General features: G+C 40.2%; 1 long non-coding RNA gene across 1 annotated transcript; it reads left to right on the top strand.

The window, feature by feature from the left end:
• Positions 1 to 14,422: 14,422 nt before the first annotated feature.
• On the top strand, positions 14,423 to 49,084 carry LOC310908877. The gene is made up of 5 exons (XR_014589964.1): positions 14,423 to 14,503; positions 19,749 to 19,926; positions 27,043 to 27,157; positions 46,786 to 46,868; positions 48,972 to 49,084. It is a non-coding gene; the product is annotated as an uncharacterized lncRNA (long non-coding RNA).
• The last annotated feature ends 12,389 nt before the right edge of the window (positions 49,085 to 61,473 follow it).

Here is a 61,473-nt window from a genome sequence, read left to right as displayed (position 1 = left end):
AAAACTCCAGAGTGCACAATGTTGTTGAAAAGTAAGTTTAAGAACATGTTTTCAGTGTAAATGTGGAGCTGCTGGTTGAAGGCAAACAGACTGCCCTAAATTCGTAAGTTCATGCAGCACTCCTACAAATACTGCTTATAGGATAGTAGTTTAAAGAAAGTGCAGTGTTTTCTCCCAATTCTAGGTATGGTTTAGCAGTCTGAAATGATCAATCAATACCATGTCACCACTCAGCTGTCTTTTGGAGAGTTTCACAAATCACAGGGGAGTTTAGGTCTCCTGAGCTGGTTGATGCAACCAGGACATGCATCTATAAAACTGCTTTTGTACAACCTGGATTCAAGCAATTACCTGGCCTCTCTGCTCTTTTTTTAAATTTCAGTATTAATGGACAAGGAAATAGTGTGTCCACAAAATTCAGATTTAGTAGACTGGCTACACTAGACAATAATTCAAAAATGGCATGAAAGACTAAATGATTTAAAGTGTCTGTAGATTTAATTGTAATGGCTATGCCATGTATTATTCCCAGACTCTGGGATGAGGCACAGGGACTGACATAACTTGCACTGAGTATTCCCTGGATTGAAAATTCTTGCTGTTTGGATTGTGTCATGAAATGGTTGGCATCCCAACAGTCATGACAAGTGTATATGTTGGCAGGGAATTAAAAATGGTGGTGCCTCTGAAGTTTAGCAGGAGGTTTCCTGCCTGGGGATGGCAGGCAGTTGTAGCTGTTACAAATGCCATTCCCTTGTCTGCATTGCAGCTCATTTCTGAAACAAAGCAAGCTTGGGCACATGTTCCACTTTGTAATAGGAACTGCTACATTTGGTTTTCTTTTGAGTCTTCTCTGACACTGGAGTCTTCATGTGCCCACTTCTCTTTTTTTTTTTTTTCTTGTTGTTTTCTTAATAAATCAAATCTGACTACAAGATCTTTCTGCCTCTAAACCACAGTAAGGGCTGCTTGAAAAAGCGTGAGCCTCCCAAATTTTTTACCCTCAAGAGGAAATAACTGATTTTTTTTGTTTGTCTTTGATCCAGTCTCATCAATGCAATTTTCCTTCTTCAAACAATTGAGCCTGCAGTTCATTATAGTGCAAGACCGGAACCCTTCTATTACCTTATTTTTAGCAACAATTAAATCAAGCCTTAAAATTGCTTTTGCAAAAAGAAAGGCCTGCACTGGTCTCAAATCTTGGAACTCGGTCTTAAAATTTGCTCTCACTGAGGCTTCCAAGAGGGGCAGCAGCAGATTGAATCCCAGCACTTGGCTCTCCTGGGTGTCAGTGTCATTTGGTGGTGTGGCTTGGTGGTATTTGAGGCCAGATGAAGCGTACGGTGACCCCGCAGAACAATTTAAATTCTGACATTCTGACACATCCTCATTTGCAGAATTTCCACTTGCTCTGATAAATGCACTTTAAATGAGATTTTACTCCTTAGAAGTGTAATCCTCTCGTGCTTGTGTCAGTGACCTGGGGGTGCTGTGCCTCTTTGGGTATGGCAGCCCCCTGGACCCAGCTGGATCTGCCACCTGCCCTGGGAATCCTTTCTGGCCTCCTCCAGCCCTGAGTTGAGGGTGCAGGGTCAGAGAGCACCAGGATGGCTCAGGCAGGTGCATCTGTGCTGGAGATTCAGTGGAGCTTCTCAATCTGGAACAGTGAGGAGCTCCCACCTTCCAAGCCCTCTCCCAGCATCAAGGACACGGGGTGCTCTGCTCCTGAGGGGTTGAGCATCTTCCCAGAGCACAGCCTCTGACTATTTATTAGAGCTGATGTATGTGATTAAAACATAACTTGCCTTCAGCTTATGGAGCTTTGAAACTCTTAGAGGCATGAATTAATGGAGAGAAGGCTGTGTCTGCTGCAGAGTCAAGGAGCAGTGCTGCAGAAGAGAGAAGTTGTTTTGGCAGGCGATTTGTTAGGGTCAAGCATTGCCTCCAGAATTTTTTAAACAAGAGTGTTTTTCTGCAGTTGGGACTGACTGACACCATCACTTCTTTGTGGGACACTTGCCATTAGAGAATGTTGTAGCTTTCCTAAAGATGGCTGTTAGAAATCTAGGAAAAGAAATTCACTACTTAGGCAGGATGGAGGTGAGGCAATTTAGAAGTGTCTGCCAAACTCCTGTCACAGTGACTGTGGGAGCCCAACTGGAACTTAGGAAGAGGAATATAGTTTGAAACACTGATATTTTACTGTTGTCATACCCAACTGAGATGTGTTATGGGTGTTAAAGCTCTCTGAATACCCATATTAAAGTTTGCTGCAAAAGTATGGAATCCTCATGGTATTTACCTAGCATGGTGTGCATGGAAGCATGGTTAGCATCAGACAGGCTGAGAGGTCCACAGAGAGGAAAAAAAAATCTGATTAACAGCACCTAGAAGTGGGCAGAGTAACCCCCTGCAAGGAACCAGACCCCTCAGAATGCAAAACTGACAGACCAAGATTTCAGGCCCATGTGGAAGAGCTGTGTCTGTGCATGAACCTGACAAAGGGGATAAAAATGACGAGATGAAGGTAGAGCTTTCTTATCCTTTCACCAGACAAAATGAAAGAGTGAAATAAAATTGGCCAGGAATGAAACCCTGAAACAGCTGGGAAAAATATTTGAGGAAAATGTTCAGGAGGTAGCAGAGGGATACTTTTCTCTAAATCCCAAAAGCAAGAAGCAGAGAAGAGGATAGATGCTTGCATTGTGTGGTGGAAAATTCTGGCATGCATATGTACGTTGGAGACATAAAAGATCTCCTAATTAGAGACAGGATCATTTGTGGGACATGTGATTCCAGTTTACAGGAGGAATTGCTGAGAAAAAAAAAAATCTAACCCTAAAGGAATGAATCAAAGAACTAGAGCAGCTGAACTGTCCAGGAAAAGGAGCAAAACAATGGCCACTTTTGCAGGACACAGCAGAGTCCAGGAGAGAGGGAGGAGAGGGATGAACCTGTGAGCAATGCACAAAATAAAGTAAGATTTGGGGCTGGTGGGAAGGCAGCCACGAGGATTTAGTTCAGCAGTGGGCAGTGGCTCAGTGTCTGGCTGAGCAGACACTGAGCCCTCCTTGGCAGGGATGCAGGAGGAGGCAGAAGGAAACCACAGGGCAGTGATGGGGCATCAGTGAGGTGGATGAAGCCACAGCCTGTTCTGGAGCTCAGCATGTCTGAAGGAAAATAGAATCAAAGAACCAGCCTTTAGGGGTCTCTGGGTTACCAGTCTCTAGTTAGTCACCAAATGTTTGCATGGAAAGCACAACTGCCAGAAGGAAAGTTGGGGTGATCCATTTGCATTTCCGAGAGAGGAGAAGGGGGAAGATAAGGTTTGAAAGAGGCACCAGGAAGTCAATCTGTCTGAGCGTGACCTGAATGTTACCCCGGTTTTTTGTGTTCCTCTACGCCGTTCTCTAAAGAAAAGCCAATTATATTTCAGAAGAATAGGGGCCTCTCATGTTGTTATTCATCATGTGGCACATGAAACACCAACACTAACTCCGAAACTGTGAGTTAACCTTGTCCTTTCATCACGTATGGTCATCTCATCACTAGGCTGGTGACTGCTCAAAGCTGCCTGAAAGTGGTTGAGCCCCAGACAACTAAACTTTTATACATCAGTACAAAAGCAGCAAAGAAGATGAGAAGGAAAACTGATTGTCCCTGGGGACGCAGTGTAGTGGTTTGGGTAGTCCTGCTTAGAAAGTCACTTGTGGCTTTTATAATGAGGAACTTAAGGTTTGAATTTTCAGACTTATTAGCTGTACATTTGTTTGTTTTTTGTTAACTTAATATACTACGTGCCACATTTTCCTTGGGGTATTGAGTCAAGTGATGGATTCATCCAGTTTAGCTCTAAATGCACGGGGTCTCTTTTTCATAAAACTTTGAAGAGATTTGGGTCTCAAATTTCCTGAAGGATTTTATTTTATGTCTGTATATTTTGGTACAGCAGCTAATGTTTTCTGTCCCATTTCCTTTCTGACAATATGTGCTTCTGGCTAATGTAGAGAGAGAATGTAGTTTTTGTTTGTTCTCTTTCTTGACCCGTGAGAATTAGAGTTGTCTTCTTATATGAGCAGACAGAGTTAAACCACTTTAGTCTACAAAAGAATCACTGGAAGTTTCCAATCCCCTCGCTCTCTGCTTCAATGGAAAGAAAAACAGGTTTTAAAAAGTCTGAGAAAGATATGGCTATTAAACTAATCCAGTATACTTCATCTAGCTGCTAAAAATCTTGACTCTTAACAGTGATTAAATATAATTGCATCAGTAAAGGTGGTGTGAAAAAAACCCTGGCTTTCATTAGAAGCTATCTTTAGGAAACCATGATTCCTTGACTTAAAAAGTTACATGTAACATCACTGTTTTATTTTGGGAGTGCTTTGAAGGTTTCTTAAACACAGGGTTGTGTAGAAAGAATAAATAAACCCCAGCAGAACAAATACACAATTCTGAAGTATTCCTCTATATTTCAATATATATCTGCAGTGCATGCTATTTATTAAAAAGAGAAAATTGGGCATGAAACTGAAAAATTAGTGGATAAATATTCCACCATCTTAAAGATCTGATTAAATAGTAAAGATATTTGGAAGAAAAAAAACAAATTAACAAAGCACCACGTATGTGCCAGACAAAATTGCCTTAGGATGGAATGGAAGGACTCCTAGTAATTTAAATTAAACTAAATTCTTTTTTTTTTTTTATACTCTTCAGTTTGGAAGTGAATCTGTTCACTCTCTTAAGAGCTGAAAAACAGTGTTGCTAAACTTTTTCTCTTATTCGTATAAATTTAAAATCTGAGCTGTGACAGAGCCTTCACACTGCACAGTCTTTATGGAGAACTTAAAATTTCTCCGAGTTATGTGATCTGACAAAGCTCTTCCTAGACAGATGTTAAAAAATTCAGCAGTTTGGGTATAATGCAGAACACCACATGCTGCTCTGTATCCTTGGGCTGAACTGCATATTTGCATTTTTGTGTTTGTTTTGTAGAATATGAAAAATTGTGTAAACTGAAAGAGGACTGTAAAACCTCCTACACTGAAATACTGAAAAATACAAAATAATCTACCTCTTACGTAGCTTTGTCACTGCCAATGTTAAATGTTACTGTGAGTATTTATTGCAAGAGCCTGAGTTACTGCAAAGACAAAGTACAACAGTGAGCCTTGTTTGCTTAGAGAAATCATATACTCCCAATGTGTTCCGGGGGAATAATCATCCATTTTTTTTGTGGGTATTCAGGTGAAGTGATAATTCTGAAGCAGAGAATGCTATTGATAATGTTTCCACTGGGATACTCAGTAAAAATGTATTTAGCTGTTTCCATAAACAGAGTTTAAGCAAAGTTTAAGTCCAGATCGTGGCTGGCCTGTGGTGAGATGCTGAGCTAAATGCTGCTGTGTCTTCTCCACATAATTTCTGCTTTTAAGTTATTAGAGATGTTAAAACTGTAAAAAATATGTTAATGTTTTAATATTAGGGTATTTGATGAAATATTCAAAACATAGGCATATACAGGTAGATATGCACTATGCAAAAAAAATATCATCTGGATGATGAAAATTTAGTCTCTTGTGAATTTATTATTTCTATTCTGTTTAACTGTTTGCCTCTTATTTTAAGAATCCCAATGTGTAAAAATATTTTTATAATTTGTGTTTGGCATTTTGGCCCTTGTGCAGTTTTGATTCACAAGTTAAAATCCTGTTTCCATGGAAATCAGCTGAATTTTTGATAAGCTTTGAATTTCTCCCACAAATTAAGGCAACTGGGGAACATTATCTGGGCTGATTCTGTCCTTAATGTCAGCCATAGTATTTTCCCTTTTATTCCATATGAATGGGAGCTGTATTTTGATGATGATTTAAGTCGAAATTCCCAAATGTTACTGCAACAAGTTCTCTTCTGTCAAGGGAAACTGGGGTATTTAATAGCATCAAGTTTCTTTTCGTGTGACAGAGATCCACAATTTCCTCAGCAGGAGCCCCAGATTTGCCCCTGCCCCACACCATAAACATCAGCAAGTGGTGTAGTTTTTCTCTGATTACTTTCAGAACAGCTCAAATAAAAATGAACTATTTTTTAGAAAGTCACATTTAAAAAAAATAAGTATTAAAAATATTTAAAAGCCTATAACATAAGTTTGATATATAGCTTGAGAGGAGAGGTTTAAGCTAAACTTCTTTTATTAAAATAGTCAGGACAAGTGAAACTCCAAGCCCCAGATCTGTGTTTTTTTAGCTCTAACTCATAACTGGAAGAGGTGGATGGGGCAGGAATTGGCTGCTCTGGGCAGGGTGGGACAAGAATGGCATCGTTTGCTACTCTGCGAATGTCTGATGGGAGGGTGGCAGTGAAAGCAGACTCTTCCCTGCACTGGAAATGCCAGGTGATGGACTGGAGCAATATTCACATTCTGAGTGTATTTCTGGCTTTCCTAATCTTTGATCCTGCCATTGAATCCGCGGGGGTGCAAAAATCCACCCACACAGATCCGATGTCAAAATCCTGGCCTTAATTATTTATGGTTTGGTTTGGACAAATTACTGTTCTCTGTGCAATAACCACAGTTATTACCAGAAATACAGGACAATCTAAAATATACATATATACATTATGTAGGTAGGAACATTTTTTTTATATATATAAATATTAATGTATTTTGACTCTTAACTGAAATTCTCATTCCTGAGTCTTGCCCTGTGCTGCTTTTCACCTGGCCTAGATCTATGGCAATTAATTCTCAGAAAAAATGAGCTCATAATGTTTGTAATCTGAAAGCCAGCCTAGAATGAAAAGAACATCCACCTTTATACACCTTGCACTAAGATCCTACTGATTTGTTAAACTGAACTAGTTTTCTGCACTAAAGAGTCACCCCCTCCTTTAATTGTCTCTGGGCTCTATTCATGATTCCGACCACCTCGAGTTAGATCATTTTCATCTGCATATAAACAGAAGATGAATCTCTTAGGAAGAAAACGCCTTTAAACAGGAACAGTAAATTTCACAAAAGAAAACTAAAATCAGAATTTTACAGCAAAATCAGACATGCCAGAGCCACTGCAGAACTTGGCAATGCCAGCCAGCACCATTCTTTAATTAAGGAAGGAAAACTTTGTGAGTTTTATGTGTTTCCCAAAGTCAGTCTTTCTTTCTTTTCATGTTACTTTTTCCTGAATTTTTAGAAAATTTAATTGTAAGTTAATGTTGATATAATTGCTGATGTAATGCTTACAAATAGGTTCCCAGCAGTTGATAATTGTTTTAAATTTAGATTTTTGTCTTTTTTTTTTTTTTCATACTAAAACTGTATATAAAAATATGCTCTCCTCAAAAGTTCATGGGTAGGACATGGCAGGCCTGGTCATTTCACTTCTTGTATGATCTCAGTTGAAAGTTAACTGAAAATCAGCAGAAGCTCCCAGGTAATTCCTGTGCCTGCTTAGAATTGCTCAAAACTGGGTTTTGTTTGAAGTTAAAAATCTGTACCCCACTTTTCAATGAGGTGCCAGCCAGGTGCTCTAAAACACGTTCCTGATTATTTGCTTTTGGTCTGATGAGAGAGTAGCACTAGTTTTGATTTTCAAGTTCATCAACTTTTGGATCCGTCAGTGGAGTGTGTTCTGGATATGGATTGCAGTCCCAGTCTCAGTGTCTGAAGCAGTTCCTAGAGTCACAGGAAATACTTGTTTTGCACATGTTATTATTGAGGAAAACCCAATGTCAATAAAAGTATTCCAGAATGGAAAAAAGCTTTCTAGTAAAAGTCAGGTTTGTGTAAGTGGCCTATGTGAAAATGCAAGAACCTCACAAAGCACAGCATGTCTGTCTCACCAGAAGTAGTATACTTGCTTTTCACTAAAGAGTGTTTGCAGTTTTCAAAAATAAATACAGCATTAACATTTTTCCAGATTATTAAATAATGCAGAAGACCTTTTCCAGTTGGGTACAGTTCATATTTTCAAATCATAGTTGTATCTCATGCTTCTTCAAAAAAAAAAAATGTTCTCAAGTTTTCAGAACTGCACGTTCCAGAGCTTTGGTTCTCTGCAGTTGGTGTCAGGTTGAATTCTTTTCTGAGCCTACACTAAACCTCTTGAGGAGTTCCTCTGTCTCTCTGTCTCCTCCTGATTGAGAGGAATTGTAAGCCAAGGCTGAGGGTCCACTTAAAGCTTTTAGTGGTAAGAAGACAGTTTTACAGCATAGAAGAATTTTACATTTAATATATTTGTACAGTTTTGTTTAGGTTTTTTTTCCTGCAGAATTACCGAATTCTATTGTGGCTTGTATGGATATTATGATTTTTTAATTTTTTTTTAATTGTGAGCCAAGGTTTTAAAATCACTGGTCATTGTGGAAATGACAGTGTTGGAGAGCTAATCTAGAAAACTTATTGATAGGCCTTTCAAAGCTTTTGAAGCATTCTGCTTTGAGCAGGAGATTCACCTATTAAACTGTCTCAGGCTGGGATACAAAAGCCCAAACTTACCACCTTTCAGTCTTTGACCTACTTCAATTTTTAAAAGAAATTGCTATAAATATCTACTTCCCAGTTAATACAAATTGATGTCTGATAGTTTTCCACAGTAAAAAAAATCTTCTGCACATCTATATCCATATGGGAAGCATGGGGGATGTGATACAAACAAGAACTGTGTTTCATCTTTCAAGCTACAATTAGATTGTGGCTTTTCAAAATCCGCAGATTTTCTCTGTAAATTAATCTTCCAATGTCTTTTGTTGCTGTCTTTCAAGTTCTATCGGCTTCCAGCTAGAAAGCTAATGATAAAGCATCAGAATTGCACCCTTTTAAAAGAAGAAAAGCAGGGTAGGCATCTGTAATAGTAGTGTAATGACACCAAATCTGCATGTAGAGTTTAGAATTATTTGCCTAAATGCTCATTCATTGGCACACAGACGTTTCCTTCAGTGCTTTATCTACATGTGATGTTTTGCAGCACCAGTCTGGCATCATTAGACATCTCCCTGCCAGCATTTTAAAGATTTTTCCACAGAGCCATAAAATTGCACCTTCCTTGTGGAGTCTAAAATCCAGCCCACCTGTAATAACAGAGCAGTGGAACAGTGTGGATCTCTCCTGGATGTCTGCAGTGCAGTGAGCTGGGGGTGGTTTGCCTTCACACTGAAATAAAGGTCATGTCCTAATGTTGTGCCTTCCTGTTTAAAATGAATGGCTTATAAATGTTTATCTCAGCTAGAAGTGAGAACGTGTTCTATGTCTGTGCTCTCCAATTCCCCCTTGGAGAAGCTGTGCTGTGGAACAGCTGCATATCCCCTCACATCCTTCTCTTGCTGTTAAACATGCACATCTCTGCCTTCAGCTCTTTGCCAGGTTTTCCCCCTGCTCACAGTTTGGATTCCAGGCTGAAGTTTGAAGTACTGTTGTCTGGATTTCTAGAGGGTAACATTTTCTCCAGGAAAGAGCAAGCAGAAAGGGATCAGCCCAGTGCAGGACTGACAGTCCACGCACAGCATCATGCAGTGTAGAGTTTCTTTGGTTCTGCCAATAGGTATTGCAGTGAAAAATGTCTGGAGGCTAGTTGAGGCTACTTCTCTAGAGGCAGGGCCAAAGTATACAGTATACTGGCTTTCATTTTGCTGTTTTTGGACAGTCAGGGCTGCTTTCCATTTCCTACAATGTTCCAATATAACCACGTCACATGTGCTCAGTAATGGAGGCTTCTGAGACCTGGGGCTTCTGTAAAAAGGAAAAGAGCAAAGTAGTATTTATACAGTATAATATTTTGATTCGCTAATGGGCTGTGAGGTGGGTGTTATCATGAACTACCGTGCAGCAAGACAGGTTCCTAAAAACACGTATCAGCTTACTCCATCTCCAAATCATGGCAGATAACACAGTGTTTAGCTTCTAATTAGTCTTGTGTTGTACTAATTCTCGTGAGCAGCGCAAGTGATTGACGTGCTGCATTTTAGTGCAAGTAGCAGAGCAGCTGAGTGGAGCTCAGTGATGAAGCTCATCCAGCTGCTGAGGAAAGCACGCTGCTCCCAGAGACTGATTTGCAGGATGAACACACACTGATTGGAGTGGCCTTGCTCCGAGGGGAAGGAGGAAATAAAAGCACATAGTCTTCAATTAGATTAATGATATTCTAGTCCTAAAAGGATTAGGAAAGAAATGTCTAACTGAAAATAAAAGTCTGATGTGTAATAGTTCACAAATCATGTATTTACTTTGGGTAGTTTTTTGCACACTTTCTTAGGAGAGGACGGACATTATTCTTTTTCTATACCTCAGTCCTCTGTATTTAAAATACAGATGGTTAATCCTAAGTGCTGGTTTCTGTGCATGTAAGTAATAAGTGTAACCTTCAAGGCTGAGCCTTGTGAACTGTTTCTTGATAGAACATGCCAGAGCAGCATAGGCATTTTATGTAACTAAAATTACTTCAGAATCAGTTTTGCCAGCACTTTCCTTTGTGACCAGCTCAAGTCAATATGTTTGGTAGTGCAGTTCCACTGTGGAAATAAAAATAGCAATATGGATTTGATATAGACAGTCTCACTGAGCTAGATTGGGTTACTGTAAGGAACATCTCCTAGCTTAAACCCTCTAATCAGGTCCAAATCCCTTCAGTCAGATTCTTAATGTAAAGTTTGGCTTTTTCAAATCATCCTCATCATCATTGCATTCAGCACTAACAAAGGCTGTGCCTGTGACTCCTGGATGTCATTCATGTAGCATCTGATTTTTTCACAGCCTTTAAAGCCCCTGTGAGGCCAAGCAGTGCTGTTCCTCTGCATTAGGGGTTTTTTTGGGCCTCACATACATGTGTTAAAAGAGAGGGGCTGGCTAAACAGTGGCATTTTCTCAGGACAATCAAGCTGTGGCTTGCTGCAAATCCCATCTGCCCTCTCCACATGCAGCATTAGAGGCCCTTCCTGGAACAGGCTCCTTGGGGATTTACCTGCAGAAGGCTGTGCCGGTACGGGGCCACTGGAGAGGCAGATGGGACACATGATGACAGACTTGGACCAGGTGCATTTGGCAGAGAACAGACCTATGCAGTAGGATAGTGACTTTATGGGTCAGAATTTCTCTTTAAGTGGTATTCTTTGTGGATCTCATCCCCCAGTACAAATAGAAAATATTGTAGTACAAATAGCAGTGGTACCGTGCAGGGCTTGGATTTTTCAGAACTGGCAGGTGGGCACTGCAGGCTGCAAAGAGTGTATTTGTGCAAACCATGGAACAAATAAAGGTATTTGCGCCTGTCTGTGTGCTTCAGCCTGCCAGGGATACTTTTTTAGCAGGCTGTGTAAAGAAAGGTCAGATTTTGCTTTGTCAGTTGATGTTGGGGTGAATTAAATTAGACTTGAAAGCCACGACAATATCCCAGGTAATAAAACTTAATCTTGAAGTAAGAATGACACATTTGTCTTCTGCTTGAGAAAGGAAAGTGTGGGGCAACCCAGACTTCTCATACTGTTTTGTCTCTCTCAGAAAATGCAAAAAGAAGGCTCTGGGCTTTGCAAAAACTTTATGAAACTTGGTGGGGAAAAATGATGTGGCATAAAACGTTCACTTGACCCAATTACAGGCATCATGTTTTAAGTACATGAACTTGTAAAGTGCTCATGCTTTTTAATACTGAGTAAAAATGTTCTTCTACTTGCTGTGAAGATGAAACTTGTCTTGGACTTCACTGGCAGTGAAACCAGGCTTGCTACAGATCTGTCTTGCAGATTAGGTCATTTACTCATATTTCAGTTATGTTTTTTCCAGTTTCTCTTCCTCCACTGCTCTGTTAAAGCAGTGCAGCTGCCTGGAGGGCTATAGGCATTGAAAAGGCATGAAGCATTAAGAAGAGAAGTTTCGGGTCCTTTTTCTTAGTCAAACAGTTTTTTATGTACCAGGTACAGTATTTTATGCTGCCCAAGGAAACAGATATCATATGCTGTGGTATAAAATAACAAAAAAAGCCATTCTGGCTCTCGTTGAAGCCAGTGAGAACACTCCACTTGCTTTCAGTGGGAATTTGCAAGCAGTTTTTGTCAGAGCAGGAGAAAGCTGAGAGTCCATAGTACCATGCAAATGTAAAATGAAAGAATTTGATGTTATATCATTTGCACATTTCAGAGAGAAACTGTCTTGTTTTTAGAGGAAGAGTGTCATAAACTTGTTGCTCAGGCACTCACACATCCAGAGAAATCCAGAGAGAGTCCAGAGAAAGGAGTGTGCAACTGCCCTCCAGCCTGGTAGTATTTTGTTTGAGTGTGTTAGAGCATGGGCAAGAAGTAACCACCTTCTTGTCCTGGGTGTTCCCTTCCATCTGCAAGGTGAAGTGTCAGCTGCTGTTTTGAGTGTGTAAAAATCACCAGTAAATCATAAAGTCTAAAATACTTTCTTGTGCAAAGCAGAGCTTGAAATAGAAGAACTCCAAGGAAGACATCTCTTTTTTTTAAAGAGAGTTTTCCCCTGGGCTTTCCCTGACACAAGCCAGGAGAGGTTTGGCTGCCCCAGAGGTGTTCACTGTGCCTGGGCAGCCCTGAACAGGGGAACCCAGCAGTGGGCCCTGTGTGAAGGGAAATGTATGAGCAAATGTACCTTCAGACACCTGCATCAGCAGCACGGCAGCAAAAAGAAATGTCTCCTGTTCCCTCCACCTGATATCAGCCTTAAAATTCCCCAGAACAATGAGGCACCTCTGCAGCTGTGGAGAGCCTGGGGGCTTGTCAGGCATTCTTGCACTTCTCAGCTTAATCTTGTTGCACCTTGATAGAGGTAAAATTAATTATTAGATCCTCAGCTTTAGGCTCCCTGCAGTTACTCAGTGCATGGAGTTTACTTTATCTATCATTTTCCACTCTAGTCTTACAGTTTACTCTAGGGAGATAATATACTTGCAGCTACTGGCAGAATTTGCCCACCAGGAAAGGACGTGGTTTTGAACTCCACGGGATGTTACTGATGTGTAAATCATTTCATCTCATCCAAATAGTGGCCACTCCTTCCTTTTTCACAATTACCTTGCTTTAATATTGAAAAACAATGAGTGATTTTGGGTGATCAGGTTCAGCAGTCTTCAGAGGGACCCAAAATCTTCAGAAATTTCTGTTAGGGAAGATTATATCTTCTAAAATCACATTGCCCCACATTTTGAAAATCTCAGGCTTTCATCAGTATTCCTAAGAGACCCAACTTCAGTGATATTTAGTGAAAGAATACCTTTATGGAAAATACTTTACATGCACAGTAGATGCATTTTAGAACCTATTTGAAAGGGCTGTGTAGAGCCTTAAGTTCACAGAAAGCCAAAAACTTAGCAAACAGAAGCGTTTGAAACTGGGAACAAGCATGTGGGGGTTTTGCTACTGGATCTGGATTTTAATTAGACCTCTGTGCTGTTGTCTGACCTGTGATGAGGTGGCACATCAATCTTTCATCAGGACAGAATGGTGAGGAGAGGCAGAGACCTGGAGAACCAGGGTTAGAGGAGACTTGGATTTGTGCCTGATATGGCCCGTGGCAGTGTCTGGTTGATGGGGCTGCCTAGAGTTTTGAAAGAGGAGCAGAATCAAGGAAAATACCAAAGAAGGAGAAATTAAATATACTCTGGGCATTCTGTAACATTTCTGTTCTCACTCAGCTCTATGTGAACTTGCAATGTATGTGTACTTATGTTGATTTATCTTCATGTTAATGTCAGTTAACAAAATCTTACACAAAGGTAGAACACACATTTTCTTGCTGGCCTTGAGAGAAAACAATTCTCTGGTGTTTATTCTGCTGAATTTAGAGGAATTTCACAGGGCATTTCCCAAATTCTCTGCTTGTACAAACTGGCACTGCATCAGTTTACTCAATGCAAGCTTCTGCTAGTTTTTGTGGCAGGTGATATGACCTTGATGACAAATGATTTGTCCTCAGTTCCTGAGTAACCAAGAGATGGAAAGTTTTTCTTAGGTTTGGATTGTTTCCTATAATGTGAACACTCCAGGTGAGTTGGCCTAAGCCAGTGAGGTGTCCGTGTTTGCAGATGTTGTACCCCAGCTAAAACACCTTTCTGGTTCAACTGAAGAAGGGGAGCAGGAGAAGGGTTGCCAAAGTAGCCACCAAATCCAGCAAAGCTTCAAGCACTTCCAGCAGTCTTGAGGGTGGTTCAGTTCAGGAGGTTCAAAACAATTGCTAAAGGAACAGTGCAAATATTTTCCATCCTTTCCTATGAATTGGGTATGGTTTGTTTGCTCTTGCTTGTTTACCTGTTTTGCATGGTTATGTTGCATTTATCAGTCAAATACACTGTAGGGGGTAATGGGACTTTAATGATGATGTTTTGACTTTTGCTGTGTTTATTGTGTTTTCTGACTAAATTCATACTCAGATGGCTTTTTCTTCTGCTGTTCCAGCATATCTGTCTCAGGCTGCCCCTAAAAAGAAAAAGCAGTAATCTGGCAAAATGAACTCAGAACACACAAAGAGGAACCACTGGAGACTAATCTGCGAGATATTCAGGTATTTCCACTTTCATATCCTACACCAGTAATTGGTGCACACACATGGTATGCTCTGCAGTTCTTGTCCTTGTTAACTCACACAAAAATGGGTGAGAAAATTACATAAACAAACAAAAAGTCATGTGCAAGATGGAAGTTGTTTAGCCAGAATACCCCCATGCAACTTAAAGATGGAGCCAGGTTTGAAAAGGTGGAGTTGCAGCTCCAAGTTGAAGACACTTTGATGCTGCTGTCCATCACATCTGTTAGCCAGGTTCAGATTTTACCAGCTGTTACTGCCCAGAGCACTGATGGCCATCTGAGAAGTGGTGGAGAAGGAGGAACCAGTGGCATCCTCTGGAGCAGAGTGAATAGCCCCTCCTCTGCTGATGGGCTAAGGCACTCTGACACTGCCAGTGACCTCAGGAATTAGTTCCTGGGCTAGGCCTACAGTGGGGAAGAAACTCATTTTGGTTCCTGGAGATGTCAGAGTTCCTGTGTCACTTGCCAGGCCTCAAGGATTTTTGTGAGCTTTAGCTTGTGTATATGCCCTGTATACAGCTGAAGGAAAATAAGGCTTTATTTTCAGTGCAGAAAGGAGAAGTATCTGCACTGAGAAGTTTCTTGAAAGAATGAAAGTTTCTTTTCAGCTTTCTAGTTGGAAAGCAGGAACAGTCTAGAGAAATGTTGTCATTTTCTAGAAAATAGGAAAATAGATTTTTGTTTTATGGATACTTATAGGGGAAAGTGGCACAGCTCTGTTGAGTCTATGTTCCATGTCTCTGAAGAAGGGAGAACACCTGTGTGATTCCTTTTCCATGCTCTGTGTGAGCAGGTGATGACAGACATGCTATGGATGTGCAAAGTGACAACTTACTGGCAGCAGGTGGTTACATGCATGTTTGTATGATGATGTAAGTGCAGAGGTTGGCTGTACACAACTTCACAGCTCATTAATTGGGGGAAGCAAATGAGCTGCTAATGGGAGTAGAGGTAAGAGTTGTGCTTGCAGTGCACCAATACCAAGGTGGATTCAGAGAAAACATTTCATTTCTACAGTTATTGCAGTTTTAGGTTATCTCATTGCAATGATCAAGCTGTTATAATTAACTATTGTTCATAATTAAGTATTTTAAACAAACCCACAAAAGCAGCGGCATCTCCTAAGGGTATATATTTAATAGTTATATCACTGATATGTGAAAAATCACTCTCGTTGGATGTTATATCATATGTGACTGTCTGAAAAACAGATGCAGGTAATCAGCAAAGTCACTGTGGGTATTATTTTAATTCCTGAACTACACACTCTTATCAGCTTCCAGGTATTTATTCACATTGGTATTTTTATGTATGTGCATTCCCATGGTTTTGGCAGTGTGTTCATAGACACTGTTGATGTACTCTTTCATATTCTGCTACCAAACTGCTTCTGGGACTTCATGCAGTTTGCTTCATCTGAGAGAACCTCAGATAACTTATAGGGAAAATTGATTGTACATCCTAGAGTACCAGGTTTTGCTGCACATAATGCAGACATAACACATGGGACCAGTGAATGATGGTATAGTATTATTAGTACTTTTCCTTTCAGTATTTTGTCCTTTTTTTTTTTAATTTCTTTTTTCTTAATGCAGTTTGCAAACATTTCATGTTTCTAACACTAGCCTGATACACTATTTTCTCAGCAAATTACAGGTATAGCAAGGCTCCTTACAAGTGTTTCTGTGTTTGAGAGATGCAGCTTTTAATTTGATTGTTTTCATAGAAGGAGTGCTTCCATTTCATAAATTTTGTGTAATTTTGGGACCCGAGAAACTTGCAATCAGTACTTTATCACAGTCGGTATTTCTAGAAGATGATGATGCTTTAAAAAGGAATTTTTCCTAATTATAAAACTTTGCAAAACTCTCAAAACCCTGGTCCTTCTCATTCCAAAACACCCTGCATTGAGTGCAGGAAGAATTAGTATCAAATAACTAATAATGTGATGTTTGTTGGGTCTGGTAACCAAGGCAATGGTTCCTGACAGTGCAAGGAGAGTCAGTTCTGTGTTTTGAGCTTTGGTTCTGCACTGAGTGCTGACTGTGATATCAGGGTGCTGTTAAGCTGGTGGGGAAATTTGGATGCCTTTGTTTCAAAACTATGGCTTTGCACCTACTACCCAGCCCAGACATGAGCAGTTCCTGATGCAAAATGAAGACTAGGGAGGGGTGGTTAGTTGAATGTCAGCTGTAAAATCTATATGCAGTGATGACACCAAGGAGGGGGGAAAAAAATGACAGCTTTAATTTTTAAAGTTCCTGAACTTGTGATCTCTAAGTTTGGTTTCTTTGATAATGTTCAAAACCATGATACGTTGGGGGTTTTTTTCCCCTTTTATTTTTTTTTCTGAAGGCAGGGCATTCATTGGACCTAAGTAGCATTTATTGAACAGTAATGTGGAGAGAGAGGAGAGTTTCAGATATGAATTAAGTCTGAGTTATGGTGACTCATAACTGACAACAAAACACCCAAGAAGAGATGTGAGACAGGATGAGATGAAATGAGACAAGCCGTGAAAGAAGGGACAGATTTATGACTTATTGGCCTACAGATGGGATGAGAAGATATGAGTGGAGAATGAGATCATCAGGCAGAAGTCTGCTGGGGGAAAAGGAGGGGGTTCACAGGACACATCCCTGTAGCCTCCTGTGCATAGTGGGAGGATTGATTTAAGCCATAGGAAAATCAGTATTAAAAACGATACAAAGATGGGTTAGATCCCAAACCTCAGAAAGGCTAGATTTTTCTCTCCCTACACTTAGAAAAACAAAGAACAACTGTTAGGATGACCCTGAGCCTGCAATAATACATGCAGACCACATACTCCAAGGGTAGTCACACCTAGTTAAATCATATCAGCCTTTCAGTGTTGGTAGTGCAGGGCTCTTTTCAGCAGTTTAAGAAAACTCCTGTAATGCTTAGAAAAAAGACAAGAGGGAAAATTTTCGCCTGCAATTTAAACATTTCAACAGTTTTCTTAAAACATTAAGATTTGCTTTTTATCCCTGAAACTGAAAGCGTGTTTCTGACTAAGTACATCCTTCACTCTAGGCTGCAGCCAAGGCACTGTGTATGGATTGTGATTGGTGAAATTGATTGCCAAGAGTGTTTGGGTGAAATTTCAGTTGGCAAAAATTATAACCCATTTCAAGGTTCAGTATCTGAAAATTCTCACCCAGAAGATGAAGATAAGACCTTGGCTTCTCACAAAGGCCTGTACAAGTCTGTGAAGGTGCTGAGTTACTGTAGCCATGGCCCCTGCCCCTTTTCTAGTTTTGTTCTTGTATCCTCTGCAGAGGAGAATCTGTTTGGAGAAATGCACTGAATTCTGCACTTTACCTGAATCTGTAGAATCAGTTGGCAGCCTCTTGTAAAAGATTATTCTGGTGGAATTTCTTCTTATATCTGATTCTGATAGGAGTAGGGGAAGAGGCAAATGTGTGCTTCTCACAGATTCAATCATTTTTGCTCCATGATTTAGCTAAGAATCCTAAGGACTCATCTGTGCATGTGGACAGTTTTTAAACTTGGTAATGGGTCGGTAGAACTTGAGGTGATCAGTAGAGCAGTTTTGATTTGTCTGGATGTAGGAAATTTTATTTGAAATATGAAAGTGAACTGCATTAAAATTCACAAAACCTCTATTATTCTTTAACTACATCTGGAGCTATTTAGTTTTGGGTGAGGCTGAAAAAAATGGGTAGCTTTTTCTTTAGAACTGTAAAGTTAAAAATTGTGCAACTTTTTTTTGCTCAATTTGAGCCAGTGGGCTGAGACAGGATTTGGTTAAGCCTCAGTGCTTAATACTGTGCATTTTGTTTAATTATTGCTGATCATTCACTCCATAGCAGTGTGAATGGAATCAGAATTCCCTTCAGGAGGGGCTGGAACATCTGAGCTTAGTGCTGGGACTCATCCTGCAGCAGGAGGACTGTCCAGCTGCTCAGACTGGCACCTGTCCTCAGCCCTGTCCAATCCCAAATGCCTAAGGAAGTGTGTAAGGACGAGGAAATTGTAGCTCATATTTCAGCTAAGTGATCTCTTGGTGCTCCCCCACCCCAGAAAAACATGCAGCCAGGCATAGTTTCTTTCTCATTAGCAACTGAAGTGGATTTCTGCTCTGTAAACTTGCCCGACCTCCCTCCAAGCCTTGCAGCCTCCCTTACAAAGAGTCCTGCAGCATAACACACCTGTTGTCAAGAGCCACTTCGGGTTTTTGTTTGTCTGGAAACCACCTTGTGCTATTTGGACATGAAAGGGTGCCTTATAGAATCTGACAGTGAAACTAGAAAAGGCTTTTTAAGATTGTATTTTTGAAATGTAGTTTGTGTTTAGGCATTAGGTCAGCGTGGTGGATACAGCACAGTTAAGTAATCCAGGACCAGGTTGCATTGTGAGTGAAATAACTATAACCTAAAGGGTCTGTGCTTCAAGAGAAGTTAAGTCTTAGCAGCCATATCAGTTTTAAGCATGGGCATATTTGGTAATAGCAGGAAAACTCCTGATGGGTTCCAGTAAATGAATGATTTGAGCATGCATTTAACTCCTCTGTGCATTTCAGACTGAGTTGTGCTGGGGTACTCAATCTGGAGGTACCGCTCTGGTTGTAAAATTTAATCCTGTTATAACACAAATTTCTTAGGAAAAGATAAATCTTGGGGGAAGACAAAATACCTTCTTTTTTACATGACGTTACGGGGCACTGAAAGATTAGAGTCACAATGTCAAAAATTCTGAAGATATTTAGAGTGCAGGACAGAAGACTGAGCTTTGAAAAATGCTTAGCTGTACTGGCCCTGAGCTATTCCAAATATCTGATCACAAGAATTGGAGCAGGAACAGGTTGATGCTGCACTTACTTGAAAACCTGTCACCAGTGGTGTCACTAACAGTGGAAAATAGAGAAGTTGTTTTGAAAATCTGTTTCACTGCAGGAAATAAACATGGATGCTGACATTTAACCCAGTGTCTAAGCAAAACATCTTTCTGGGGTTTTGTAGGTGTTCTTGATAGACAGAGGGTAAAGGGAAAGGAAACAGAATGACTGAAAAGTCATCATTAGGATGGACAGGAATGAGGGCAGCAGGATAGCAGGTGTAGGAAGAAAATGTCTTGGACGGTACATTAGTGGCAGTGAAAGATGCCACCCATCAAAAGCCATGTCAAAAGTAGCTTGAGATGCTGGAAGCAGTAAAAAAAGGGAATTGTTTTTCCCACAGGTGTTGCTGTTGAGCAGAAATTGGAAAGAAACTGTGAGGAGGGTCAATAGGCTGAGAAAATGGTCCTGCCCATCATCACAGGAAACCATAAACCTCATCACTGTGGGACAGGAGTGACCAGCAATGACCAGCTTTGCTGCCTTAGGAACATCCCCATTAACTGTATTTTTCAGATAAGGTAAGAAATCAGTTAATATCTGAATTGAATTAGGAAAATACTAGTTTTAATCAAACTGAATGCAGCCTAAGCAAAAAGCCTGATTATAAACTTCCAAAATCAATGACCTTATTCATCTTCCAGAGGCCAAATACGTCAAGTGTACACCCCTTTTTCTGACTGATACAGTAGAAGTGTCTTAACACAGAATACTGAAGTAATTCTGTCTGTTCATTTTCTTTCTTGAAACTGTTTGCTGCATTTCAGACAGGTTAAAATGGAGTGTTTTTCTGACTCTTGGGACTGACATTCAGCTTGCCTATTATGTCTTATTAAAGACTCTGTCAGATTTGAAAATCAGAAATGTTCAAATAAAAACAGTGTCTGGAGAGAGAGGCACAATATGCTTTCTCTTTCCAGCCTGTTAATAAGTGAGGGGTGGGAGGTAAAGCAGGGTTCACTACAGAACTGGGGGCTACTTCAGTCCTTTCTTTAACTAAAAAAAAGGAAAAACTGTTTATTTGTTAGAGAACAGCCTGTGTTTGTATGCACTCAAAATACTGACTGATTTGCTGATGTTAATGACAGACACTGCGTGCATTTAATGTCCTTGGACGAGAATTTGCAGTAATTCTGTTTCCCTTTGTGGAGATAATTAAGGCACACAACAGCTGTCTGGCAAACATTAGAGCTCTACTACCTGGTCCCAGGGGAGCAGAGGCAAGGCAGGAATTATTTGACCAAGTGATTGGCAGGACTGGGGTGAGAATCAACCCTTCACCAAGCCCTGCAGTGAGGGTGAGCACACAGAGTTGTGCTTACAGCATCTACAGTTGCTACACAAATCATGGAATTGTTTATGTTGGAAAAGACCTCTAGGATCATCGAGTCCAACCATCAAATGTGGAGGAGAAAGTAGTTTTGTGTGTAGAGACAAGAGATACAACTGTGTTAAATGCTCTACAAATACATAGTAAGAGGAATCCTCATTGTGACACTGCTCAGTTTATCTAAACAAGGAAGAATCTCCTGTAAATTTCCTTTTAACAGTAAGTCAAGGTAAGCTCTGCCCCCTTTGAGCAAGATTTGGACATGTCTTATCTTCTCAAATCAAAACTGTGTTTTAGTTAAAGGGGACACCTTTTGATTGATTTCTCAAAATGTGATGTGTATTGCATTATTTCACAGAATTATTTAGCTTAGAAGCACAACCTCCTGGTTTGTGCAGTATCCTCCTTATCTATAAATAAACAATATATGACCTTTGTACTCTAGAAGCCTAGTAAAGACCCTGGCAGGACATCACAGAACCTCTTAATATAACTTTCAGCTATTTGTGGGAGTCTGCCTCCGTGTCACTGAGAAACAGAGTTGGAGGTGACAGTTCAGATTTTGCCTCCTCCTTCCGGAAGCCATTTCAGTCATGCAGCCAGTTATGTGTCTTACTGTGCATTTATAGCTTAAGGAGTCATTTCCACTTGGAAATAGTCCTGGGCACAGTGAAGATGGACACAGAGTGCAGGCAAAGGTACAGCTCTGTTATTGCTTTAAGGTACTGAGATTAAATGTATGTTTACCAGGTTTCTGTTTCAGTGAAAATTGCAATAATAAATGTGATTATGTACAGTTCAGTAAAGATGCAATTTAGAATGTTAAAATATTTATGTTAGCTCTCAAATGCCACTTTAAGTAGGTGTTATATTAAAATTGCATATTAAGACAAAATACAGGTTTCCCTTCCCTACTTAATGTCAGTTACTTCATTTCAATTACTGAAAATATTTTGCAGTTGTTTTTAGTTTCCTGTTTTTCTCTGCTTACATAAATCAACTTACAAGTTTAATGAATTTATGCTTAGATCCTTCAATATTTGAACTTCTATCTGCATTGATAATTAAAATGAAGAGCAAAATAATATTTTAAAGTGTAGAATGCAGGCATAGTGTTTCCACATGGCCAGAACATTTTCAGATGTTCATAAATGTCACTCTGTTCTGATGTGTCATGTTAATATTTGAAGCAAATATGTGTTCAACTATAGGAAGGCTTTTTTAGGTCTTTTATTTGGGAGGTGTCAGACCTCCAGTAAGCTGTTTAACCTGAGAGTTCCTCCAGTGACACTTACTGAAACAGTATTTGTAGGAGTGCATGTGGCAAAGCAGCCACTTGATTCCAGGTGTCTTAAAAATGCAGCAGTATTTCAGGTGAAAGCTGTGTATTCCACTAGCAAAGGTGTAAAATGAAAAAAAAATGAATTTATAAAATTAAATTCTGTGAATTTTAGACAGAAGTTGTGATTTTTAAGGTTATATCTGCCTTATTATACCTGCTCTGTATTAGTTCATCTATTGTTTAGTTTACATATTTCACCTACATCCTTGTAGCCAGATGCAGAGCTGTTTGTTTCTGGTAAGTGTTTACTCTGAAGATATTTTTTATCAATGATTACACAAGGGAAACTGAAATTAAAGACTTCCCCATGGATCATCCACTGTTTTGTTGTTTGAATTAAGGAATGTTCAATGCAAAACTACAAATGGAAAATGAGCTGCCATTGAAAGGGAAATTCAGACGTGTTTCATGGGTCCTTTGTTTTTCTTGCTTCCTTGTGGTTCCACCAACACTGTCTTTTTAGGGAGAGGGAGAGAAAATCCTAAGGGCAGCTGTCAGAATCAGGGCAGAGATTTGGTTTAGTCACTGGTCTCCATGCAAATAGACTTGTCTTTTCATTCTTCTCTGCTGCTGGACCTAAAAATGGATCTGGGAGTACCAGAGCTCATGGCCTCAGTTATGTGGGTATGTGTTGTGAGAATTAGTAGTGCCAGTGGAACTCAGGGTTGATAAATGCTACTATTATTTTACAATTAGGTATTAAATGTTACCTGTATTACCCTCTCAGGACAACACAGTGCACTTCAGGAAAGAAACAACATAACATGACTTGAAGAAAATGAGAGCATGTTTAAACAGAATGTCTCCAGGATAGTCAAGGGAGAGATTAAACTGGAATTTAGATGAAGTCTTTTGTAGGTACATACACTAGTGAGGAATTACCAAAATGGGAGAGCCAAAGAGGAGTGCTTAGCTTGCCCTTTTTCCCCCCAGTAAAATCTGGGAAATAAAATTTCAAATGTCATGTAAATATTGAACCCTATTTTGGTTTGCTTTTAGTTTATTGGAAAATAATAAATTATAAAAAAAAAATAATTAAAATAATTCCAAGGCTTCTTTTTTTTTGTCCTGCTGTTGTTGGACAAGAGTTCTTTCAGCAGTGTCAAACTGGTTGACTTATGATAGGAAAAAGTGCTGTGAAATAAACAAAAGTGCTATGATCAATAAACAAAACCAGAAAGTTTTTTTATGTGTTTGTTCCCCACTAACTTTTTACTGTGCTGATAGTCCCAGTGATTATTTATAATTGTATGAAAACTGTGTCTGTCTGCACGAATATGAGAAGACACGCTTGGTTTAGTTGTGCATATGAAGAAAAGGAGCTGCATAAAATATTTTTCATTCCTCTTGTTAATTCTTGATTGAAATCCACTGAGCATTGTTATTCTTTTGCTGGTAATGCACAGACAAAAGAGCAGACTGTCACCAAAGACAGTTCCTTAATTCATATTTCAGAGGATAAAAACGAGGAACATGTTATTTATTTTATGGATATGTATGTGCTTAGTTAAATGTATATCAGTTACAATAGGCCAAGGAAAGCGTAAAGGAATCCTTAGTGCACAGATGGAATGGGAAGGAGAGAACCAGAACTGAGCTGGCTTTGAGATTTGAGGCAAAGGAAAGCATTTCATGTGCAAAGGATCAGGCTTCTATTGGATTCCCAGGACTGGGGGCATAAAACTTTAATTTCCTTATAGAAGCAGAGCAGTTTGAAGTGATAGGTTTGACAGTGGAAGCTGAATATTGGTTTTCTTTTTAATTTATTATTTATCATTTAAGAAGGTGTTATAATTTATTATGTTTTATTTTACCTTGTCTTTAAAACAACTAGTTATTATTTAAAATAATAGAGTAAGGTATAGAATACGGATTTACACAAATACATATATATCCATTGTAGAAGAAAATTCTATGAAACAAAGAAAATAAATTTAGATCAGTTCCAATTGACACTGTGTGTGTCAGAAGACTTGGGAGCCTAATTTGTACTGATGACAATAAAAAAAAAATTGGTGAGGGAAATGTTATGACCCAGCCCTGAAGGCCGAGTAACTGAGGTTCTTGTTAATAGATCCCTTGGGGTGAATTAGAGTAAAATGTGTTTTTAGAGAGATGGAGAGATAGACAGCAGGTTTATTTTACAGCCATTTGGTTGCAATGGAAAGGAGATATGTAGCTGTTTTGGTTAGTATCTACAGAAAAACAGCAATATAAAAGTATAAAGATATCACTTAGGAAAACATACAAGAAAAAGAAAGAAAGAAGAGGAAAGGATACGAGTAGGTAGTGGAAATATATCCCCACCCATGGATCCAGTGACAAGAGTTGCTTGTTGCAATTTCAGTGTCTGTTGGTTGAGGTGAAGGTCTCAGTCTGGATCCATGAAACACAAAGGGCAGTGGGTCAGTGTCCAGGTGGGAATGCCCAGGTGCCTCCCCTGGGAAGTGTTACACTGTCTGGTACAACACTGTGGATCACCAGCAGTTCCTGGTGGAAGGCCCTAAAATAGGTCTGGGGGCATTTCAGGGGTCTTTGATGGTTTATGGCACCTCTGAGAGATGACCCTCAGGTCAGTGCAGTTGAGCTGGTTATGCCCCCCCATCAGAAGGGATGAAAATTCTGAGGTCTCCATGTGAATGTCTTCCTCAGGGTCAGGTGGAGTTTTACACCTGAGCCTTTGTGTAAGGGAGGATATTGCCATGATCAAAAGGACTGTTCCACCTCACAGGACCTGCTTCTTATCAACCTATTCCCTTATCTGGTTCCAAACCAGCTTTTTGCTAAACAAAGGCAGGTTTCTCATGGTCACCCTCCTGTGCTGAGTGCTCACCTCCTCTGCCCCTGGGCCCTGCTTCTGCAGACCAGAGGTTTCCCCATCACACACCCAAAAATTCTCCTGTGCCCTGGCTGGGGGGCTCAGCAAAGCACCTGCTGCTCTGGCAAATGGCCCATCCTTTGAGTCATTAACCCTTACCAGTTCAGTCTCTCACATGAAAGAATGTCTCTGAAGCAGTTCCTAGAAAATGTCATTAGCAAGATTAAAGACGACTCCTCCCTTAAAGATTAAATCACAGTAAAGCACCCTGTGGAGTGTTTTGCTCTTCATAGCCAGACCATGAGTGTTATCACAACTGTCATATCCCAGGCAAGGGTTCTCACATCTCCCTGTGCATGGGGCAAGGCTGCTTAGGCACACTGGCATCCTGGGGTGTGATTCTTCATTCACCTGTGCAGTCCTTTGAGAAGTGATAAGGGTTGTGCCTGTTCAGTGTCTGTGGACACAGGTACTCACTGAAAGCTGCATCATTAATTATGTCTGAGAACCTTTCCTCCTGGTTTGCTCCCTTTTGACTTGGCAGATAGACTCAGGTGAATTTTGAATGATTATAATATATTTTAAGCTGTGTCAGAACATAGTTTTTTCTGGTATTTTGGTGAGTACTTGCCCTAGCATGCCCTAGGACTGTTTTACTATTAATACCACTTTATGTCATTAGTGTTTCAGGAATATAAGAAAAGTTATATTTTGTTGCCATAGTGTTACAGAATCATAGAATCCTTTAGGCTAGAAAAGACCTCTCATACCAAGTCCAACCATCAACCAAACACTGCCAAGGTAACCACTAAAACATGTCCCCATCTACACACTTTTCAAATCCCTCCAGGGATGGATGATGACTCCACCACTATGGAGCAGCATGTTCCAATGTTCAACATGAAGAAATGAAAAATTTCTTCCCTTCATGAAGAAATTTTTCCTGCTATCCAACCTAAACCTCCCCTGGCACAACTTGATGCTGTTTCTCCTCATCCTGTCACTTGTTATTGAGAGAAGAGACTGACCCCATACTTGGCTACTGGCAAGCCCCATAAAAACTCCTTTAATCCTGAAAAAATAATGAGCTTCACCTTGGGCAAGGTGAAAGAACATGTGAATAATGCAGCAGCAGCTGCTGCAGGCTGGCAATAAGTTAAAAAAGCTGCTATTTGCTTACCAAAATGGAGGCCCATCTCTTCTTGGAATCAATACAATGGGAGGTTTGAGAAGCAGTAAAGCACAATTCAGATTCCATTATGGATGTGTTTTCCTTCCGAATTGAAAGATATTTTGCCAGTGACAATTTTCAGGTTGGATAGTTGTGATACAAGACCTGAGGATGACAGAAAAAAACATTATTATAGTGTGTCCTGCTTAGTGAGAGCAGTCATGGTTACTTGAAGGTAAAACTACCTTCTCAGCAACTTTATAGCAGAGGAAGGTGGTGTGTTCTTACTTTTGTTAGCAGGATGCTTGCAGTAATTCCAGATGTAGCAAACACTATTGCATCCAAAATGGGATTTTACAGCGAAATGATGTGATTTCAAATGCTCTGAAAATCTCTGGTACGACCTTTGAACAGTCCTGAGGGGAAATTTGGGATTTCTCAGATAACAAAGCATAGTGTAACAGGTGGATGATTTTTTTTCCACCAGTTAGTCTCTTGCATTCAGTGCAAGCAGCTTTTTGCTTTTTAATAAGGTACTGCAGTCAGTATGAAGGTGCATGAGCCATGCTGTTCATAAATACAAGTGTGGCATTCTTTCATAAGTTTTTTAAATGGTCACAGTAAACATTTTGAGAATCATAAATAGAAATAAATAGAAAATTTTCCATTTTTTTAAGCAATGATCATATTTTGAACAGCATGCTACTGGAAACAGGCTCCAGACTTACTCTTGGACATCAGCTGAACAGCAAGTGTTACCAGTTAGAAGATTTCATAGATGAGACCTTATTTTAAAATTGCCTTCATTTAGGTCCATCATGTGTGGAATCATTTGGTACTGGCTTCTGATGTTGTTGTCTTTAACAGTTCAATGGGATTTTCAAATACATCTGTACTGAAGTTGGACAAGTACTTGTGTTCTTTGTGGCATGGAGAAGAAAAGTAATTCTGAACAAAATTCTGTTCTTTATTTCAGTTGTGCACTGATAACATGCAAATCAGAATCTGTTAACCATGGGCTGTTCCAGATATGATGTCAAAGCCAGCAAGGGAGACTTGATGTAGTATGACTCAAAACCAGAAGTATTTTGGTAAGTCAAATAATGTGCATTAAGAAGTTGAGAAAGTGATCATTCATGGTAACAGATATTTTTTCTGCTCTTTGAACCTAAACTGTACTTTCAAAAAACATTGCTAAAAAGCACAGTAGAGTGCTCAAATTTTGGAAGGTGTTTCTTCCTTCAGAGGCCTAGAAGACCAGACCTCCATACAAGGAAGGCTTTGAACATCCTGCCACAGCCTAAACTTGTGGAAAACTCCACAGTGCCTCAGCGTGGCATACTGGTTTTGTTCAAGTGTAACACAATGCTCTTCCTATCTGTGCAACTTCCACCTTCTTTCAGAGTTATTAATTCACCTGTTTCAGTTAGAACATCTTTCCTGGTAAGCCTGCATTACCTCAGCATGTCAAGAGGAATATTCTCATGTTCAAACAACATTGAAGAATATCATCTGCTTGAGGAGTTTTGCATTGCTTTCCAAAACATGTATTGCTTGCAGCAGAATTTAAATAAAACACGTCCCAAAACAAAATATAACTCTTGTGTATTCACTATGTAAATATGTTTTACACGGTTTTCATCTCTTTCTTGAATTCTTGAAAGCTTATTTTTTAAAGTGGTAACCCTATGACTGTAATACTATTAGTTCTTAAATGTACTGATGCTATCATTCTGCATGCATAGGGGTTTTTGTACCTAGAAAACTCTTTAGTGGTGCTAATGCAGCTAACAAAATTTCTTGACTTTATTAAAGCCCACTAATGTGTTTACTTGGGGTTGAGAAGTCACACATTTTCCTTTTTACCAGTAGCAGTCAGCTCTGATGTGTATTTTCGCTTTCTTACATTTACACATGTGTTACAGAGTATCAGTGCAGGTAAAAAAAAAAAAAAAAAAAAAAAAAAAAAAAAAAAAAAAAAGCTGCATAACTCTTTGGTGTCACTGGAAAGTAAATACAGGTGTGTACCCTACTCCATATGAATGTGTAGATATCGCCTAAAGATAAATTGCTCATGAGTCTAAAAGGCAATTTCTGAAGAGAAAATTATCTTATATTGTCGTGGGCTCCTGTCTCATTTTTATTAATGTCCCAGAATTGAGAAACAGCTGAAACAGAAGCTGTGTCTTACTGTGGTACCTGGGTGTGATACAGAGCATGCCCTTTTTGAAGGAGTAACCTCATATAAGTTCTTATTTTTCCACTCATGCAACTCTTGCATATACCTTCCATCTCCATTTTTCACCCCAGAGTTTATCATCTTCAATTCAAGAACTGCTGTTCTATATCTCAATTTGGCCCAATTAATAAATAGATACTAATGACATTCCCTTAATCATTGTATCTTGCTGCTGACATCTACATAAGGAACAGATGATGTCCAGTGTTGCACCACTGTCAAGGCATGGAAGAGTCTTCCTTCACTTTCTGGCCTTCCTGATGTTGTTCCAGTAAAACTGTTCCAATTCTAGTTGACATTTTATGTCCTCTGGACTGGTATGCACATGCTGTTCCCTGCCTGTATGTGTTTGAATCTGTTTATTTAAAGCCATGGAAGACAGCTTCTGCACCTCAAAATAGTATTTCTTGGCACTACAGCTGGGGGAACAGGCATCCACCATAATGTGGGCTGTGACAAGAACAGCAGAGGCCAGCTGAAGGAGGGATTCCCAGAATCTTGGTGTAGTTCTCATGGTACTCGCATGAGAAAAAAAAGCATCTGCAAAATGGCTCCAAATGCATTTGTCTTCTGCAAGTGCAGAGCCTGTGGCAGAATTGGAAACAGCTGTAACCCCTCCCCAAAGAGGTACAGTGCACATCCATTTCTGTAGGGATGCTATCCCAGCAAAGTTAACTGGGCAACTCCTGACCTAAGGTATTAGTATTTTATTATCATGATTTTCTTCTGACAGCCACACATGAGCATTTACATTAGAAGTGCATCCAAAAAAAGGTCATAGTTACTTAAATAAATAACTTTGGTATTTGCAAATGAGCAATTAAGTTATGAAAGAAGCCTCTTTTCATATAGCTGCTGGCTTTGATCCTTCTCTGCGTTATTTAAGACCTAAGGCTCCAGAGTTAATTCCTGGTGCCAGATACAGAGTGGAGCTCTGCTATGGTGAAACGTTGTGTGACCTCCTGTAGCAGGGACAGGGCAGGCTGCAGTCTGATAACAGTAGGTCCTGCTCTTCCCTAGGCTGGAATTCCTTCTTGTCTTTGCAGCCTCTCTGTCCTCTCACTCCCATCCTTTCCTGCACCATCCCTTTGGCACTGGTATCCTCTGGTTCCTGCTACAAAAGTCTGTGGTCACAGCAAAACATGTGCCCTCTGCAGTGTCTGATTTCTGTCTGATTGGCTTTTCCAAGGCTCTCAAAACATTTGCTCCCTCCCCTCCACCTCGTCCTCTGTATTTCCAGGTCTGAAAACTGCTTGCACAAAACACTTGACTGGATATAGGAGCCACCATGTGTCACCACAGGCAGGGGAGTGGTCAGCATGTGCTCTGAGACTGCAAAAGCCAAGTGGAAATCTGCAAGTGGGAATGTCCCTTTGTATTGCAGTTTATCAGAAATGGATTCCAGGAGTTAAAAAGTATTCTTGTGAATTCAGAATTACATTCGTTTTTTAAAAAAAACATGAGTTAGTGTTTACTGTAAAGTTCTTTTTTGACTTCAGAGTGTACAAGGAAGGAAACAAAATATTTGATTTCCCTCTGTAAGGCAGCTACTTTCTCTGTGCCTTTTTCTTTCCTCTGTTTAATTCCCAATACCTCAGAGACACAGTTTCCTCCTTTAGCAGGGACTGTGACCTTGAAAATAGCTGGCTCCAAAGTAAACACAGAAAAAAACCCACTTCAATTGTTTCAAATATGTGGTAAGTAACCAAAACCATGTCCATGCTAAAGCTGAAATTCACAGTTGATTAGAGCTGCACCAGGGCTTTTGCTTCCCTGAGCTTTTGTGTGTTCACACTGCTGGCCTCTCTCTCCAAAGGCATTGGTAAATCTTGCAGTGTCATTTGTAAGTAATTTGTCACTACCTTTACCATTCTTGCAAAATGTTTAGAGGGGACACCTTTTGTTTGGCTGAGGGCAAATTGTGACCCTCAGGAGAAGGGAAGCAGGACCCGTCTGCACTGGGGCTGTAGTGCAGCCACATCCACAGGGCTCTTGCTGCCGCCCCTGCCCCTGCTGCCCTCACATCTGCCCACAGCTGGAGCAGAGCTTGCAGTTCCTACAGAAGCATTTTCCAGGAACAGAACTCCCCATCAGACAGATTCAGTGGGGCAGTGAACCAAGTCCCAGCCTGTCCCAGTAACAAGGCTGGTGTCCATGTGTTAAAGCAGCTGTGAACAGCTGTGCTCTGCATTTCACTGAGGAGCCCTTGGTATTGTGTAACCAGTCAGGACAGAGGGACAGGAGAAAGGATATTCAAGTCTGCAAATTAAATCCCTTTGACAAGCAAGTATTGCAAAGGGGTATTTTCGGAGTCGGACCAATGCTCTTGCATGGAAAAGTTAGTCACCTCTCCCTGGGCAGAATTGTCTCCTGACCTTGCTTAGAAGGGTTTAAAACTAGTACAGATCCAAGAGTAGCAGTCCATTTGGACTCTCACACACAGGCACCAAGTAGTGCTTGTGCAGACTGTCACAAAACACAGGTATTCCCTTTGCTTTTCATCGTGCAGGGGAGATCCTTCTATCTCTAAAATATACCAGCTGTGTGGTATCATATATCAGTGTGGTGTAGCAAATATATAGTCACTTGAATATTTTCTTCTGAATACAGTCTAAAAGCCTTCATTTATTCGGAAAAAATATGTATTACAGTGTTTGGAAGCCTCAGAATAGGACTAGGAAATCTTTGATTAGCATTGACAGCTCCTTTGGTGTAGGGGAAAGAGGAACAGTTGAAAAAGGAGCAAGGGGAAATGGCAAAAAGAACAGGTTTTGTACTTTTCCATCTAAGATGCAGCAGGGTTTGGGAAGGTTTTCTGAATCTGTTGTGTTAGCCTGGTCCACAGGGAACTCATTTTGAAATTAAATATACCAAAGCATTTATGACTTACAAGGTGGGGGGGAAATCCTTAAAAAATATCTTGCGTTTGATCTATTTGTTGCTATGAAAATATTGACAAAAACCAAAAGAATGGCCTTCATTTAGCTTATTATTGTTGGCTTGTTTTAATGCTGTCTTATTAAGGGCAAACTCCCATTAAGATGTAAGATTAACTCTTTCACAGTTGCAAAGTAATAAAAGATAGAAATTTTGAACATCAAACCGTAATCTATTCTAAAGTAGATAATTCCTTCTCAAAAATACATAGTGTGGCTGAGAGGGATGCTTTTAAAGGTAAAAAACATATATGGAATAAGTTGTGCAGAATTTGTGCTGCAAAATATCTTCAAAAAGTAGCTTCTGTGTAAAATCAGAAATAGGGTGTTAATGACACAGTTCTTAAAGGATTTCAGAAAATAAATACTTTATGGAGGGGGAAAAAAGCACGAAATGTTAACTACAGACCCATCACAAGGGTTCCTGGGACTTTAGCTTCATCTTCTCACAGAAAGCTCTCCATTTGTGGAACGTGCTTTCCCTGGGAGTCAGCCAGCCCTCTGAGAGCCTGTTTTGAAGGACAAGTGCTCCCAGGGCTAAAATGGGCAAAGCAATGAAGAAAGTGGAGTTGGTGCAGCACAGCAGGTGCTGATCCAGCCACTATCAATTACCCTGGGAGCCCAGGGTTGGGTTTGAGGACGGTCACTGTCACACAAGGAAGAACTAGGTCGAGGTCCATGCCAGATTTGCACCTTAGAATGTACCCAGAGTGGGGCACAGGGCACTGCCTGGATGTGGCAGCACAAGAGATCAGGTCTAGGGCCCAGCCGCCTGTGCTCATGCTACCTGTGCTCATTACTTGGAAGGACTCTTGGGTAGCTGGAAACTCATTAATGCTGGCAGGAGAATGATTACCTAGCTCTGGGTTAGTAATGCAATGCCTCATGTTGCAGAACAGCCAGACCTGGAGCTTAAGCTCTCTGTTGTCACTTCAGAGAGACAGATGTTACTACTGCCAGCCCAGAATTCCTAAAAGAAAATGCTAATTTAAACTACTTACTGCGTTAAATTCCCGTTGAATTAGCATTAGTAATGAAAGTAGCTGCATTGTTATCTCTGTAGTATCTGAGGAGGCTGTTGGCCAGAATGTCATATGAACAGGAATGTCTGTTGGGATATTTAATTTCGTCTCCTGTGACAATGTGCAATTGTTCTCTTTTGTACATTTTCTCTTAACTCTTAATGGTCTGGGTGATGTTTGGGTATAGGCAGAAGTCCCTCCAGGCCAGCAGAAAGTGCACAGTAGTGAAGTCCCAGTCTGATGAATGGCATTGTGCAGGGGAAACAGAGTTAGCATTCCACTGCAATGAAACAAGATGTTCACATATTCCTTCCCAGAATTTCCCACCAGGCTCTGGTTATATCTGCAGCCAATACATTTCCATGTCTCTGTAACTAAGAGAGAGCCTCAGGATTGTTACTCACCTGATCCTGCAGAGACATCCCTCCTTGGAGGCTGCTCAGATGTGCAGAGGGTCCCTTGTGAGCCTCTCTCACAGCACATTTCACCTGCTCTCAGGTGTCTTGGTGCAGAGCTCTCAGCACTTAATGTTATATCCTTGCAACACTTAGATTATGCATCATTATGCTTTTATTGGAGCCCAATCAGGAGACAGAGGTTTGGATTGGTTTGCCATGGGGACAGAGAATGAAGTTAGAGGTGTAGGAGGTATTGGTAATAAAGCTTAAGAGGCAGCAAGCTTGTGCTTGGAGTTGTGAACGAGAAATACCTTCCCCACAAAATTCCATTGGTGTGCAGGATTCTCTTTTTTGCCTTTGGCTTCTTTTGTGTTGTATTATTTTGTGTCTTTGGAGTTGTGGGGGGGGGGGGGGATTTCTTTGTCTTAGGAACCAGCAGTATTTAAAATATAGGGGGACATTGCTTTATTAAAGCAATTCTTTCAATTGTCATGGCAATTGGTCTTGCATAAATGATGAAGAGAGAAGGAATGTATGTAAAGAGATACTTTAGGTCATAATGGTGAATCCAGTATTTCTTAAACTAACAAGGAAGCATTCTGGGGTTTGTTACTGTAGTTCATCTTATCCAGGTGATTTTTTACTTTAGTATTCTCCAGGTTTGCAATCAAAAACTGCAGCCCTTGTATTTTCACAGCTGTATCAATCCCAGTTTCTCTTGTCTGTGGAACTATTAAGTTCCTCCATTAAGATATCTATTTGTCAAAAACAGAGAGAGAACTATATAATTTTAAAAACACTTGTGATACTTTGTGATTCTTCCGAAAATATTTTTCTGCTCCTCCTTTCCCAAACCTCCCTCTGTCAGAGAGGCAGAAATGGCAGCAAAGTGGGAATGCTGCTGTGCCCCTGAGGTGATCTGTCTGACCATTGTATACAAATGACTATTTTTCTTAAAGCTTTACTCAGTTAAAGGGTAATTGGAGACTTGGGGAGCAGGGGAAATTAATCTAGAATCAGCATATGTGATTTCCAGCATTTCCAAGTGACTAAGGAGTAATTCACCAAAGAAGTGGAATCCCAGAGAACAAAAATGTCCTAACAAAATTTAGGATGTTTTCCTTTTTCTGTAGGGATTTAACAGTAGAATCAAAATTCTTTAGTGCTCAAAAAAGTTTTCTATACTTTAGAAAAAAAGCATGTCAAAGAAATATGCCATAAAGTAACCTGGATTTTCCATATGATTTCTATACCTTTTTCCCAGTATTTTTGGGCAGGTTTTTAATCCTTATTCTCATCTGTCTGTAATCATCTCACCTTACCTTTCTCTTTTTCTGTTTACAGTCTTTTTCTTTAGTTTCCTTCATGCCACCTCTCTTAGGTAAGTTAAAAATGTAACAAATGTGCCTCTGCTACACCTCCCTACTGTTTTTATTTAAATTGAAGTGGAACTGGAGGGTGTGTAGACTTCTGCTTTTCCAATGTCAGCAGGTGAAACTTAGTATATTCTTCCCAGGGGCTCATGCAAACATTTTTTTTCTTAATCTTTGTCTTGCTGTGTTTAAGTTTGCAGCTGCTGGATTCCGCTTTGAGTTTTGAGTTCAAAGGCATCCAGACAGTCTTTGTGAAATATCACAGAAACCACTGAACCTCACCTGGGTTTGCAAGGAAATTTTGTCAAGCCACAAGTTTCCCACACTTCCAGTGTAAAGCCTTGTGTTAAGTCAGAGTTCTTTTCTCCCAGCTCAGATTAGAGTTAACTCTGAAGGATCACAACCTGTGGGGAACTTCTTCCTAAACTTTGACCTGCTTTCGAGTTTGTAACAAAACTCACAGTTCTTTCCATGATTTTGGGGGTTTGTAATAAAAGCAAAGGACAACTGTAATCCAGGTTGATTTTAAATCGACAGCTTTAGAGATGGGTTACTGGGAAACATGTCATATGTCAACTAAAGGCTAAAATCTTCCTTTTTCTGAGAACATTCTACCCTGCTGTCCCTGGGGGCTCAGAGTATTTTTCTTTTAACACGGTCAGGCTTTCTGCCATTTCTTCCAAGAGATAAAGTTTCAAAATACACTTATTCTGACTGCTTTTCCAGGTAGCTGCTTCACTCTGCCTCCTGCACTCTGGGAAGGGTCACTTATCCTTGGCTTTTGAGGACCAGCCCTTCCCATTCAGTTGCCTCTTCCTGGTCCTTTGAATATCAAGTAGCAGCATCACATTGGAGCACGAGTGGAATAGAGGGAACAGAAATGCTTTTGCCTAAACTCTTCTAGGCTCAGTGTACCTGTGTAATCCTGTGTATTCAGCATGCCTTTGCATAGAAATGTATCTCTCTTGCCAGTTTTGTTGGTTTCATTTCTATATTACAAGTCCCTCAAAATGAGAGCTGCATTAAAATTAATAATGATTTATTTTATTTTAATTTTTTGCATTATATCATTCCAGGGTGTTGGGGGTTTTTTTACAGCTATCAGCTGTTCCAAATACGCCGGTAGCTCAGCTGCTTTGCTCATTCTGGGTCATTAAAAACAAGTAAGCAAAATCCACTCAGCCATTTTTTATTTATGCCATAGTGTTAGAAAGTTGTCAGTTTTGGGTTTTGTTTTTTAGATGTTTTAGATGTTTTTTGTGTTTTCTTCTCCTCTCAGGAAGCAGTGTGAAGTATCTAAATCTCTGAACCAGTACCTAAATCTGAATCTCTAAACCAGTACCTAAATCTTTAATGAGTAGCATGTGTTTTGCAGTTTTTCCTGAAGATTTGCATATTTGTTTCTTAGGATCTGTCAGGTGCTAATACTTTTACAAGGAGGTTGGTGGACACACACTTGAACAAAAAATGTCCTTATTAATTTTTGGTGCTTTTTGCTTTTATCAGCTCTGCTGTTACTTTGTTCAGCTTTAACTGTCCCTGGCTTATTACACACAAGACAGTGAAATTTGAATTAAAAGTCATTTGCAGAGATGGAGGTGTAGGCTCCATTCTCTAAGTGTTCATTTGCTGGTTGTGTTGCAAGTGCTTTCAGAGCTGTGCAGAGAAGACTCTGAAGCTCCTGGGGCTGTAATAGAAAACATTGGTGTCTTGACTTTCAAGGGAAGAATGTGGTTAAGATTACAGTGACTGAGTCAGTGTCAATGGGTGGTCCTGAGTCCATGTGGCTCCCAGAAAAGAGGCTGTGCTCAGATGGGTGATGAGCTGCTCTCCCTGCAGTGAAATAGCTGGGAAAGGGCTGCTCTGGACTATATTTTTGTCTGGCTCAGTGGCCAAATGCTGTCAGGTGGCTCCTCAGAGCTGCTTGGCTTTAACTTTAAGATGAAGGTTTTGCTTAAAAGCTGGGCCATGGAGCTGAGTGTCCCTTGGGTCACTGCCTCTCCCTCGGCGCGTTCCCATTGTCCTGCTCAATGAGACAGCCACAAAATGTCTGCCTCGCTCCCAGCGCCATTTTGTAGCCTGATTGTTGGATAATTAAGACTGTGAGGAGTAGAAAATAAACAGCATGGCGTGGTGGAGGGGGGTGGGATTTCAAAAGGAGCACCAAATCTGCATGTTTTGTTTAGGCGTTTAATTGTTGCCGACTGGCTGCGTTCAGACAAGTGACTTTGCAGTGTCTGGGAGAGAACAGGCTCCCGAATTTGAGGAGCTGACCTTGGGTAGGTGCCATCAACTGTTCTTTTCTCTTGGCACGGACGTGCTGCTGGCAGGGTCTCGCTGTAGCTGCAGTCTCTCACCCAGCCCTGAGTCAGAACCTGCTTACACTGTACCAGGACACCAAATGACAACCCTGTTGTGGGTTAACCCCAGGTGGCAGCTCAGCCCTGCTCCCTCCCCTGCCATGGGTCTGGCCAGAGAATCATAAGGGTAAGAGTGAGAAAACTTGTGGCATGAGAAAAAGACTAAAAGATAAAGCAAAACTGTGTGCCCAAGCAAAACAGAACAAGGGATTCATTCCCCACTTCCCTGGGACAGGCAGGTGCTCGGCCATCCCAGGAAAGCTCCACCACAGGTCACAGTGACTTGGGAAGACAAACACCATCACTCCAAATGTCTCCCCCACCCTTCTCCCACCTGCTGTGTGTGCTGGAGTGACACCTTACGGTCCAGGATGTCCCTGTGGCCAGTTGGGGTCAGCTGTCCTGGATGTGTGTCCTCCCAATGCCTTGTGCCCCCCAGGCCCATCACAGGTGGGGTGGGAAAGGAGCAGAAAAGGCCTTGGCTCTGTGCATGCCTAAACTAAATAATAACTAAAACATCCCTGTGTTATCAGCACTGTTCCAGTTCAAATCCAAAGCACAGCCACTACCAGCTATTGGGAAGAAATTTAACTCTACCCCAGCCAAATCCAGCACAGCAATTTATTCCATGTACTGTTTGCAGCTCCTTCAATAACCAAGATTTGATCAAGAAAATATATGATATTTAAAAATAAGAACCTTCAAAATAGCTATAATTAAGCTTCTCCCATAGAGCAACACATAACATTGTTGAGGAAAAAAAAAAGGCAGCAGGGTAGACTACAAATATGCTGAAAGCAAACTAAAAATGTGTGACAGAAATTGAAGGGACACTGTGGAGTTGTTCCTGTGGTCCTGGGGATGCAGAACTGGCCATGTGAGGAGCAAAGTCAGTGGAATTTACTCTGTTCCTCTATTAAATGCTCTGGTTTGTGTGTGTAACATGGGCAAGGGGGATGGGGAAGGGCACTTTACATTCACAGGAGGGTGCAAATTCAAAGCTGTTTAAAATTCTGCCATATCTTAATGATAATAGTGAATCCCAGTATCAGAACAGTACTTCTATTTTTAAAATGCAATCAATCAATCATTTTAATCCATTGTACCCTTAGTACACCTAAACACCTCAGAAAACGATGTGTATGGCAGTAAAAATAAAGCATCTGAAATTCCTTCTGTAGAGTCATTCTTCCTTTCTTTCTTACCCATCTAAGTACAATAAAAGCTCAATGCTACAAGAAATATTTGGAATTACGTAACAAGGAGTAAATCCTCCAAACAAGACTGATTAGCAGGCAGGAACTGCCATGATGAACTGAGCAAGGAGGGACAGAGAAACTGCCCCACCTGACTGAAGTTCTGTCTAAAATTACAGCATGTGCTGTTTTATTCTTGGGGTTTGGTTTTGGCTTGTGAGGTGGGAGTTGTGCATTGCCTTTTGAGAGGATTACAATGAAAATTGTTCCTTTCTGTTTACTTGTCAGGAAGGTGTCCCATGTCTACCATGCTTTTTCAGGAAGCTGTTCATGTAGAGGTGATTGAGGTTGTAGGTAATTCAAGATCAGTTTCTGCCTCTGCTGCAGTGATTCACACAAAAGCACAAGAGAGTCTTGTACATCTGTTCCTCATCTGCAAAATAAGGATTAATGCTTCCTTATCATTAGCACTTATAAATGACTTTGAAGTTCCTCCAGTATGCTGAAAATATACCTGTTACTGTTGTTGGTGATAAAAATGTGAAATACATAATTCAGACATGTTAACAGCATATTAACTAAGAGGATTTCTAACACAACTTGAATATAATAAACAACAGCACCATATTCCAGCAAATAAGCAGCTACATTGAGAGCATGCCTTTACATCATCTCTATTTTCACTTCCACGTGGGTTTTCTCATGAGTGAGTTTTTTTGTGGGTTGCTCATTTTTTGAGACTGACCCTCAATCTTTTATTGATCAAAGGCTTTGCTTTTTTACATAGGATCACCAAGAAAGTGTTTTCAGTAGTGAAGCTGGTAGGGCCACTACATTTGGGCCAAGAAGTTGTGAATTAATTTCAACCATTTTTGTTGCCCCAAGATAAATAAAGGGGGAAGTTTTGAAAGAGATTTTTGGTTTCAGTTGAACAGTAGCCGCCACAAATAGGTATTTACATAACAAAAAAATAACTCAATGGAAGCAAGTTTCGTTGAAGTAAAATTGCAGCCAAAAGCACAGATGATCTGGACACAAATCATAGGTTACAGAGTTAAGACATCTGGATTTCTATTCAATTCTCTGAAGGTGCAACTAGGAGTTAATAAGGTTTGCTTTCCTCTTCCAGAAGAGCTTTTTTTTATGTGGTGTCTGAAATCTGGCTTCCTTAGGGAATTAATAAGTGTTTTTCCAATAATTCAAAATAACTCCCTTGAAAGTGCAAAGCAACTTATGATAGTCCTTCCTAACCTTATGCATTCATAGCATCAACACAGTAATTTGTGATTTGCAGATGTGAGTGCATCCTTCCTAGAGACAGCTGTCCCAGCAAGCAGGATATTTGAGCCAAGATTTCTTTAAATCATTTGCCTTGCTATCTTAGGCAGTATCTGAAAGGTTTTTGTTTTTTGGTGTTTTTTTTTAATAAGTAGCAGTAAAGAGGGCTTGTATTTTGTGTTTGTCTGGTCCACTAGGTCTCCTTCTATTACTTGTTTCATTTTGATGTTGATACACATGCTTTTGTAAATTACTGCACATTTTTGTGTCATATATTTATAAGTATATATGGGTTTAGTTCGTTATACTTACATGGCACAAATGAAAGATCCTCTTATAGGGTTTGTGGTTAGTGCATGTTGAATTCATCCTGCTGTTCCATGCATTGCTTGCTTGAGTGGCTGAGGACAGAATGCCACAGCAGGGAATTAGCAAATAACTGATTCTCTTCTGACCCTTTTCTGAAAAGGAGATGTTGGATATAGGAGGGGCATGGCACTGAAAAAAACTTCAGTTGTATTTCAATATCTGAAGCACCATTTGTGCAAAATATACCATATATATAGATAGATACAACACAATTGTTTTAAGCTCCAAAACACATTAAGAACCTCCATGAAAAATCTCATATTTTTTCATGAAGTTCTTGAGATTTTTTTTTCTAATTGAATTTTTTTGTTATTTTGAAGGGAGGCCTTTCTTCTCTGCACACAGATAGCAAGTTTTTGCAAGTAGTTCACAAGCACTGAGTTTTCCCAGTGTTTGGATTCCCCTAAGGCAGTAGGAATACAAGCTATTGCCAGATGAATGACAGCTTTCATTCCTTTACCACAGTTAACAGCAAAGGTTCAGAAGTTGTCACACCAGCTCTTTAAACAAAACTGTAAAACTTGCAGTGCCCCTTTTCCAGAAGCAAAAAGGCTTGCTGGCATTCAATATCAGCTGTGTTAGGCTTCCTGTGGTGCTGACTTCTTACTTGGCTATTTTGTGTCTGATTATTGCTTCTTGAAGTTACTTTACCGGAGACATTCATTTAAAAGATCTAAGGGAGAAAATCTCAAAAAAATTACAGTATTTTAAGGTCCTTACCATTGTTTCCCTTTGATGTTAGACACCTGTTTTCATGTAGCAAGAAGTGGTTTTTTGCTTCTAATTTATTAGGTCATAGTTGTGATAACATAAATAGATCTACTTAAGGTTTAGTCTGGTGTCCTGCTACAGCTATAGACCTTTAAAAATTATGTTCCATTCTTGTCTTCATATCTAGATTGATTGTTTTGAGGGGACAGCCCTTCATGAGGGCATGTGTTATTAGAGAAGATAGAAATTAGTTATTTGTGTATTCCCACGTGCCTTACTAAAGCAGCCCTATGTATTGTGTTTCTATCTTACTCTAGATGTTGCAAAATCCTTACTCTGCTTACTTCATTGGTTACCAAGCAGTATGGATGGCTGGAATCATGACAATCCTGTTCATTTCAATTCTAGTACTTGGTAGTAGGTTATGTTTATGTTAGAAAGATCATAATTTTTCTTAGATGAATTACCAAGTATGTGAATGCTGTGATTATTATTCAGAGCCTAGATGATTTATTATTGATAGAAAGTGGTGTTCCTTTCTTAAAGGAATGGGCTGTTCATTTGGAATGTTCAGTGTTACAGTTGTCTTTCCCATGATAATGATTTGGGGTTTGGTTTCCTTTTCAGCAGCTAAGGATCATTCTAGCAAAAAATATTGGTGGTTCACAACAGGGCATTCTTCATATCCAGTATCTAGATTGAAAAGTGTTCTGGGATTATCATACCCCTGTATATTCTTAGAGGAAAAATTACTACCCTGTAGACTTGGTATGTCTCAGCTATCATCCACATTTTGTTTAAAAGTGTGTGGCTTTTTTGTTTGCTTTTGTAAAGGTGCTTTTTATGCATGGTTGATGCTGCAAGACATACAGAAATTAGAAGAATTGTATATTAGCACTTCCACAGCATGATAAAAGATTGGGAAAATTGTGTCTTTGCCAGCAGAATTGGTATCCAAAATTTATGCATGTATAATATATGGAAATACAAGGAAAATATTTTAAATACAAGGGAATAGTTAAATGTAGGACAAGAAGTTAAGCTTTTAGATTTCTTAGCTGTTATATCTTTAAATATTTGACTTGCTGTATAAATTTGGGGGGTGTTTATTTGGGGTTGTTTTGTGTTTGGGGGGGTTTTATTTGTTTCAGATTTTGGGGAATTTTTTGTGGGTTTTTTGGGGGGAATGGTCTTGGTTTTGGTTTGGCTGGCTGGATGGGTGGGGGTTATTTTCTTCTTGCACTTGCTTGTGTATGTATTTTACAGGCTCTGACTTTCTGGCCACAATAGAGCAGACAGAATTACTTGATGCTGAGAACCTTGTTAATTTTATGGCCCATTTTCACATGGAGATCAGCTTTTATTTCCCCTCTCAGTCTTTATTCTTGATTCAGTTGTTAGTAAGGTTTACTGAGCAAAAACACTGGGTGTATTATGGGAAGAAACCTAATCAATGCAGCACCAAGGGACAGTCCTTCAGAGTCCTCCCCGTGGCTGTGAGCCAGACTAGAGGTTACTACGAGGTTACTCTGTCTGACTTTAACCAAAATACCCATCTCCTTCTGAAAAGGCTGCCAGGCTGCCCTGAACGTGTGTAACAGAAGCCTCATTAATATGAGCTCCCTATATAGATATATATACACATACACCTGTTGTAGCAGCCCCCAGCACAGAGGCTGTGTTTCCTATTTTAAACACTTTGCATGTCTGTCTGCATTCCCTGCTGTCTGCAGTTGCTGGGCTGTGGTACTGCAGGGCAGCTCGCAGGCGGTACCTTCAGGGAATGCAGAAGGCTAAAGAAAGTGGTGGCAGATGTCAGTGGACCTTGCCAAATGCTATTTTTCAACTTAGATTGTCTGAAAGATTCACTGGCTAATCCAGACTTTGTGGCACAGAAGTGTCCTCATTAGTCATGGCTTTGAGTGTGCATTTCTTTAACGCCTGCTCCTTTTTCAGGTATTGATGCAGAGAATTGCATTGGCATATGTGTAGGAAATCTTTATTTGTTTTGCAAGGCTCTGCTTCCTAGCAAACCCCAGCCCTCATGTATGCAGAGTGTAACTCTTCTTAAAGTTGGATTATTAGAAAGATACAGCACTTCCTTAGGGCTTTTAGCTGTTTTGGCTCTGAGTTCTAATAAATCATTCAGCAGCAAAATGACTCTTAAGATAAACTTTTCCCCTTTGATGAAATATTTGTTCAGCACATTCTACAATATAGTTTATGTCAAGAGCTATATGTCTTCCTTGTTAAAGAAAAAAAAAGAAGGATCAAAACCATTATCAGACATCATTGCTGATTCAGCAGAGGTGCAAAACTTCACATATTCAGTAAGCCATTTATTTTCTGGCCACTTCACTTGGTTTTCCTGACAAAAACATTGGGAACTGCCTGCCAGTACTTCTTCTCTCCCATGTCACATTTTGTGTAAAAGGGCAGTAAGCTCTTAAGGGAAATATGACACTGTTTTGCACCAAAATGACACATGGCTCTGAGCTTCAGAAGGCTGAAAATTACTCCTTTATTTTTGGGATGTGTCTCCTTTTTATACTATTCTACGCAGACCAATTTGATTGGTGAAAACAAAGGCAGACCTCTTCAATCACAGTGGTCAGACCAGAGGGACATCATGAAGTCCCTCCTAGGAAAAGGAATGAGTAACATGGTACAGTTACAAAAACATCTCTCCTGTTTACAGAAAATTCCCTGGGAAAAGAATTTCAGAAAACCAAAACATCTCAGGTATGAAACCCAGGCTACAGAAGTACACACTTGTGGGGGTGCTGGAAGCAACACACACTGTTCCTCCAAGCAGGTCCTGAGGAGCCTCAGGTGCTCTTACCTGCACACAGGTGGTTTCCAGGGAACACCCTCCCAGTAGTTGTGTGGCTCCTGTTACACTGTGAGTGGACTGAAATATCTGCAGGCGAGCACATCTGCTGTTGCATTCACAGTTTTTGTAATTATTCTTACAAGGTCTTGTTGATAATGTCTGCATTTTGGTTTTGTTTCTAAAAGTTTTCCATGGAAGTTTGCAGTAAGGTATGAATCATAGCACCAGGTATTGATGGCAAAGAGGAGGCTGCAGTTCTAGTGGTGATTAGCTGCAGGGAATCAGAGACTCTGAAGGAACTCCATTAGCTCTTCTTGAGTTTCAGCTTTTCTCTGTCTGCAGTGATGTTCATCCTGCCCATACCACATTGCAGCATTTGATTGTGAATTGTAGCCTGAGAAACATGTGGCAGTTTCAATATACATGTATGTTAAACAAAACTTTGAAAGTCTCCTCAGTTAAAAATCCTAAGGGTGTAAGAATTCTGGGGCAGAGAAGGGTCTGTCTGGCCTACTGTGTTGATTCCAGCAGTGAACAGTAGTCTGTGTTTATGGAAAAATACAAGTGCTAGGTATGTGAAATACATAGGCAGAAGTGTTGTGGTTGATGAATTCAGTCATTGCATGTGGAAAATGCCCCTACACTGTGGGTGCAACAGGTTAAAGAATTCATAGGCAAAAGCCTGGATTTGTATGGCTGGATCCACAATCACATATTGGGCATAGGGATCAGCACAGCACAAACACCAGACAAGTCTGGGACTAAGCCCATGGGTTCCAGCCTTTTGCAAATAATCTATTTGTAAGGGCATTCATCTTCAGTGACAGTAAGTACAAGAGTGTTCAAATGCAATTAATGACTAACTTACTCTTAATAACTTTAGTAACCTGCTTCTTTCAATAATGGATTTGATTTGGCTGGGTTGTTTTCATTGTTTCAGCATAAACCCCATTTCTTTAGTCTTTGTAGGTGTTGGACTTGATGATCCTTGTGGGTCACTTCCAACTCAGCATACTATGTGATTCTGTGTTTTGAGGGCTTAGATTGTAGAAGTTATTTTCTGTTGTTAGCTAAAGTGGCATCACCTCAAAAAAAATTGCATTTTTCACAAAAGTGTTTTAGTTAAGCTTCAGTCAGGCTGTAGAGCTTTTCTAGACCAGCATTATCATTAGTTTTCTGACTCTCAGACTGGGTCACTTGGCTGCCTCGAAGACAGTAGTTAACATGCTGCTGCTGTTCACCTCTTTCTGCTTTTACTCACAACATTAAAATATAGTTCTTGCTAAAGAAGATCATGTTTGTTGTTTGGGAACAATATCCCTGATGTTCAGTAATGTCCCCATTCAGACTCATACATAAACATGTCTTTGAGTTCCATATTTCAGTAAGCCCTGCAGTGCAGGCATTGTGCATTTCAGGATGAAAGTTTAATGTGATGTTTCTTGTTGTGCATTCTCATGTTTCAACAGAAATATATCTGGCAACTCTTGCTCTTCTATAGAGAGTCTGAGAGACTTGCCAGTCTAAGAGAGAGAGCTTTCTTATTAACTCTCTGGAGAAGAAATTTAATAAGAGCCAGTCATGAAAACACTGACATGACTGAATAAAGTCCTTCATGTCTAAACATCTGCAGGATTGTAGCTTACTGTAATAATGGAATAGTCTGAAAACCCGTGTCTATAAAATCTCAATGTGGCACTGTATCAACACATACTCTTTATACAGCCTTAAGGCTGTCAAGTTTGAAGAGTTTCTTTATCTGTACCATTTCTATCCCATCTTGTGTCTGGACTTTTTTCTGCCTGTAGGTTCCCATTGGCCAGATGTCTGACTGAAGCTAAAGATTCTTTTCGTGTAGTACAGTGCATACTACCTGTATTCTATTTTAAGGAAAAATATACACATGCATTTTTCTTCTTTATTAATAAACTGAGTGACAATTTAAAATAAATTCTTCCAGCTGTTCAGAATGGTACACAGATGTACTGGCACATTTCAGAGTGAGTTAAATGGAGAGCAAAGCATTACATCACCTACAGAGCTGAGGAAGGGGAGGTGGTCTCTGCCCACTAAAGCAAAACAAAGCAGTGGCTTTGAGAAAGATAAACCAGACCATTACCTCTCATTGTAAATTGTGTGAGGAGCTCTGATGCCTTACTGCCTCATTCCAATGCCAGGTATCATCTCACAGTGAGTAACCCAATCCTAATTTTTAGGATGCTTAAGTCTTTATAGGACTTTGCTCTCAGACTTGGCAGTGAAGAGAATATTCACTTGCATTTAGATCTGATTTAGGTGCATGTGTAGGTAATTGTTATTCCTAAGCTGCTGCTATGGAGAGAGAAAAAAGAGGCTCCTAAGAGGCTGGTTCAGGGTATGTATGTTAGAGATGTACTGCAGATTTCTCTCTGAAGGACCCTGTCTGTATCTGGAGAGTCTACAGTCCAGTCACCTTAAATGAGACAGGAAAAGTGAGCTGTATATCCCTGTCTCTACCTTTCTGCTCTGTAAACAGGGGCAGCATTTTTTCTTCTGTTGGCAGGTAACATTCAAAAGGAGTTGTGAAGCACATAGATCTTGTGGTGGTCAAAGACTGAGAAATGCCAAAATGGGAGGTGTCTTTTTCTGGAGGAAAGCAGTGTCCCAAGAAGATCGATTTGGAATGGACTGTTACATATATACAAAATTTGAACATGTGGTGAAAAGTAAACTTTCTTCATGAAACAGCAGCGGAATTAGCTGGAAAAAAAGTAGAAGTAAGAAGTGAATAGATTTAGCATGTGATAAGAGAGAGAATAATCACAGCATCACTTCTTTGGAATTACCCAGAGTAATTTGTGTGGAGTGTGCAAGGGATGAGGCCCAGGTAATTGCACTGTGAGTTCAGACAGCACCCTAAGGGAGAGTTCTAGATGTGGGACAGGCATGGAACCCACAACCTTGGTGTTATCAGCACCATGCCCTTGAACCCATTTCAGGGTCAGTCTCACTTGTGAGAGGGTTGACATTTACTGAATATTTGTTCCATTACAGGTGGCATTCCTGCACAGTTTTAGTGGATATAATTGTTGAGAGGGAGTTACTTGTTCCACTAAATTTGGTGTTTCTGTATATCTTATGTGGATATAATTGTGACAGTGACATTTTTATAATATCTATGCCATCAGAGTTGCTTATTATGGACCTTGAGTGTTATTACGAACTTGGAGTGTTACCTCACCCTAATCCACACTGAGGGGATCTGTGAATCTCAGCTCCTCACCCTTTCTCATAGTGGGGACATGACAAAGGTTTGTGTTGTTGTTCCCTGTAGTTCTGTCACCATCACAATGCAAGAAACCAAGAATTGTTATTTCACCATACTGTATGTATTTTTATATGAAATAGTGGTTTCTGTATTTGACTGTGATTACAAAGCATATGTAAAGATATTACTGACACAAATGCCTTATCAAAAATGTTAGTGTCCCTGGCTACTGAGACTAAACTGTTGAATACTACATTTTAGGAGTGATTTATACCTGATGTATTGATGTCCATGATTGGTCAATTAATCTGACCACAATTAATCTTTCTACTAGTGATTGGTGTAATAATTTTAAAGGTCTGAAAACAAGGATGATATTACTGGGTAAAGGTTGAAGTATTTTTATCTGGTAACTTTTCTTTAAACTCACTTGGCTGTGAAAGTAGAGGAGACTTTTTTACTCAAATCTTTCAAGGTTTGCAGCTATTAAATTGACTGGTCTCAGGAATCTTGTCACTGTGCTTCCCTGAGGATAAAGTCATCCCTCTACAAAGTGCCATTCATGCCCTACTTACCCTCAATTAAGGCTTCCAAAATAAGTTTGCAGTGGGACATTGGCCTTCTTCTGAAACACATTCCTCACCTGCAGAAAAGATTTTGGAAAGCTGTATTTAATATCTGTATTTCTGTTCCTCACTTCTTCCATCATAAGGATAACACTTCTTTCTTTTTTTTTCTTCTTTTTCTCTCTCTTTAGAAACAGAAAGAATGACTTACTGGGGAACCAAGTTAGAAACGAAAGAAGTGAAGATTGGTCATGTCTGCAGAGGAAATTACAAGGTATGCATAGTAATCACACTGGAGATTCATTTCATGCTGGTGCTTAGGTCTTCATGGTACATTACTTATGGCAATAGAGTTTAAAAATAGTCCTCAGAAACCTTGAAAAAGATGTTTGGAAAAGAACTTTTTTCTTCTGTTTGATTGCCACAGTAAGCAAAGCAAATATTTATATGGTTATAAATATCTTTGAGATGCACCTTTTAACTCATTACTATGCTGAATTGTAGCTGTGTTTCAGCAGGTAAATGGCAATCACATTCAATGAATTGGTTTTTTGGCTGAGGCCAGTAAAAACAACCCTTCTCCCAACACTGAACTGAAATCCCTCCAGATACTGCCAATGGTCATTCTTGAGACTTTAAGTGCTTGTTTCATGGACTCATTTAAATCACTGTATGCTTGGTTCAGCACTGTTATCATTTTCTCTTCCTCATTTATAACCATCACAAGGAGATGCACTTAGTACCTGTTTTGCACTGCATTTGAAGAATGTGTCCTTTTACATTTGTCATCCTGAAAATTTGTAACTGAAGGGATGCAAAATCAGCACTACTAACAACCCCTGCCTCTCAAATACTTCCAGTAAAGTGAATGCTTAATATTTATCCAGTGACTGCTCAGAGACCAGCACAAGGCTATCTGCCACTTAAGTCCTGAGGTTAAATGTTACTTCAGTGATGCATAAAATTTGTATTGACCATCTGCCCAGCGTTGAGTTGAACCCATTAATGAATAAGCCTCACAGTATCACTGTGAGATAGGGAATTATGATCTACATTTAACAAGTGATAAAACTGAGCCCCAAAGGGCTTATGTAACCACTTCCAGTCCTACAGGAAGTGTATAATGGAACCAGTAAGGAAGCCCAGCTCACCTGACCTGCCATCCTTCCTATTTGGACACCCCTGTACCTGGTATCCTTTTCACCACGTTCTGTTATCAGCAGCTATACACTCTTTCTCCACAGTTTCAACCATCAAATTCTCTTGCAAAGAAACTTAAAACACAGCTGATGTGACCTGTGAATCCTCCTGGTCCATAAAGAACAACATGAGACACAAGGCACAAAGGCAGCACAAACAGCACCAGATGGCCTTCGTAACTGGAGCAAGTCAGCACAAAGTGACAACAGGGAGAGCTGTTGTTGTGACCTCCCTTTCTTTTTTTTTGCATAATGTTGAGAGGAAGACTATGCAGATCTTTCTGTACTACAGAGAGGAGGTGCTGGTAGAGGGCAATCAGTGCTTTGCCTTTTGTAATCTTGCTCAACATCTCTTTGATTTCTTTAGTAAATGTCAGGTCACATGCTTGCATTCTACAGCTGAAATATAAATCATCTTCTCAAGTGACAGAAACTGTCATTTTTCCTTGCAAAGTATTTTTCTAACTATGTCTTATGTAACTGTTACAGTTGTTGACATTTTTTTCTTAAAAGCCCTGTTGGTTTGACACTCAGGATTCAGTATAAAGCTATAGACTTGGATAGAGAATTCTTCTGCTTTTGCTTGTATCTCTTTCCTTTCCCATGAGCTGAAGAAAGAAATATTATGCAACTCTGAGTCATGATGTAGAAAGGTGTTGTATTTTTAATATCATTAGAATTTTAAAAGAAGGAGAAAGATAAACATTAGCATAGGTGAAACCAAGAGTTAATATGCTTCAATTATAGAAAGTGGCTATTAAATTTTGATGGGATGCTATGACTGATACTTCAAATAAAATGTTGATATGGCAAAGGGGGGAGTGTCGATAATGAGTTGAATACTAGAAAAAGGCTGTTGATTTTTATGGAAACTATAGATATAAAAAATACATGATCCTCAGCCAAAGACATTCTTGTGGAGATATCCATAGGGAAAAATCAGAGTTTAGACTTCTTATGTCTGCCTTGGCTTGTATCTACAGGAATGCAGCCCTATATAGCTGTGTCTTGACATAAATATAGGCTGAGAATACTTGCCCACAGGAGATGTTTTACTGTGCTTAAGGATGGTACTGATTCCTCCCCAGCTTAAGGGTGATACTCCAGCATTATTAATCTGCTTTCCCTCTGCCCATTCATGCCTGCAGAAAAAAACTATTGAACCATCTTCCTGACAGGTCTTTCTCAGAAGAAACAGCTGCAGAATGTGGAATCAGTTGTGTGAAATTCCTGTTGGCAAGGCCTTCGACCTTCGACTTGTGCTGGATCCAGCTGAGTGATCAAAGAGAGAACTTTTGCAGGTATTTCATGTCTTCACCTGTACTAATCTCACCTTAATGAGAAGCAAATCATTCTGGAATAATGAGTTCAAGAAACACTTGTGTTCCGTCTGAAGGAATGCTGCAAGGGTGATCTGGAATTCCAGGAGTTTGGTCTTGAGTGGGTCCATTAATCCTACTGCATCCAAGTCCAATGTTTTGGTTAAATTTTAAGCAAGCTAGAAATCTTTTTGGTAAATGAAGGGTATTTTAAGACACATTTAGGACTCTGAAGATACACCAGATGTCTGTATTGACATAGTTTTCATCTCAAAACCAGCATCTGAATTGTTTGGTTAAGTATCCTGTGGCTGTCAAAGAATATTGCTGAATCTAGAAATGGAAGTCTGGTCTTGATCTAAACATCTCTGCTTTATAATGAGGTACTGTCTAATAGCCTTTACAGCAAACACAGATACATGCTAGAAAGGATCACTTGTCCCTTTTAAGAGGAGTGAAAAGTGCCCTCTTCATTCCCATAACTGAAGGCCAGACTCCTCACTGAGTTTAGAGCAACCTACCCTGTCATCTGTGTCATCTTGTGATCATGACTTTGGGGTTTGTAGAGGCACAGTTCCCTTCTTGTCAAAGCCAGAAGTGGGAGATGGTCCCTGTGAAACAGGTGCCCTGTGTAAGTCCAGGTATTTAAATGATCTTGGCACTAAAGATTCCCAAAGCTGGTTCACAGACATTACAAACTTTCTCTCCTCAGCATATTGAGGAGGAATACAATGTTTTACAGGTGTGGGAGTGAAGCACAGCTGTGAATGCTTTAAGGTGTATAACATCAACAGATAGGGGTAGATCTTTAAAAGCCTTGGGCTTACAAGCTTGGGTCAGCTTGTAACATTTTCAGGGAGCCAAGTTGCAGTTTGCCTTTGAAAAGTCTGATGAGTTATTTTAGCATCTAAAGAAGCCACAAGAACTGAGCTTATTTTTCTGAAAACTTCACCCAAGTATTTGCTCAAGATTATGAAAGAAATACGTGGTCTAGTTGGTAAATTAATCCAGCTCACTCAAGTTTCTGCATACCCAAAGGACCTTCCTCTCTCCCACCTTGCTCACTTTCCTGTTCCAAAGATATTTTTTTTTTGCTGAGTACTTGGAAGGCAATGCAGCTCTTCTGTGCTAATTAAATTTTTCTTTCTCCTACTGCCAGCTGTAGCAGAGGGAAAACCCCAAAAGGATTGTCAGAGAGTCCTGTTGTACTCATTAGGCCATACTGGGTCTGGAACCCTAAAGTCTCCAAAGGCTTGCTGGATAATCTCTCTTTAAGACCTCTGGTGGTACCAGTTATCTCAAATACCAAACAACTCTCAGGAATATGCAACAGGAGGTCTCCCCAGTCATTAGATAAAACAACTTGAAGAGAAGACTCTGGAGTGACCTTAGAGCTCCTTCCAGTGCCAAAGGGTCTCCAAGGGGCTGGAGAGGGACTTTGGATAAGAGCCTGGAGTGACAGGACAATGGGGAATGTCATCAAACTGACAGAGAGTAGTTTAGATTGGACATTAGTAAGAAATTCTTCCCTGTGAGGGTGGTGAGGGCCTGGCACAGGTTGCCCAGAGGAGCTGTGGCTGCCCCATCCCTGGGAGTGCCCAAGGCCAGGTTGGACAGAGCTTGAAGTGACCTGGGATAATGGAAGGTGTCCCTGCCCATGGCAGGAACTGGATGATCTTTGAGGTCCCTTCCAACCCAAATTGTTCTGGGATTCCATGATTCAGTGCCCCAGGAGATCTGCAAAGAAAAGGAAGATGACTGAAATTTATGGCTGGAGCAAGAAATCAGAGGGACCATGTCCCATTGTTTGTTTCAAGAAGTTTTTTAGAGGAAAAATATTTTTCACTGACAGGTTTTTTGGATGACTGAATACACTGAGAGCTCAGTATTTGCAAGGCCTAGAAGAACACATTTTGATTTTCTGCTGGAGGACTGCAGTCTTTGGGCCCCTCAATATTAAGAATATTGGAGCCTGGGTTTCCTGTTGATGTTTCTAAATTGAACTTTAATCAATCTTGAAAAAGGACTTTAATAACCTGAATTATGGCCCCCAGTGGTAGATTTCTGATAGCAGAGTGAGCTTAGCAGTACTGATATTCTCATGCTCAGCATTTCTTCTGATATTTTTTGCCATTTGTTATGAATGTGTATTTTAAGAAAACCTCTGTTTAGGAAGTACCTTTTCCCAGCAATTTTTCTGTGTTTAAGTGGAACATTTTTACATCATTCACATATATTTTTCTTCATTTTGAAGAAAATGCTTTTTTTAAAGAACTCCTGGATTCCGAAATCTAAAAATGGAAATTTTGTTCCCTCTCCAAGTATGACACAGCGTTTGTCAGTTGCACCAGATGGGGAAGAAGAGCCAAGAAAGCAGCACAGATAGTCAACCAATTCTATTTTTTCATGTTGATGTTTTTCTGTGAGGAGGCAAATGTGCTTTTTGAATCAATATAGCTTTTTAAGTCCTGTCTTGTCTGTTCAGAAGTTGGTTTTAATAAAACAGGCTGGAGAGATTAGAGAATTCAGAGCCTTTCTGAGAGAACAATGAATACCTGAAAAGGACTGCCTTCATTTTTTGGCCAAGAAGTCTGATGGAGAGTGCTAAGAAAACACCCCATAGCTGAAAACAGGATTTTCCTTTAGTGCTCTTTGTGCATTGTGGTTTGATTTGCTGCAGAAAAGGTTCTGCACAGTGCTGATTCTCCAAAGCAGATGGCAAACAATGATTAACCAGTTCCTTCCAACTGCTCACTCGTGAGCAGACACCAAGTTGAACCAGTTATTCATATTGAATTAAGCTTTTTAAAAAAATGATGTAGTTATGAGCATAAATGTTCTCATCTGAATGGAAATGTGCCCAGAATAGTGCACTTGGGGCTGGAAGGATATCTTCAAGTGTATTTCTAGTGGCAGAGGGTATGAAAAAGTAAATGATAGTAGAATATATAATAGTAGTTCTTAATGTAATTTAAAATTATTCCACTGTAAGTGAAATAGTGATGCACAAGGGCAGCACCTCTGATCCACAAGCATTTGCAAGCCTGTCCTACGCAGCAGTAAGTGTCTTGTGTGGCTGCTGAGTCTTACTATCCTGTCTAAAGCTTCTTTTAAGATTTGAGTGGAAGCACTGCTCTAACAGTAGTATCAAGGATTTTAGATTTATGGCATTAAGAGCTAATGGGAAGCACATTTGCTGTACATTTACATTCCTAAGCTGGCACTTCAAGCCAAGTGAGGCCTAGGATAGGTGAAATTAAAAATATATATCTAGATAAAACCTTTTAATATTGAAAATTTAAGAAATGGTGTAAATATTGTCATCAGCAAGATCATAATGAAACAGGCTGGGGGCAGCTGTGTAGGAAGCAGCTCTGCAGAAAAGGATCTGGGGGTCCTGATGCACAGGTTGACATGCCCCAGGCATGTGCCAACTGCATCCAGGACTGCATGAGCTAGACATGGCTCAGAGCAGTGATCCTCCCTCTCCACAGCACTGGAGAGACTGCCTTGGGATCACTGCATGGGTTGGGTTGGGAGGGTTAAGTGGAAGGTGTCCCTGCCCTTGGAGGGGGTTGGAATGAGATGAGACATAAAGCTCAGAGCCCTATCCAACCTGGCCTTGGGCACTTCCAGGGATGGGGCAGCCACAGCTGCTCTGGGAAACCTGTGCCAGGGCCTCACCAGCCTCACAGGGAACAATTTCTTCCCAATATCCCATCTAACCCTGCTCTCTGACAGTTCGAAGCCATTCCCCCTTGTCCTGTCACTCCAGGCCATTATAAGTAGTCTTTCCCTGTCTTTCCTGTGGGCTCCCTTCCTTTTGGGGTGACAATTAGGTCACCCCAAATCTTCTCTTCTCCAGGCTGAGCAATCCCAATTCTCTCAGCCTTTCTCCATAGCAGAGCTGCTCCACATCCCTCTGATCAATGATGTGTCCAGTTTGGGAGCACTTTTGTGCAAGAGAGACACCTGCACTGTGGAGCCTGAGGTGCAGTGATCCAGGCAGTGTCACCAGGCTCCCAGAAAGGCTGGGAGAGCTGGGATTGTCCAGGCAGGGAAGGGCACAGGGAGGGGAGCCCTGCAGTGCTGCCAGCAGCTGCCTGGTCACAGCCTGAGTGCCTGGAGCTCTTCTCGGGCTGACAGCCACAAGTTGGAACGAAGGAAATTCCAGTCAGATACAAGGAAAATGTTTTAACCAAAGAGTAGTCAAAGGCTGGAACAGGTACCCAGAGAGGTTCTCCATCCTTAGAGGTGTCCAAGATTCAATTGGGTGTGTGCCCCAGCAACCTGATTAATTAGACCTCCTTTGAACAGGAGGTTGAACTGGATTCCTTCAGGAACTTGTATTATTCTGTTGTTCTGTGATTCTTTCAACAAGGACTAAAAAATATTGCTGATTTGGACCACTGAAAGAGCAAAAAGGAGCAACCTAAGTTCCTTAAGTGGAATTAATAATATTGTACATCTGTATATTCACCTTCTGGCATCAAAGAGTCAGGGGTCTATGCAATGAATAGTTTCCTCAGCATTTTTTCTGTTTGGCTCTGCCTAAAGGGAAATCACAGCTTTGCTACATGATAACAAAATTCTTACTGACTTCAGAAGGCTCTCAATTCTGCCAGCTTGAATGGGCATCACTGGAGGGTTCTTTAAAGTCAGATGATGGTTTTAATGTGGGGAGAACTTCAGAGAATAGTTCTGAGTTTTTCTGGAAGTGTATTTCACAATATCAGACTCCTTTAGCATTTACACATTAAGTTATGCTAGTGTTGGAAACAAACAAACAAAAGGTATTTCTCTCAGCTTTATACCTGTGCTCCTGGAAGCACAAGCATTTAACTGAGCTGTTGACAAAAAAAGAGGGGAAATTGCACAGAAGAAAAGCTTTCCTATGATCACCAAGTAAGAAAGTATTTCCATGCTTTGGGTAATGTTGGCCAGCTCTGACATTTAGACAGCTCATCTTACAGAGAAAGACTATATAAAAAATCTGAACTTTATCATATGAGCTTGCTTACACCCTGAAAAAGCCTGTTTTTTACAGCCAGGATAAAACATAGAAAATGAATTATAAACATACAGTGCTCTGGTAGGGTACATGTTCCTTTACTGCATTTCTTAAAAGGGGAAGGGGTTTTGACATTGCTTAGGCTGGCTTTGTGCGATGGCACTTGGCAGCAGAGCATGTAGAGCCCTGGTACTGTTATGTTTGGATGATAAATAATGTCCAGGATATGTTTCCTCTTCTTATCTAACCAGCCTGTTCTACTTCATAATGCTGTTTATGCTAGTGATTACGGCATTTTTAATTGTCTGGATTTCGTGTGAGTACAGATAATGATAAATTCACACTGGGGTCTACTTGGCCCATAAAAATTTTATGTAACTCTGAGGAAAAGTTACTGTTATTAAAGAACCATTTTGGAAACCAAGGTGCCTGTTTCAACAGCCCAGCCTTAATCCTTTCATGGACTCAGTGTTTTGGTTGAGTTCAGATATATGAGTAATTAGAAATTTAAAATGGTCCACCAATATTTAAGACCAAAATATTGCCTATGCAGTAGAGGTTAATTTCTGGAAAATAATGGCTACAGAACCATTTGATAATTTTCTACCCTGCCCTTCCAAAAGAACAGTCTGGATCTAAGGAGTGTCTGTCACATGTTATTGCCAATTCCAGTGTTTGGCACTTGTGGTGATTTTATACTAATATTAATAAAATATTTATGTTTTTCTCCCTCATATGTTTTATCCTTCAGAACTTGTTTTCTTGCCATTTTTTTCTCTGTAGCCACGAGAGATTTTTACATATCTGTAGAGAATCTGATACAATACATTTATCCAGTAGCTGGAGCATTAAAAAGCAAGAAACATAAATCTTGCAGTTCTGAGGACTGGTAATACAGCTTTTAGGATTTGGGAAGACATTTATTTTTTTTTAATGGAACACTTAAATGCTTGTATGTGAATCCATTACATGACATACACCATGGTTAGCAACGGCTTTTGTGTGTCATGGCTCAGGTTCCCATACACTCCTGGCACTTTATGCATATTCATGAGATCCATGACATTTTCCTGCATCTGCTCTTATCACAGATTTCGTTTCAAAGCAGCACTTCATTGATGTAGTACACTGACACATTTTACATATAATTGCTTTTGGTCTGCTTGCCTGATTATTTTGTGACACCTAGTGGATAAATTGATAGTGGTGCTCAGTTAAATTGCCTCTGGGTTTTTTTATCCTCCTGATAAAAGTTCTAGCCTGGAAACTCAATTCACATCACAAACACATACACTCTCTTGCTTTTTAACATTCTTCTCTCTTTTTTTTTTTTTTTCCTCTTTAAATTTGCTTATAGAATAATTTGCTCATAGGCAAGTGAACAAATACCCAACACCAGTCTTGAGGAGATTCCAAGAGTCCCAAAATAATACAAGATAGTAAATGTTTGAAGATGTCATGGTATTGTTTAGTCAGGCTCTCTGTCTGTGCAGTCTGGGATCTTCACACAATAACTTTTTCTACTGTATCAACTTTTTTCGAGGTGTGCTTCAAGCATGCAGTTCCATTAGGAATGAAATGTGCACTATATGAAGTTGTAAAAGGTTGCAAAGAAGTACTTATTACCCTATGAGGACTCTTAGAAATATCTGTTCCTTCAGTGTTCTTAGAGAATGAAGTCTGATAAATAATTAAAATATTATTCTATACACACAAATATATTTTCAGAATATATACATCAAGAGTCTAGAGATGCCTTTAATGCATGACCTACTTTCACAACTAAGATATGTCTTGTGAAGTACATCTTAATTTACATGTCATGGATTCTGTGCCTAAAGCTTATTGCTGCAACAGGAAAATATTGAAATACTGTCCAATGTGTTTGCTACAAATGCTGCGAGATAGAAAAACAGGTACTTTTATATGGCTCTTATCTTTTGTGTTGATAAGGGGAAGGGAATCAATTATTTCAGTTGCACCAAGTCTGCTTGCTGTATTTCTCAGTTGATATTAGTAATGTGCCTGTTTCTGTCTTCAGAGAAGGTAAAATCTCCTCCTGCCATGACAGATCTTAAATTCTGAATTCTGTCATTTCTGAGCAGGCGCAGAACAATGGGTTACCTGATAGCCAAGATGATAGAATTTATTGGATTTTAAATAGGAGCTAAAAGGAGCTGTAAGGCAGATGAATTTGGAGCTAAGAGGTTATGTATTTTTCATATGTGGGGAATTGGAATGGAGTCGTGCACAGGACATGAAGAAATTGATTCTAAAGACCCTCTACAAGAGTTTAGGTTTCAGCTTCTTACTCTTCAGAGAAAATGTGTTGCATATTTTGACTCCCAAGAGGCTTCACAATCAGAAAATGTAACACTGAACTGTGTTTTTAATGCCAACTGACAAGGCACATTTTCCCTGTGCTTTTCCTGGTAGCTCCTTGTAACAGTTCTCTTGTGACTTCAGTTTATGTAAAATTAGGGCCTGTAGCAGCAGCATCATGAATAATAGACACAGGGAGCCAAACACACTGCAGAGCTCCAGCAAAGATCTGCTCGCTCTCCTCCACCACTTCAGCCCACTCATGCATGTTTAACCAGTGATAGCTTCAGTCTCAGGGACAAAAACTGACACTAGTGTCCATCTATGGAGAGCCCCAGTCACCTGAGAAAAGAGAAGATGGTGTGGAGTTGGGCACAGGCAGTGCTGTGTGTCTGAGCCCCCAGCCTGGAATTTGTGAGGAATTCTCTTGTGCCAGCCACTGCCATGTAATCCCAAGGCTCCAAAAGCCTTCACCCCCTCAGCATGTGGCACAGGTGGGCAGAAGGGCCCTTGTGTGAAAGTGGCAATTTGCAGTGGTTCCCCCCTTGCTTTTTAAAGGTGTAAAGCTGGGCAGGGTGAGTTGTGTGCAAAAGCCTCTTGGCACTGTCATTGGAATGCTCTGGATGGAAAATAACTGGTCAGAGCAGAGGTGAAGTCATCTTGACAAAGCACAAGGTGTGTGTTTCTATAATCATAACCCAACCTGAGTCAGCATCCCACCCCAGGGTGACAGCAAAGCTGTTGCAGTGCACAGGGGTCTGTGCTGGTGACCAAAGAAAAACAGTCACTAAAAGGACACAGGGAACTTGATTACTGGCAGTGTTGCTAGTGGCAAAGTCCTGGAGGTCCCCTGAAAGAGACACAAAAATGCCTAACAGGGTCAGGGACAACACTTGCTCTTGAAAATGGGCTTGTCTGATCAGGTCTATAGCCTCACACCCTTCCCAAGCCCCAAAAGTAACCAGAAACCAACTGCAGCTTGGGTTTGCAGTGCCTGCACAAATGCTTTCTCCGTGTTAATGCATGTGGACTTCCAGGCCTCTGCTGGCTTATTGTCAGGTTGAACCAATCCCACTGGCTCGAGCCCAAATGCAGCCCAGACTCCAGAACATTGTTCTGCAATAGAAATGAATTTTAGGCTTTTAACAATATTTTAAAACAAACATACTACACAGAGCAGTGATTTCATGCCAGCTTTCCATACAATGTTATCCACAATTTCAAATGCTGAAGGCTCTAAAATGATCATCACAAATGGAACAGTTTGTAAAGGATGGATTTTGCTTGTCTGCCATCATACAAAGCTTCTTCTTCATGAGCACTCAAGTAATTTTATCCTTTTTGTGGCAATGGCAAATGTAAGGGTGCATTGATGTAAATACAGAATTTTAGGCTAAATCCATGTACCACTGGCTTATTTGAAGCTTTGACCTACTCCTCACTCCCAGACCACTGATTCATTCACTCCTACTTGTCAGCTGCTTGATCTCACTGAGGGCTAAAATTTAAAATGAAGGCCTTATGGGAGAAAGCCCATAAGCCATTTTTCTACCAACTATAATTATTGGCATGGCTGCAAAATCAATTTTAGTTTCTTCTTTAGTTGATGTTTATCCTGACAGACATTCCCTCTTGGTGCTTAATTAAGTTAGGATTTGCACATACTAGTTTATTGCATGTCTTTTTAAAGAAAAACGATTTTCAAGGACCTGGATCCATTTCAGAGTGAAAATTCAGTTTTCTCAGAAAGGAATTAGTGGATTGAGATTGGGAACGACATTTTTTTTAAGAAGAGTGACTCTATTAAATTTTTCCTAGCTTCTATAAGGAACTGAAAAAAATGGCACTTTCTCAGTGGTGTCATATAGGTTAGTGTGGCACTGTATGAATTGCACATACTAAAAAGCTAAATCCACTTGACATAAAATTCAGATAGCTTATTTAAGATTTGCTGTGTAGTAAAGCTGTTTTCCATCCAAAAAAAGAATTAAAAATATCACTCAAATAATTGCCTGTGAGATGGCTGAGAGAGACTGGAAGACAGTGATTCTGACTGTTCTCTGCATCATTGACAGTGCCTGGTTTTTATTTTCACAGAGGTTTAGGGGGAGTGGGAAAGGTGCAGTTTTGGAGAGCTGGACATCACTTATCAAGTCAAAGATGAGGGTGATCAGTTTTCCAAGGATGGAAAGATTATGCCAGAAAAACAGGAGATTGATCTTTAAGTCCTGCAAAACTAATGGCTTGTAATACACTGAACAGTTCTGTGGTGTTTTTCACCGCTTATTTTTTTAAAAAATGTATCTCCTTAAATGTTTATTTGCTTAAGATCACACATGCAATATACAGAGCTGCCAGTGCTTAGCCCTGGTTTAATTTCTGTATTTGTGGAGGCTTTGAGACATTAAGTGCTTCATCATTCTCTGGAATACCAGCTTTTGTGGCTTTTTAGCATTCAGAGTAGTATATAAGCAAAACACAGAGAAAAATGCAATAGAAAAATAACTTTTCTCAGTGTAGGTACTGCAGTTTTCCTAAGCAGAAGACATGATCCCACCTCCATGAAAAATGAGGTGTATTTTTGATGGAAAATGGTCTTTTCCCTAGTGCAGTCCATTCTGAGGCATGTTTAACATTCCAGGCACTTCACAGAACAGAGGGTGTATGAACTGCTGACATAACACCTGTAGAACATGTCTGTGGTGATGCAGAGCACCTTTGGTGAACACCCAGCTCCAGCTCCACAGATCTGCTGCTTGTCAGACCTCCCTACACCCAGTCAAGGAGTCAGAGCAGTTGACATTAAGCACATCCCATTTTCTGATAACCATTGTAAAACTTTTCTGGAAGGTCATTTCTGTGGAGGAATTTCCTTGGCTTTAGCATGGTTCCACACAAGAGGAAGTTCCTGTGCAGGTCTGCTAGCAATCAGGCTACTGTATGGGAGATAAGATGATGAAATGTTCAGACTTCAGAAACATACAAAAATTGCTGCAGAGCTCAGAGACACTTAGCCAGAGAGTTCTGACTCATGTCACAGCTGCTCCTTTTCCCCAAATACTTGCAAACAGTTTGATAATAACAATGGCTTCACTGAATATGTAAAACTGTTTATTATAAAGAGCCATGTTGCACTGCCTGTGATGTTCTGTGTAATAAAGAAAAGGTTGACAAAATTTATATGACTGATTTTAACAGTTAATGAAAATAGTCATTGGCCCCTAAATTCTTTTTGATGTGTAAGCTTGCTACACATCCAAAAGTATGATTTTGAACTTCTGTGTCTCATAATTTGTGTTATATTGGATAATCAGGGCCTCCTTCAGAGCCACTGAGGCCAAGTGAGGATTTACTGTTGATCTCAATAGTGTATGCATTGCTCTCCTTCTTAAAAGAAGTCTCCCTGATGAATCTGAGGAAAATCCTTCCCTGCAAAACTCTGCCTGTGGTTTGTACAAAGCAGGACAGCACACCTGACTGCTCCAGCACTGAGGGGCACCATGGGTGAACAAATCTCATGGCTAAAGTTCATCCCCCTTGTGTGCTTTATCATGACAGAGTGATAAATTTGCTCCCCTAGTTACAGCCTGGCCTCTCTAATGCCCAGGTGAAGGTGGGAGCAAGCTGCTGGACACAGCAAATGCTCTGCAGCTGGCACAGACAGACACGTGCAGAGCAGGAGCCCTCCTGCACTGAACCTTAGAAAATCCTGTGCATCTCCTCTGAATGGAGGAGGCTCTGGAGATCTGGTCCTGTGAGTTTTTCCCATTATGCCTGCCTGAAGTTGTGGCAGAATCTGTCTTGTATGATTAAATTACAGGAAAGTCTCACAACTGGAGAAAGAGATGTTTGCCATTTTAGAAGCAAAGTAAGGAGTGAGATTGCAGTACATGTATTTCACAGGAGTCACAACATCTGTGTTTGTCGAGTGTTTTTTCTTCTTGAGGTTTGCATGCTGTATGAAGGTAGCGTGTTATTTTCATTATATTTAGTTTAATATATATTTTAAAATACATTGTGTGGAGTTTATCATCATAAATCCAAGGAAACTGAATCCTTCCCTCCTCTAATTAATCTCTACCTGAAATCTCTAGGAAGGTTACCTGCTTTGCCACAATCCTGCCCCAGAAGAAAGGTGTGGCAGTTCTGCCTGAGCCAAGCCCTGCTGAATTTGGTCAGGAGGCTTCCCTTGGCTGCAGTGTCCACCCTGGCATACCCTCAGCCATTTCCCACACAATGCTCTTCCCAAAAATGTTGATGACATTCCTAATCATGAATAAATAGTCTGTAGGAGCAGAGTGGGGACTGTGCATCCCTTGGAAGCCAGAAGATGATTGTTGCATGCAGAGAGATTGGAAACTGCTGGTCTGGTCTGCATCCAGCCCCAGACCTTGATGGGGAATGTCCCTGCCTGGGAGAGCCTCCAAGCCCTGTTCTTCCCTGGTAATCACAGTGCACTCCAAGAGCACACAGCCTTGGGCATTTCCATTCTTCAGGGAGGCTTAGCCTTTGTAAATTCTCACAAGGTTTTTGGGGGAGAAGGTACCTTGAAATCTCAGAATACTTGTTCTGTGCTGTCCCAGTCTGTCCCTTAGTAAGGCTTTTAGTTGTATAACAACCCTGCTTTAAAACTGTCTGCTTTCCTGTGACATCACAGGAACAGCACACTTGGCCCCCTGCCTTTTGAAAAGTGACTGCTGAGGTACTTATTAACAACAGTTCCAAGACATTTTTCAGTGAGAGTTGGAATATGGAAATGTCATATTTTTCCTAGTATTAAACAGTTGTTAAACTAGGAACATAACTCTTGCCAGATAGCTATTTCTTGTGCCTGTCGTCTTCAGAGGAGGAAAATGAACATGCATTTTTCTTTCATTAAGTATTTTAAAGTTCATCCTTGTTTGCTGATCTAGTCAATTAAAATAAGTTTATGGGCAGCTTGTGAGAGCAGAAGACTAATTAATTTTAGGTGTTGGATAAAGCAAATTCTTTTCCATTTTGTCTGCTAATGAGTATTACTAATACCCA

Source organism: Zosterops lateralis, assembly GCF_965231275.1.
Source record: "Zosterops lateralis genome assembly, chromosome: 4".
NCBI lineage: Eukaryota > Metazoa > Chordata > Aves > Passeriformes > Zosteropidae > Zosterops > Zosterops lateralis.
This window is presented reverse-complemented; position numbering and strand designations above follow the sequence as displayed.